Source organism: Hippopotamus amphibius, chromosome X, assembly GCF_030028045.1.
Source record: "Hippopotamus amphibius kiboko isolate mHipAmp2 chromosome X, mHipAmp2.hap2, whole genome shotgun sequence".
NCBI lineage: Eukaryota > Metazoa > Chordata > Mammalia > Artiodactyla > Hippopotamidae > Hippopotamus > Hippopotamus amphibius.
In genome coordinates, this window is record NC_080203.1 from 6,448,691 (window position 1) to 6,517,624 (window position 68,934).

At 50.9% G+C, this 68,934-nt stretch overlaps 5 protein-coding genes across 5 annotated transcripts in view; 4 read left to right on the plus strand and 1 right to left on the minus strand.

Annotated features, from left to right (window-relative positions):
- The first annotated feature begins 1,310 nt into the window (after positions 1 to 1,310).
- Positions 1,311 to 37,260, plus strand: TMEM185A (transmembrane protein 185A). The gene is made up of 7 exons (XM_057718633.1): positions 1,311 to 1,473; positions 22,479 to 22,655; positions 24,903 to 25,110; positions 31,285 to 31,368; positions 33,604 to 33,780; positions 34,321 to 34,444; positions 35,621 to 37,260. The coding sequence occupies exons 1-7, from the start codon at positions 1,436 to 1,438 to the stop codon at positions 35,863 to 35,865; spliced, it is 1,053 nt and encodes a 350-aa protein (XP_057574616.1). The 5' UTR covers positions 1,311 to 1,435; the 3' UTR covers positions 35,866 to 37,260.
- Positions 37,261 to 37,444: 184 nt separating this feature from the next.
- HSFX2 (heat shock transcription factor family, X-linked 2) lies at positions 37,445 to 41,231 on the plus strand. The gene is made up of 2 exons (XM_057718941.1): positions 37,445 to 39,601; positions 40,536 to 41,231. Exons 1-2 carry the CDS (start codon positions 39,035 to 39,037, stop codon positions 41,229 to 41,231), a joined length of 1,263 nt encoding a protein of 420 aa, XP_057574924.1. The 5' UTR covers positions 37,445 to 39,034.
- A 4,278-nt stretch (positions 41,232 to 45,509) lies between these two features.
- On the plus strand, positions 45,510 to 51,724 carry LOC130842307 (melanoma-associated antigen 8-like). The gene is made up of 6 exons (XM_057718942.1): positions 45,510 to 45,541; positions 47,079 to 47,207; positions 50,223 to 50,315; positions 50,467 to 50,541; positions 50,665 to 50,845; positions 50,981 to 51,724. Exons 1-6 carry the CDS (start codon positions 45,510 to 45,512, stop codon positions 51,722 to 51,724), a joined length of 1,254 nt encoding a protein of 417 aa, XP_057574925.1.
- A 2,350-nt stretch (positions 51,725 to 54,074) lies between these two features.
- LOC130842309 (melanoma-associated antigen 8-like) lies at positions 54,075 to 64,639 on the plus strand. The gene is made up of 6 exons (XM_057718943.1): positions 54,075 to 54,143; positions 55,671 to 55,920; positions 60,419 to 60,543; positions 63,217 to 63,320; positions 63,474 to 63,524; positions 63,598 to 64,639. The coding sequence occupies exons 1-6, from the start codon at positions 54,075 to 54,077 to the stop codon at positions 64,637 to 64,639; spliced, it is 1,641 nt and encodes a 546-aa protein (XP_057574926.1).
- Positions 64,640 to 66,940: 2,301 nt separating this feature from the next.
- Positions 66,941 to 68,934, minus strand: part of LOC130842310 (melanoma-associated antigen 9-like) — a 5,312-nt gene continuing 3,318 nt past the window's right edge. The window contains exons 3-5 of the mRNA XM_057718944.1: positions 68,095 to 68,191; positions 67,907 to 68,003; positions 66,941 to 67,794 (exon numbers count right to left, since the gene is read on the minus strand). Of these exons, the coding sequence (XP_057574927.1) occupies positions 66,941 to 67,794; positions 67,907 to 68,003; positions 68,095 to 68,191 (1,048 nt within the window). The remainder of the gene's footprint in view (positions 67,795 to 67,906; positions 68,004 to 68,094; positions 68,192 to 68,934) is intronic.

The window sequence follows — 68,934 nt, forward strand, 5'->3', positions numbered from 1 at the left end:
ATAATAATACCCACTCCCCAGTGGGTTTGGGAAGTCTAATTACCACTTGTGAAATGTTTGCAAGTTCTCAGAAGAAAGGTGATGCATCATGGCAAAGTATGACTATCATAATTGTGATCTTCTCAAGTTGCCCCCAGGGCTAAATCCTATAAAGTTGGCATTTGTGAAATTCTGCTATTGTAACAAAGTACAACTATTATCCATGATGATACCAGACTAACCTCTAAGGTATTGCTGTGCTCATGGAAAACTAACTCAGCCGGAAGTGAAGAAGGTAGACCAGGCCACTTGCTGTGAGCTTGTCCTGCTCTCTAATGCCAAAAGTAAACAGACTCCTTGAGGAGGTAGGCCTATTAAGAAGTACCAGATAGCAGTTCTCTGAGCACCGAATGTGCACCAGGCAGTGTTATGCACGCTACCTCACTGAATCTTCCCAACAAGTTTAGGAAGTAAGTTTTATCATCTCCATCTTGCAGAGGAGAAAATATAAGGCTCAAAGATGTTGATTTGCCCAAGGAAAATGAACCTGCCAGTTATAAATAGGATGGCTTAGAGTGGAAGAAGAGCTGGGCCAGGTGGGAGGTGACCACAGAGTCTAGGCAGGAGCCAAGGAGTCTCTGAACTAGGTTAGCAAAGTGAGGATGCCTTCCAGGTTTCCACTTTGGGCAACTCCCCGTCCCCCAACCCCATGAATAGGTCTGCTGCCAACGGAGAGAGGCAACCGAGGAAGGGAAGGCGGTAGGGAGGGCAGATGACTTTGGTGCAGGGTAGCCCGAGTTTGGGACTGCCAGCCTATCTCCATGGCGCTGGCTTGGGCCTTGGGAGGGAAGCTGAGACGCAGCCACTGGCAGATTTGACAGGTGAAGCCTGGGAGAAGATTGCCAAAATGCAACGTGTCACCCGGGCCACAACCCCTAAGGCTCAGTTCTCGCTGGGGGAAACCTCCAGAAGGCAGCGCGGGCCAAGGTGACAGGTGTCCAAGAAGATCTCCCCGCGGGACTCCCGGGAGGCGCGCTCCCTCCCCGCGGGCCTGCACCGAGTCAGTGGCCCCTCTCGGTTCTCCGTGGCTCCCCCTGGGCCCCCTGTCCCTCCGGCCTCTGTCGCCCCCGCCGTCTCCTCCGCCCCGTGCGGGAGCCGAGGGCCTGGGCCTCTGCGCGCCGCGAAACGGGGCGGCGCCGTCGCGCATGGCGCGCTGCATTTTTCCCGCCAGAGGGGGTGTGGCTCTGGGCGCATGCGCGGAGGCCTTACGGAAGCCCGGAAGGGGGCGGGGGCGGAGGTCAGGTTTCTCGGGCGGCGGCGGGCGGCGGCGGGCGGCGGCGGGCGGCGGCGGCGACGCGGCTACCGCTGGCACCATGAACCCGCTGTAACGCGCAAGCTGCGCGGCGCGGCGGCAAGGGGGGAGGTGGAGGAGGACGCCACGGTGAAGTTCTCCGCCATGAACCTGAGGGGCCTCTTCCAGGACTTCAACCCAAGGTGAGGCGCCGCCCGCAAGGCTCGGGGAGGCGCGGCGGCCGTGATGCTGCGGCGGGCGGCGGGGCCTGCCCGAGCCTCCCCGGAAAACCGATCGGCCTCGGCGCCGGCCCGCTGCCTCCTCCCGCGCCCAGTGTCTTCAGCCCCGGCCCGTCTCCCCATCTAGAACCTGGCCGCGGCCCTCGCCCCGCGGGAACCCCGTGCCCCTCCGCTTGCTCTCCCTCCTTCCCTCGTCGCTGTCCCAACTTCCCTCTCTCCGCTCCATCTTCTGGCACCCGCTGCCTGCCTCCGTTTCCGGCGCCAGGGCCGGTTCACTTGACCCGACACCCCTACCCCCCACCGCAGCTGTTTCCTGCAGTTCCTCAGGCCCTTGAGGTTTGCCTTGGACGTATGCCCATCCCTCGCTTGTTTGCTCCTTTGTGGAACTTATATCTGGAACACTGTTGAATCCTTAGAGTCCGTGTCAGGGTATGGTTAGGACCTTACGTAACGCCTTTTGGGGGTGAACCTGACAATTTTCCGTACGTGTTTTCTCATCAGCCTTGACTGTAAGTTTACTTGCAGGAAGTAGATATTGCTGTCCTATTTCCCAGATGGGGACTAGCCAGTGGACAGGATGGAAGGAAACACTGGCTGAGGAATCAAGCGTCTGTCCTTGCACTTGCCCAAGTGCTCTGTAACTCTGTTACCTCCCCAGGCTGTGAACTCCTGCTCAAATCTCTGTTCCTAGCAGCTCCCATTGTGTCTGACACATAGTAGGCACTTGTCAGATGTTTGTGGGACTAAAGTGAGCCTGAATTGGAGACCAGGCCGTATGTAACTGGGGGATTCTCTGCTCATTTGAAAAATAAGGAGTTGGCCTAGCTGATCTCCAGAGTCCACTGCTCTGTGAAGGGAGTGCCTAGCTCCCATATGTGCTGGTGGAAGCCACACACTCAATAAACCTTTCCTATGCTAGGTCCCATGCTGGGTGCTTCAGCTGCTGGGAGGGCCCAGCGTGGGAGTGGAGAAGGGCTGGCACATACATGATTGACAGCAATGTACAGGGTTGTGCTGTGGGAGCCTAGCCGAGACCACTGTTGGGGCTGCTTGTGGGGAATGCAAGGAAGTCTTGGGAGAGAGAGAGAGAGGATGAATGTGTGTGTGTTGGGAGTGCAGTCTCCTTAGGGACGGTGACATTTTAAGCTACGAGCCATTGTGACTTCCTGGGTGCTCTTACTCCTCTTGGAGCATCACCGAGTTCGTGTTCTGTCTAGTCTGCAGCGCCAGGGTCCCTGCATAGTGCAGTCATTATTACTGTCAGCCTTGAAGGCGCTCTGCATAGAGGAGCATGTTGAGAGCAGGTAACGGAGAACTGACTGTAGTGCCCTCCTATGCTGCTCCTAGGGGCCAGGGTTGGTCTCCAGGGTAGCAGGGTTGGTGCTGGAGTTGGATAGGCCTTGTGTGTCTACATTGTTTGGCGATGGTGATAAGAAAGATAAGTAGAAGCTGAATTGTTTTGTGTCCTTGGGCCACTCACTTATCTGTCTGTTTTATCGGCAGAATGAGTATAATCTCTCAGCAGGATAGCGAGGCCAAATTAATGATTGATTGCAAAGTGCTTTACATATAGAAGTTTCCAGGACAATTTTGCAAGGTGACAGATCATTCTAAAGCCACAAACAGCTGCCTGGAGTGATCAAACTGAGTTGCCGCAGCAAAAGAGTGCTGCACAGATAACATCCTTAACCATTTTTTCCTGTAGCTTCTTTGTTCCCCCTGAAATTGGCACATGAAAATTGCAGTTAAATACCAGGTATCTAAACAGGTTTGTAGTAAACATCAACATATTTATCAGCCCTTTAATTCTGCCGGGATTGAGAGGCACATCTCCCTAACAAGTTTAAAGGTCTTTTATAGGATGCTGTCTTCCTGATGCCCTGTTGAGTCAGTGGGAGCGAGCGGTGTTTCCTCATGCTGGGGACTGCTGACACGGTGGCCAGCTAATATCTGCAGGTGCCAGTTTTCAGCTGGTGGTGTGTCATGTGTCACGGGCACACCTTGTCTTTGACATCGTTCTTTAATTTTTAGTCTTGCTCCATGCTGAAAAGGAACTTCCAGACAGCTCGAGAGCAAACTGAGGGCTGTAGACAGGAGGTTACCTTGTGCCGGGGCCTCAAACCTTGGTGCTGCTGCTTGGAGTGCAGAGCCACTTCAACAGCCCCCTCCTAGCCCAGCACCTTGGCACATACTGTTCTCTTTGCCAGAAATGTTTCCCTCTCTCTCCTCCTCACCTAGGTAACTCCTGTTTCTCCTTGAGATCTCAGCTCACTTGTTGCTTGCTGAGGGCAGCTTTTCTGACTTCCCCGAACAGCCCACTGAGCCGTTTGTACAATCCATGTAGTGTGCTGTGCTCCTGCATCATACACTCATCTATACCCTTGTATTTGTCTGTGTGCTTGTTTGATTAGTGCCTGTCTCCCCTATGAAACTATAAGCTCCATGGGGACAGGACCATGACTCCGTGCGTTATGGTAGCCTGCATACCCAGAATAGTATCTGGCTCAAAAAGTATTTGTGGGATGGATGGATGAATGAATGAATGACTTACTCTCCAGAGTCACTGTCTTCCTCATGGTCTGTGGCCTGGTTCTCTTTCACCCTCTTCCTTCCTTCAGAATGCAGCCATTCATTCCATTGGAGAGCTGAGAACACTGTGACACTAAGCAGACAGTGGCTGCCTTGACTTTGCGGATTGTGTATGTCACAGAGATAGTCATTGTCATGGTGTGGTGGGTCCCAAGGCATGGGCCATGGCTCCAGATCTCCTTTCCAACCTTTTGATCTTGGCGAGTCTGAATCTGCTGCTGTATCGCCAAGGCTCTGGAAAACTGCCCTGACAGAGAATGATTCACAACTGTCAACACTCAGATGCACAGGACTGCCAGCTGACCCTCTGCCTGTTTCCACATGGCTCGGCACTGGTTGATTCTGAGCTTCTTTTTAGTTACATAGGTTAAGGCTTGCTCAAACAGACACCCTGGATCCACCAAGTCCTTCCCTGAACGCCCAAGGCTTCCTAACAGCTAGAGAGCCCTATTTATGGAATAGGCAGACTCTTAGAACTATACGGGGGTTGCCATATATACATTACTAATAAGAAAAAAATATGAAATTGTACACTTTAAATATATGCAGTTTATTGTATGTCAATTATATCTCAATAAAAGTTCTTAAAAAAAAAAAGTATACAGAATTGACAGACTCAGATCCTGAGGTGTTCCTGGAAGGTAGAGATGTAGGAGTAGGTGGCATTAAGCCGGCACCCTGTCTCTGCCACGGAGCATTGGAATTTCCTGCTACCTTGTGCATTTGCTGGCTCAGAGAAGGCCCTTCAGCCCTGGTAGCCAGGCAGTGCTCAAAGGCTGTGAGGACTCTGCTAGGCCTTCCAAGTCAGCTGCAGTGAGCTCCAGATGGAGTGTGGTGCATCCCGCAGGTATCCTGGACTGGGACAAGGCTGAGGAATGCTGCTCTGGGTGTTCTGTCATGTGGGCGTGGAGTCCTGAGGTCAGTAGCATTTAGAAATGTCCATGCTGCAACTTCTAAAGCCATTCTGGAGCCTGTGCGAGTGATCCTCTCTTATTTGAAGTCAGGAAAATTGAATGTGATTGCTGGTAATTAACAAAAGGCAGCTACCTGGCCTTTAAGAGGAGTTTGTAAAGTATATGCAAAGTATTCCTTCATCACGCATCTCCCTGGTTCCTACTGTATGCCCGAGATGTGCTGGGTGCTCGAAGTATAAAAGTGAATGGGACCTGGTCCCTCTCCACACTCAAGCCTAGTGGAAGAAGCAGAAATGGAAACAGATTAAAATTCAGCAGAGGACGAGGCGTCCAGAGACAGGAACTGAAGAACCAAATGCTGTGGGAGCACCAGAGGCAGAGCCACTAATTCTGTCTAGCGTGGACAGGGAAGGTTCCACAGTTCGATTTTGAAGGATATAATTATAGGCTTTTGTCAGACAGGAGGGCAGGAAAGGCATCTTGGGAGGGACAAAGTATGCAGAGGTGCAGGGTCATGGGAGGGCTTGGTGTGTTAAGATGGTGGAAGGTCAGTGTGGTAGGGGCATTGCAGGCAATGCTTGTCATGGGACTTAAAACTACTACACATAGTGTTAACAATTACTATAAATTCTTTTGACACATTATTATTTTTTTTTTTTTAAGCAGGCTCCAGCTCCATCACTAGTGAGTGTATGTCAGTGCTGGTAATGAACCTTCACCACCCAAGTGTCTGTTTATCTGTCGTTCTGTCATCTCAAACTGCCTATAGTAAGAAAAGCCTGTCAATTATACTGAGGTTATTATTAATAATAGCTATGAGTTATGGGACACCTACCACGTGCCAGGCGCAATGTCAGTGCTCTGTACCCATTATCTTGAGTCTTTACAACAGCCCTGTGAGTTCGATATCAGCCTTGTTTAGCTTGTGACTTCCCTAAAGTCACACAGACAGTGAGGGGCCAAGTCAGGATTCTATCAAGCCGTTTTCCTTTGGAAACCAGTGCTCTTTCCGGTCTGCCACGCCCCTCTCTAATTTAGTGACACCCCCCCACCTGGACCATGACACAGTAGGTCCAGTAAGAAGCCTTCTATTTATGAGTTGTGATTAAACAAAGCAAACCTTGCATTCGAGCTTACGCATCCAAATGAGTATTCTCTTTCAGAGAAGTTGCTTAGGGAAAAGATAAATATATACCTATTCCATTGCTCATACCCCTTGTTACTCATCTGAAATTTCCTTTGAAGCAAATCATATGAGACTCCATCTCATGGCTTTTTTTTTTTTTTTTTTTTTTTTGGGCACACGGGCTTAGTTGCTCCGTGGCATGTGGGATCTTCCTGGAGCTGGGATCGAACCCGTGACCTCTGCATTGGCAGGCAGACTCTCAACCACTGCGCCACCTAGGAAGCCCATCTCATGGCTTTATAATCATATATCATTTTTTAACCAAAATAGTGCCACCTAGTTTGATCACATCCTATTCACTAAACTTGGCTCTGACTGACTTTTGGACGTTTCCAAAAATCCACTCTCAGTGAAGATTTGGCACTGTTGAGGGTATTCAGAAGAACAGACTGCAGGCTCTCAAGGCAAGTCCAGGAGGAAAGCGCCAAGGATGGTTTGAGCAATGAAGTGGAATTAGTGCATTGCCTCCCGGGGGGACTGTTTAAAGGAGACAAGTCTCATTTGAATGCAGAATTTCTGCTTTCAAAAATATCATTCCCATTACTTGCTAATTACACACGTATTTTTCTTGGCTGTGAGTTCTTTGAAGGCCAGGATGGTGAGGTGTTCGGTAAATGTACTGTATGAGTGGATGTTGAGTACAGATAGATGTGAGCCACTGGGAACTCTGTTGTAGGGGAGAGACGGTGGATTGGAGGCGTTTTAGATAGTTTCCTAGGACTTTGGGAATGAAGCTTCCTAATATTGAGCCTGGGGTTTCTAATTGCCTTGCCTGAGCATAGGCCATGCCTGTATAAGAAGACTAGAATTTAAGATGAAAGCCTTGAACTCGAGATAGGCTCTTCATAATTGACAATTCGTACTTTGTCACCTATGACCTAATAGAAAAATGATTGCTAAATTAGATGGTTTCAACTTTTCTTTTTGTAATGCTAGTAGCAACTAAAATAGGTAAAATCCATCATTCACACAGGGCTTCCATATCCCCTTATCTTAATGAGTGTATGTATAAGCAACCCAATATGGAGAGAGTGACTCACCTCGCAGCTGGGAAACAGTTCCCACAGGCCTGGCCTCTGTCTAGTCCTCCTCAAGAGTGATTTGGGGTTTTTTTTGGCTTTTGTACTTTCTTGCCAGTAAATGACTTTAAATTTCGTCCATAAGGTTCTGCTCAGTGTAAGAGGTGCAGTTCCTTTAAAACGTTGGGAGAGCGTCAAGTAGCAGTTTGTCAGTTGGAGCCATTCTCCGAAGTTGTAGGCAGAGAGGCACTCACAGGGATGTGTCACTCAGAGCATGTGTGTGTGCATATGTGCCTAATGGCTCTAAAAAGTCCAGTTGCATTCTTTTGACTTGCAAAAAGCAAGATACTAGAACTTTTATACTCATAGAGTCATCTCTCTACTAGGTATATTTTCCTCCCTCTCTAAATCCTTTTCCCTTCCCCCCAAGGTGGAGAGGGAATTTGAGCCTCAAGCAGAAAGCTCTGTGTACATTTCAGAGAGGGTACTAGCTTTGTAGTTTGACCCATGTGACACTATTTAGTGATCTTGTGCTGGCATTACACATTCAGATGAGAGTGAAGTAAATCTATTTTTAAGGTGTAATTGGAAAAGTGAAATTGAGGAAGTAGTGGTTTGATGCCAGAATATCCATTGGAACCTCCCTTTGCTGGTTTGTGGAGAATTGAGCAGTCTGTTTTTATACTTGGACTCTGGTCTGAATGTTTCTTGAAAAGTAACTCGTAGTTTAGGCTTTTTTAAAAACTAAACTTTCTTATTGCTGTGTTACTGCTGTGTCATAATCTCTTCTTGCCAGTCAGGTTTGAAATTTCCTACTTAATATGCAGTCATCTTTTTCACTTGGGTCTAAATGTATTGGTATTGTTGAGATACTATTCTTCCCCCCCCCCATTAACAACGTGTGTATAAATTCCACCGTTTATAATTTCTGATGGTATTAATTTGTTTTATTTGATTGACTCTGGAGTTGTTCATTTTTTCAAAGAGCCAGCTGTTCATGTTACTTATTGATTTCATTTTGTATCTACATTTCTACTTTTATTTTTTTATTTACATACTTTGGCTCCTTTGGTTTTTTCCCTCTGAAGTTCTTGGATGGAAACTCAGTTTACTGGTTTTCCTTTTGTCTCTTTTTTCTTTCTTTTCTTTTTTGCTTTGATTGACACTTTTGGAGTTGAATACACTTTCTCTGAGCTTTGCTTTGGCAACAGCCCAGGTGTTTTGATGTTTCAGTTGTGTTTTAGTAGTATTTTAAATATTCTGTAATAATTCTGTTTCACTCTTGTTTTAGTCATTATCTAAGGAAGGAAACTAACCTTTATGGAGTATTACCTGCTTGGTGCCAAGCTCTGCAGTGAGTGCTTCCTGGTAGGTTATTTAACCCTGACCTTGGTGCTGCCTGGTAGAGGTAGTGTTATCTGCATTTTGCTTGTGAGGAAGCTGAGGTTCAAATATAGTTGCACAAATAATCTACATTGCTTAACAAGTGGCTGTTGAAAAAATCCATAAGGTTAGGCAATTTTCAGTCTACTTTTGTCAGTTTATTATGACTTGTGTAGAATTTCTGCCTCCAGTCGCTACTAACTACAGGCTATCTTACACACTCTTCTCTACCTTCTGTCACCCTTTTGCTCAGAAAATCTTCAGTGGCCCCCTATTGCCTAGTATTAAATTCTAAGGATTTTACCTTGATATTCAAATCCTCCTACCTTCTTACCCCATTCTGCCTTTCCCCTGTTTCCTCTGGTGCCTGTTCTCCTGTCTCCTGAGCACTCCACCCCGCAAGGTTTACAGAATGTACTCTGTGTGTTCCAGTCTCCTGGGATACAAAAGACTGACTCGTGCTTTAAAAAATCTTCTCCCCTTTGTCAGGAATTCCCTATCCCCAAAACCGCACCTCCCTTCCCAGCTCTCCCAGGGAAATGAACCTTCCATGTCCCACTGTACCATGATATAGAGTTAATTTTTTTTAAATAGGAGATAAAGCATTTGCCTAAATCTTTTAAAGTTTTTTTTTTTTTTTTTTGATGTGGACCATTTTTAAAGTCTTTATTGAATTTGTTTCAATATTGCTTCTGTTTCATGTTTTGGTTTTTTGGCCAAGGCATGTGGGATCTTAGCTCCCCAACCAGGGATTGCCAGGGATCGAACCCTTACCCCCTGCATTGGAAGGCGAAGTTGTAACCACTGGACCACTAGGGAAGTCCCTATACTTACCTTTTGCTAGATGAACCCCGCTGCTCCTGTTAGCCTTTGAACATCTTCAAAGCACAGACTGTTTCTTTCCCACACACGCAAACAATTGTTTAAGTTTTAAATTAGATTCGTGCGTGCGTATTGTGTATTGCTGCCCCCATGAGCCTGTTTTCCCTCTGGAGAAATCCGTACACATGTAAAGAAAGCATATTTTTTTTTGTTCTGCTACTTAATTCTCTCAATAGAACCATGCTATTTTTATCTACTCTTATGTTCATTTTCATAGTTTCCTAAGGAACTTTGTCTGTTTTTTCTGTCATGGTTTAATAGTAGCATGTAGAAGCCCACAATGAAAATATCTCTGTATATTTTTAAAAGAAATATTGTCAGATTATTTCCATAGCCTATGGTCATGTTGTTAGGTTTTCATTATTTAGATTTTTCTTATTAGTCATTTTAATGCTTTTTGCTTTGAAATCTAATTTATCAAATTACTGTACTAGTAAACTGCTTCTCTTGTCCTGACTCAGTCACGGTAAACCTGTGTCATCTTCTTTCTGGTAGTCGGTTTGACTTTTGACATTGGTTGCAAGTGTGACTTGACTGCAACAGATTTAGATTTAATTTTTTAATCCAGTAAGTGACCTTTCTTATTTTTGGCCTGCGATAGGTAGAATAATGACACCCCTCCCCCAGATATGCCCACATCCTAATGCTTGGAACCTGGGAATATGTTCCATTACATGGAACTTTAGGTAGCAGCTGGAATTATGGTTGCTAATCAGCTGACCTGAAAACAGGGAGATTATTCTGGATTCTCTGGCTGGGCCCATAATCCCAGGTCTTAAATGTAGAAGAGGGAGGCAGAAGAGGAGATGAGAGTGAGTCAGTGTGGGGCGGAGTGCTGGAGCTTTGAAACTGGCACAGGGGCTCATGAGCCAGGCTCTGAGGCGGCCTCTAGAAGCTGGTAAGATGCAGAAGCGTTCTCTCGTAGAGCCTCCGGAAGGATCACAGCCCTGGTGACACCTTGATTTTCGCCCAGTGACACCATTTCAGACTTTCAACATTCAGAACTGTAAAGATACTTTTTAAGCCACTAAGTTGGTGCTAATTTTGTATGTCAGCAATAGAAAACTAATACCAGGACACTTCATCCTCTCTATATTTTTCCAACACCAGTATGTGAAGGAGTTATATTTTGTACTATTATTTGTCCTCTTGTAAGTTCATCTTGTTTCCTTTATATTTTTAATTTTTTCGTGTAGTAGACCCAGAGCTCTTAATTTCCCTTTAAATTATGTCAAAAATTATAAAGTACTTACTTTGTCAACATTTTCATTTTCATTATTTCCACTACTCTTTTATTCTATTAAATAAGAGAACTCTTTTAGGGAAGGTAATGAATTTAACTCACCACATTTACTCTCCTCGCACCGCATCTATTTTTTGTTTATAGTCTGAAACTCCTTCAGAAAAATTTTGCCTTGGCATATTATCTCATTTACCTGTGAGCCCTGTGTTTGCATTGTGCTTGCATTGCTTAGTGTTCTAATCCACTGTTTCCTTTTAAATATCCTTTCTGTTTTCTAGTCCATTGTTTCTGGTAATGATATGTATACCCAAGGGCTTCGGTTGATAAGTTGGTTCTGATTTTCTAGATTTTGTGATGTTCCCCTGTGCTGTCGGAGGGAAAAAGCCCTCTCGGCTGCTAACTCTCTCTACTTGTGGTGATCACTCCATTTCTGTCAGCTCGTGAATGCCCCTCAAACCCACTTCTTCTCCTAAGTCTAGGAACGAAGTCATTCCTCTCTTGCCATCTTTCAGTGGTAACTCTCTTTTTCTTTGTGGCCGCTTGTAAAAGCCTCCCCTTGTTTCTGAGCAGGAACAGTCATAACTAACATGCATTTAGTGCAGCGTCTATCAAACTATTTTTCACAGACCCCCTTGGGGCCTTGAGAACCTTTCCAGGGTCTGGGAGGTCAGAACTATTTTCATAATAATAGCAAGACATTCTTGGCCTCTTTCTCTGGGTTGACATTTGCACTGTGGTGGGTAAACTGCTGGCACCGGAGCGCAAATCACGCTGGTGCCAGGAAATCGTACTTCGTAGTTGTCATTGGATGCTTCACAGTGTGCTTCACAGTGTGCTTGCGGTTTAAAAAAAAAAAGTCAGCTTCACTTAAGAAACTCCTTAATAAAGCAGAAAAAAATACCAGTCTCATTCAATCTTGATCCTTGCGTGCACAGCTGTTTTAATATTCAGGGTGACGAAATAGGAAGGAGGCATAAAGACCATCTGCCGTATACTGAAGTGTGGTGGTGGACTCAAGGGAAAGCACTCCTGTGCCTGAGTTGCAAGCTGCTTTTTGCGTAGAACACCATTTTTACCTGGAAGGACAATTACCAGACAAGATTGTGGTGAAGTGTCTTAGGCTGTTTGGCAGACATTTGCTCAAAAATGCAAGTGCACCTGTCACTTCGAGGAAAACAACTGATGGTGTTTTTTGCTTTGCTTGGTAAAACTTGGGCTTTCAAGGGAAAATCTGAATTTTTGAAAACTTGTATTCACCACCATGAGCTTGACAGCCTTCCAAAACTTAAAAGATTTCTGATGAAATGGGTTGTCATAATAACTAATGGGATTTTTTGTTGCTATTGTACAGTGAAATGTGTTAGCATTTAAAGATCTTCATTACTCAGTAAACTGATATTTTCTGGTCAACCTACTTGACATTATAGTCATACAGGGATAAAAGATTCATTCAAAGTGCAAGAGAGGGACTTCCCAGCTGGCACAGTGTTAAGAATCCGCCTGCCAATGCAGGGGACATGGGTTTGAGCCCTGATCTGGGAAGATTCCACGTGCCGCAGAGCAACTAAGCCCGTGCACAACAACTGCTGAGCCCACGTGCCACAGCTACTGAAGCCCTCACACCTGGAGCCCGTGCTCCACAGTGGGAGAGGCGGCTGCAATGAGAAGCCTGTGCACCTCAACGAAGAGTAGCCCCTGCTTGCCACAACTAGAGAAAGCCCATGCACAGCAACAAAGACCCAATGCAGCCAATTAATTAATTATTATTTTTTTTAAGTGCAAGAGAGACCAGTGGATTTTAAGGTAGCAGACTACAAAAAGTTCGTTGAAGGAATTCCCTGGCGGTGCAGTGGTTAGGACTCAGTGCTTTCACTGCCAAGGGCCCAGGTTTAATTCCTAGTCTGGGAGCTAAGATCTCTGTGGCCAAAAAAAAAAAAAAAGTTCATTGATAGCGTTTCAGATTCCACACCAAGGAACTACCACTTGTTGAGTTTTGGTGTCCTGTTGAATAAAAATATCCACCATTATCTGAAAGAGCAATTAAAATACTCAGTTCTTTTCTGATGACATATCTCTGTAACATCAGCTTTTTTCTTCAGATGCTTTGAACCCAGACAACATGCTTCAACAGAATGAATGCAGATATAGATATAATCTAGGTGTCTGCTATGAAGCCAGACATTTTTTAAAATTGCAAAACTAAAAACAATTTTTGAAAATAGTTTTTTTCATTAAAATTATGTTGTTTATGTTAACATGTAATGTGTTTATTATTGTTATTTTTAATGAAGTAATAAATATTTTTTAAGTAACAGTTTTAAAATCGGATACAGTAAATAGCAATAGGTATAACCCATATAAACAAAGCACTTTAGAGTCCTCAGTCATCTTTAAGAGTGTAAAGGAATCCTGATACAAAAAATTTTGAGAACCACTATTAATGCTTTACACAAAGCACTTTTCATATTCATTATCTTATATCCACAGCCACCTTATGAGGTACATATAACCCTGATTTTGTGGTGGAGAGTACTATGAAAGTATTAGTCATATTCTAATAAAAGGCTATATAGACCCTCTAGTTAGCAACCTCTCCAAATCTGGTCGTCCTCTCGTTGTTTACACTCTTGGAGGTTTGCTTCTGAGTTGAATTTTGTGGGTCTCATCTTCATAAAATCTTCCCCTTTTTTTGCAATTGAAGTTTCTTATAATACAAAAATAGTGTATGTACCTTGCAGAAAAATCAGAAATCATAAGCAAGAGTATAAAGACTGTCTTTAATCCTCCCCGCTTGAGATCACGGTTAATCCTCAGTGTATATCTGTGCAGATGCTTTTCCAAGAATGTTGAATTACTAGTATAAAGTGAGTATCATATAGTACTCAATTAAAAGGACTTTGCAGGCAAATAGATCTTAGTTTGAATCTCAGCTCTGTGAGCTGCTAGATGCTTGGACAAGTTATTTAACATCTAAGCCGTCATTCCCCATCTGTAAAATGGGAATAGTGAAAGTGCCTCCTTCATAGGGTTGCTGCGAGGCTTAAGTGACATTACCTGACATTCCATAAATAGCCAGTAAATGTTAGCCGTTGAGGTTGTGTATGTATAGATAGATCAATAGACATGCCAGGTTTATCGAAGTATGTTTTACATGCAGTAAATTTTACCTATTTTTAGTGCACAGTCCTATGAGTTTTGATAAACCCATTCACTTGTATAAGTGCCACCCAAAGATAGAGATGTAGAAAAGTTCCATCACTGCAAAAACTTCCCTCATGTCCTTTTATAGTCATTCTTTCCCCTAACACAGCCACAGGTAACCACATTGATCTGTTTTCTGTATCTATACATTTGCCTTTTCCACAATGTCAAATACATGGAGTCATATGGTGTGTTGTGTTTTGAGTCTGAGTTGTTTTACGTAGCATAGTACGTTTGCGGTTATCCATGTTGTTGCATGCATCCCTAGTTTGTTCCTTTTTACTGCTGATTATTATTCCATTTGAATAGACATACCACAATTGGTTTCACCATTCACCAGTTTTGGACATTTGGGTTGTTTCCAGTGGCTATTACAAATAAAGCTGCTTTGAACATCTGAATACAAGTCTTTGTGTGGACATATGTTTTCCTTTTTCTTAAGTAAATACCTAGGTATGAGATTGCTGGGCTATAGAGTAAGTATATACTTAACTGTATAGGAAACTTCCAAAGTGTTTTCTAAAGTGGCTGCACTGTTTTGCATTCCTACCAGCGATGTATGAGGGTTCCATTTGCTCCATGTCCTTAGCAACAGTTGTCATATGCTATGAGGTTAAGAGTCTAGCTTCATTCTCCCCATCTATTCAGTTGTTTCAGCACCATTTTTGGAAGCCCAATTCTTTCTCTGTTGAATTGCCTTGGCACCTTTGACCATGTATGTATGGGTATGTTTTTGGACTCTGTTCTGTTCTCTGTGTCTCTCCTAATGCTAATACTACATTGTCTTGATTATTGTAGCTCTATAGTAAGCCGTAAAAGCATGCGGTGTAAACATGTAGTGTAGTTTCTCCAACTTTGTTCTTTCTCACAATTGTTCTGCCCATTTGAGGTCTTTTGCATTTTCATATGATTTTTAGACTCAGTATGTCAGTTTCTCCAGAAGAGGCTGCTTGGATTTTCTTTGGGATTGCATTAAATCTTTTTTCTATATATTTATAGCAGCTTTATTCATAATTGCCAAAAAATTGGAAGCAACCAAGATGTCCCTCAGTAGGTGAATGGATAAATAAACTGTGGTGCATCCAAAGGAATATTGTTTAGCACTAAAAGGAAATGAGCTGTCAAGCCATGAAAAGACATGTTGGAACCTTAAATGCATACAGGCATACCTCATTTTATTGCACTTTGCAGATATTATGTGTTTTTTTCTTCCAGTTTTATTGAAATATTGGTGACATACAGCACTGTGTAAGTTTAGGGTATACAGCACAATGATTTGACTTACATACCTCATGAAATTATTACCACAATAAGTTTAGTGAACATTAATCATCTCATATAGATACAAAATAAAAGAAAAAGTGTATTTTTCATTGTGATGAGAACTCTTAGGATTTACTCTCTTAACTTTCATATAGAACATACATTTGTGTTAATTACACTTATCAGTGTTGTAAAATACTTCTCTAATACTTATAACAGGAAGTTTCTACCTTTTGACTACCATAGTCCAATTCCCTCTCTCCCCACCCTGACCTCCAGAATCTAATCTCTTTTTTTTGTCAGTTTGTTTGTTTGTTTTTGAGGTATAATTGACCTACAATACTATGTTAGTTTCTGGTGTACAACATAGTAATTCAGTATTTCTATACATTTTTAAATGATCACCACAGGAAGTCTATTTGCCATCTGTCACTATTCAACGATATTATATTATTTTCACCTATATTCCCCACACTGTACATTTCATACCCATGGCTCATTCATTTTGTAGCTGGAAATTGTACTTAATCTTGCTCACCTATTTCTCTCCTCCCTCTCCCTCCTGCCCTCTGGCAACTACCTGTTTATTCTATGACTCTGTTTCTGTTTTGTTATGTTTGTTCATTTGTTTTCACATATAAATGCAGTTATACAGTATTTATCTTTCTTTGTCTGACTTAACTGCACTTAGCATAATACCGTGTAGGTTCATCCATGTTGTCACAAATGACAAGATTTCATGCTTTTTTGTGGCTGAGTAATAGTAATATTCCATTGCGCGCACACATACACTCTTCACATCTTCTTTAAACATTCATCTATCAATGGGCGCTTAGGTTGCCTCTATATCTTAGCTGTCATAAATAAGTCTGCAGTGAACATAGGGGTGCATATATCTTCTCGAATTAGTGTTTTTGTTTCCTTTGACTAAATCCCCAGGAGTGGAATTGCTGGATCACATGGTAGTTCTCTTTTTTAAGGAACCTCCGTACCATTTTCCATAGTGGCTGCACCAATTTACGTTCCTCCTGAGAAAGGGTTCCCTTTTCTCCACATCCTCACCAACACTTGTCATCTGTTTTCTTTTTGATAATAGCCATTTGGACAGGTGTAAGATGTTGTCAAACTAGACTGCCTTCTCATACCATATACAGAAATGAACTCAATATGAATTAAAGACTTAAATGTAAGACCTGAAGCCATAAAACTCCTAGAAGAAAACAGGCTCTTTAACATCAGTCTTAGCAATATATTTTGGATATGTCTTCTTAGGCAGGAGAAACAAAAGCACAAATAAACAAATGTGGCTACATGCATTGAATCATTAGAATAATTCGATGAGTATGGTAGGCTAAATAATGTCTCTCAAACATATCTACTTCCTAATCCATGGAACCTGTGTATATTACCTTCTGTGGGAAAAAGGTGAATATTCTCTTACATGGCAAAAAGTGTGATTAAGTTAAAGATCCTGAGATGGGGAGAGTATCCTGGATTATCCAGGCAGGCCCTAAATGCATTCATGGGTTTCCATATAAGAGGGAGGCAGAAAAAGGTACTATTAAGAGGAGAAGGCAATGTGATTGAAGCAGAGAAAGAGATTTGGAGATGCTGCCCTTCTGATTTTGAGGATGGAGGAAGGGGCCCAAAGGAATGCAAGGAATACAGCTCTAGAAACTTGAAAAGGCAAGGAATGGATTCTTTCCTAGTCTCTGGAGGGAGCATGGCCCTGCTGACACCTTAGTTTTAACCTGGTGAACCCCATTTTGGACCTTTAGCCAGCAGAACTATAAGAATAAATGTGTATTGTTTTACCATGAAGTTCATGGTAATTTGTTACAGCAACCATAGGAAACTAATAGAGGATGTAAATTTTAACAATATTGAATTTTCTAATCTATAAAAATGGTGTATCTCTCCATTTATTTAGCTCTTTAATTTTTTGATAGTATTTGTTAGGTTTCAAAATGTAAGTCTTGCACATATTTTGTTAAATTTATCTCTACGTATTTTGATACTGTTGTAAATGGTAGTTTTTCATAAACTTTTAATATTAAATATTATTAGGTTTATAGGAAAGTTGCAGTAAATGATAGCTTTTTTTTTTAAATTGTGTCCATTTTCTCATTGCTAGCACATAGGAATGCAGTAATTTTTTTTTTGTATATTTACCTTGTATTCTGCAACTTTTCTAAATTCACTTATTAGATTTACTAGCTTTTTTTGGTAGAGTACTTAGGATTTTCTACATAGACATCATGTTGTTTGCAAATATCACATTTACTCCTTCCTTTCAAATCTTTATCCCTTTTATTTTTCTTGTATTATATTTATGGCTGGGACCTCCAGTACAATGTTCAATAGCTGTATTGAAGTAGACATACTTGCCTTGTTTCCAGTCTTAGAGGGGAAGTATTTAGTCTTTCACCATTAAGCATTTTTAACTAGGCTTTTTTCTAGATACCCTTCTGTTCCGAATTTGTTTAGAGCTTGAATGAGTAGTGAATTATGTCAAATGATTTTTCTGAAACTATTGAAATAATCGTATGGCTTCTCTTTTTCATTGTATTAATACCATGAATTACATTAATTGATTTCAAATGTTAAGCCAGACTTGCAATCCTGGCTAACCCACACTTAGTCATAATATAATATCCTTTTTGTATACTGCTGGATTCCATTTCCTGCTTTTTAGGGGTTTTGCTTCTGCTTTCATGAAGGATACTGGTTTGTAGTTTTCTTTCTTGGTCAAGTCTGGGTATTAGGGTAATGTTGGCTTTATAAAAATTGGGAAAATTTCCCCTCTTATCTTTTTCTGCAAGAGTTTGTGAAAATTTGGTGCTGTTTCTTCCTTGTGTGTTTGATAGATTTTGTCTGGGCCTGACATTTTCTTTGTGAAAAGGATTCCAACTACAATTTCAGTTTTTTAAATAGATATAGGAATATGAAAGTATTTCTTCTTGTGTGAAGTTTAATAATGTCTTTATTTCAAAAAATTTACTTGCATAAAGTTGTTCATAATATCCACTTCTAATCCCTGTAAGGTTTGTAGGATTTGTAGTGATGTCTGTGCTTTCATTCCTGGTATTGATAATTTGTGTCTACTGTTTTTTTCCTGATCACTCTAGCTATAGGTTTACCAATTTTCTCGATCTTTTCAAAGAACCAGCTTTTAGTTTCATTGATTTTTGTCTAATGTCTTTCTTACATAGTTCATTGATATTTGTATGTATATTTATTACTTCCATTCATTTTTCTTTACTTCCATTCATCTTTTTTTTTGTTAAATTCTTTTTAAGCTCTTTATTGGAATATAATTTCTTTACACTCTTGTACCAGTTTTTGAGGTACACCAAAGTGAATCAGCTGTATTTATACATATATCCCCATATCCCCTCCCTCCCGCGACTCACTCCCACTCTTCCTGTCCTGGCTCTCTAAAGTATCACCCATCATCGAGTTGAACTCCCCTTGTTATACAGCAAATTCCCACTAGCTATCTATTTTACATTTGGTAGTATATCTATGTCTGTGCTACTCTCTCACTTCATCCCAGCTTCCCCTTTGCCCCCCACCCCCCACACCAGCCCTGTGTCCTCAAGTCCATTCTCTACATCTGCACCTCTACTCTTGTCCTGTCACTGGGTTCATCAGTACCATTTCTTCAGATTCCATATATATGAGTTAGCATACAGTATTTGTTTTTCTCTTTCTGGCTTCCTTCGCTCTGTATGACAGTCTCTAGGTCTATCCACCTCATTACATATAGTTCAATTTTGTCCCTTTTTATGGCTGAGTAATATTCCATTGTATATATGTGCCACATCTTCTTTATCCATTCATCTGTTGATGGGCATTTAGGTTGCTTCCATGTCCTGGCTATTGTAAATGGTGCTGCAGTGAACATTATGGTACATGTTTCTTTTTCGGTTATGGTTTTCTCTGGGTATATGCCCAGTAGTGGGATTACTGGGTCATATGGTAGTTCCATTTTTAGTTTTTTAAGGAACCTCCAAACTGTATTCCGTAGTGGCTGTACCAGCTTACATTCCCACCAACACTGCAGAAGAGTTCCCTTTTCTCCACACCCTCTCCAACATTTATTGTTTCTAGATTTTTTGATGATGGCCATTCTGACCGGTATGAGGTGATACCTCATTGTGGCTTTGACTTGCATTTCTCTAATGATTAGTGATGTGGAGCATCTTTTCATGTGTTTGTTAGCCATCTGCATGTCTTCTTTGGAAAAATGTCTATTTAGGTCTTCCACCCATATGTGGATTGGGTTATTTGCTTTTTTGGTATTAAGCTGCACGAGCTGCTTATATATTTGGAGATTAATCCTTTGTCCGTTGCTTTGTTGGCAGGTATTTTCTCCCATTCTGAGGGTTGTCTTCCTGTCTTGTTTATGGTTTCTTTCACTGTGCAAAAGCTTTTAAGTTTCATTAGGTCCTATTTGCTTATTCTTGATGTTATTTCCATTATTCTAGGAAGTGGGTCAAAAAGGATCTTGCTTTGATGTATGTCATAAGAGTGTTCTGCCTGTGTTTTCCTCTAGGGGTTTTATAGTGTCTGGCCTTACATTTAGGTCTTTAATCAGTTTTGAGTTTATTTTTGTGTATGGTGTTAGGAATTATTCTAATTTCATTCTTTTACATGTAACGGTCCAATTTTCCCAGCACCACTTATTGAAGAGGCCGTCTTTTTTCCATTGTATATTCTTGCCTCCTTTGTCAAAGAAAAGATGCCCATATGTTTGTGGGTTTACCTCTGGGTTCTCTATTCTGTTCCATTGATCTATATTTCTGTTTTTGTGCCAGTACCATACTGTCTTGATCACTGTAGCCTTGTAGTATAGTTTGAAGTTTTTTTTTTAACTTCCATTCATCTTTTAAAAAAATTTCTCTTCCTAGTTTCTTAGGGTGACTTGAGATCTTTTCTACTAAGCATTTGATGCTATAAATTCCCCTTAAGTATTGCTTTATTTTATTTTTTAATAAATGTATTTATTTATTTATTTATTGGCTGTGTTGGGTTGTTGTTGCTGCGTGCAGGCTTTCTCTAGTTGTGGCAAGCGGGGGCTACTCTTTGTTGTGGTGCATGGGCTTCTCATTGTGGTTGCTTCTCTTGTGGTGGAGCATGGGCTCTAGGCGTTCAGGCTTCAGTAGTTGTAGCACGCAGGCTCAGTAGTTGTGGCTCGTGGGCTTAGCTGCTCCACAGCATGTGGGATCTTCCCAGACCGGGGATCAAACCCGTGTCCCCTGCATTGGCAGGTGGATTCCTAACCACTGCGCCACCAGGGCAGTATTGCTTTAGCTATAACTCACATATTTTGGTATGTTGTGTTTTCACTTTCATTTAGTCCAGAATTTTAAAATTTTACCTTGTGTTTTTTTGTTGTTGTTGTTTTTTGTTTTTTTTTTAACCTATGGGTTGTTTAGAAGAGTATTATTTGATTTGTATTTTGAGAATTTTTCAAATATCTCTTTTTTTAAGATTTATTTATTATTTATTTATTTTTGGTTGCATTGGGTCTTCTTGGAATCTCACTGACTTCCCTTTCTGCCTCATCTTGCCTCTTCTGCCACATTTTCTCTGACTTACTTGTATGCCTTCCTCTTCTGCTTTTAAGGGCTCATGTGATTACATTGGACACACTGGATAATCTGGGATAATCTCCCTGTTTTAAAGTTGGCTGATTAGTAACCGTAATTACATCTGCAAAGTCCCTCCGTGGTAGTACATAGATTAGTGTTTCATTGAATAATTGAAGACAGGAATCTTGGGGAACATCTTTAGAATTCTGCCTACCACAGTTGTGGGCTTTAAGATAGGAAGAATATCCCAGATTATCCAGGTGGACCCAATCTAATCACATGAGCTCTTAAAAGCATAGAACTTTCTCTGGGAGCAGAAGAAATATGGAAGAAGGAGCAGTGAGAAGCATGAGAAAGATTTGATATGCTGTTGTTGGCTTTGAGATGTAAAGGCCTATGTACAGGGATCAGAGAGAGAACTCTAGGGCCTAAGGGCAGTCCCCAGCTGACAGCCAGCAAAGAAGCTAAAATCTTAGTCCTATAACCACGAGAAACGGGATTGCCAACAACCTGAATGAATTTGGAAGCAGATTCTTCCCAGAGTCACCTGGGAAGAGCCCAGCCAACTGATATCTTGATTTCATTTATGAGACTCTGAGCAGAGAAACCAACCAAACCTGCCTAGACTTCTGACATGCACAATTGTGAGATAATAAGTTTGTGTTGTTTTAAGCTGCTAAATTTGTGGTAATTTGTTATAGTAGCAATAGAAGACTAAAACAGATATTAAACAGTCCTTCTGACTTTCTTTTGGTTAGTGTTTGCCTGGTATTACTTTTTCTGTCCTTTTAATCTATCTGTCACTTTGTAGATAGATAAAATAGTTTTCTTATAGATAGCATATAGTTTATCTCCTTTGTTTTCTTTCTTCTGCCTTTACGGTCCTTCACTACCTGTTGTCCCGTGTCTGAGAACTGTTGTTTCATATATTTCGTCCAGTTTCTTGTTTAAGGTGGGAAGGAAAACTCCATCCCTCTCATTGTATCAAAGCTGGAAGTAGAAGTCCTCAATAGTGTAATTTCTAATCAATATTTTTAAAACATCCTCTTCATGAAGTCCCTTTTATGTGAAATATGAGTGTGTGTGTGTGCGTGCGTGTGTGGGGCCAAAAGGATGATACATGCACTAAACTGTTACTATATATGAATATGGCAGATGGCTACCATTTTGAAAATAGAATCAAATAATTAGTGACAGAACTTGACCATGTCTTGAACGTGTCAACTTTTTTCAGTTTCCATGTCTTGATGGCTGGTTCCTTCTGCTTGGAACACTTCCTCATCTCATATCCTTTCATGCCTGGCAGCTTTCCATGTATCCTCCAGAACCAGCTCCGGGGTCATCACCCCTCTGCTTCCCAGTCCCCACAGACAGAGTCCATGTTTCCTCTGCTGGGCTGCTGTCACCTTCTACCCATAGAGCCATTGTGGCGCATGCCATGCTGTGTTATGTGTTTCTGTGTGGACTCCTTCCTAACAGGAAGCCCTGGAAAGCAGCGAACTTATTTTAATCTTCTTTGTATTTCTTTTATCCTCTAACAATGGTATGTCTTCTGCATAGAATATTCAGTATATGATTATTGAATTGGTGACTCTTTTCATGTGATAAAAAGTAATGCTGTTATTACTCCTCATTTTAATATCACGTATTTGTAAATGTGAATCCTCTTTAATCATTTGTCTCTTCTCCTAGTAAATTCCTCATCTATGCCTGTCTGCTGCTGTTCTCTGTGTTGCTGGCCCTTCGTCTAGACGGCATCATTCAGTGGAGTTACTGGGCCGTCTTTGCTCCAATATGGCTGTGGAAGTTAATGGTCATTGTTGGAGCCTCAGTTGGAACTGGAGTCTGGGCACGAAATCCCCAATATCGGTAATACTGCTTTATAAAAACCCATTGCGTGCTACCCTGGGCAGGGGCGGGGGGGGCAGTATTTTGTTTTTCACTTTTGATAAAGTAAGGACTATTTTCTTTTCTGCCTATCTAAGGTTTTATAAGAACTGTAATATCGGCAAGCTGAGTTCTGTTCTAAGTTTTTAAAAATTAAGTGTTCGATATCCAATTTTTTTTTAACAAAAGCACTGTTATTTTAGGTGCTTAAGTTCCTAGCCAGCCCACAAAAGCTTATGTAACCTAAAATGCATCCAAAATATACAGCTGTTATACCGTGCTAGACAAGGAAGTATAAAAGCATCATGTTTGTAGGAGCTTCGGCCATCAGGGATATATCCTTCTCCATTCAGTCCTGGAACTGGGTCTCCCCTTGTCCCAATCTCCTAGTCCTGCGGTTTTAGGACTGTTAGTGGTGTGGGGAGGCAGCTTGGCCAGGAAACAGTGAGACCCTGAGATGGGAGAAGATGAGACCCAGATGCTGTGAAGGAGAGCGGTGCCTTGGTGGCCGGGCAGAGGTGTACCCTTTACCTTCACCCCCTCCCCCCGCCCCACGCCTTTCTTCTTGGATGCCTCAGCTGGTCCAGTTCTGGTCATGGGCTTACTCCAGTGTGTAGCCTGGTGCTGCTGGGGCCCACGAGAGTCTCTCTGCTCTCCCTCGCAAAGTCTGGAACTTTGGGGAGGAAAAAGGGGACTTGAGAGTGGGGGGCTGTTCAGCCGTTCTAAACTATCACCAGGAAGATAAGGAGTGAAGAAACCTAGTAGGCAGGTGGGGAAGGGAGCGGGGGACATGTGCAGCTGCTCATGGGAGAAAAGTGTAGAAGTTGGGACCATTTCAACTTGTTTAAATCTTCGTTACAAACTTTAAAAATAAGATTTAGATCATGTAAAATGTGTTACCAGGTATGTATGATAAAGACTTGAAAATAGCCACACAGAGAGGCTTGGCAGATGGGGCACATTCATGTGTAGCTCAGATTTTTTTTAAGTTCTTAGAATTTTTTTTTAAGGTTACCTGTGTGGCCACAAATCTTTTATTTTTTATGGGATATTTTCAGATATCTAATGTTTGCTACTCCCAAGAATGAAAAGTTAAATAGCTAAACGTTTTAAGTTCCACTAGTTATTTAGAAGCTATTTGAGCTTTTCTCTGTTGGTTTAATTTAAGATTTCTTTCAAGATTCCCTTAAGAAAAGGAATTGTATGTGGGTAGTTGAATGTCCTGAATGTACAGACATGGTCATTCTAGTATCAACATTGTCCAATGGAACATCGTTGGGTCTTACAGAAATAACCACTGACCTCATTTTCTCTGTGTCCTGAACTCACATGTACTTATCACCAACATGACACATCACAAATGTTCATCGATATTTTGAATGAAACATTGTTGGCCTTGCAAATGTGTTATTAAGCATTTTCCTGATTAGTGGCCTTATTCTTTTTTAATCATTAACCTATTAAGTCCATGCATGATCCTCAAGGAGCTTAAACGGATTTAAAGAACGGTTATGACGGCTCTTCTTTATCATCTGCAGGTATCCATTCATCCTCGTGGAATAGAAAGGAAAATAAAAAGGCATTCATACTTTTATTTGCATCTTAAAATAGCACCTAACAACAGTTACTATATTTTCTTGAAATACAACACACATCTGTTCCTAAAACTAGTTATTTTTATAGTATTGCGTGAAATGTGATTTAGGTGGTGTTTAATTCATTGAGAGACGGGGATCATGGGATTTAAGGGATATTTGTCAGTTTTTAGCAGTAGAAGCAATCAGCTTAAATAATCTTGGAAGTAGTTGAATTTAAAGTGATGAACAAAAGTTTTATGTGCACTGTCAGGAAATAATAGCTGTAGCTGTCGCTTCTGAAAATATCTTTATTCAGTTAAAACTCTAAGTCTGGTTTGGTTGTAAATGTTCATTTCTTGTCATATAGTAGTTCTTTGATGTTTGACAGATTGCCTATTGAAGAGGAATGTTAATTGAGCTTTGCACCTGATTTTCCTCCGCCTCTTGTCAAATGTAGAAATACAATCCACAGTAGCCATGGAAGTTGGGCTTTGCCCTGGGCTGTGTGCTCGTCGTGGGGATTCCGAACTGAGGGTATCTTTCTTCTTCTCCTTCTTCTTCTTCTTCTTCTTCTTCTTCTTCTTCTTCTTCTTCTTCCTCTTCCTCTTCCTCTTCCTCTTCCTCTTCTTCTTCTTCTTCTGTCCCTTTTTAGAGCAGAAGGGGAAACGTGTGTGGAGTTCAAGGCCATGCTGATCGCCGTGGGCATCCACTTGCTCCTGCTGATGTTCGAAGTGCTGGTCTGTGACAGGCTCGAGCGAGGCAGCCACTTCTGGCTCCTGGTCTTCATGCCGCTCTTCTTCGTCTCCCCGGTGTCTGTGGCAGCTTGTGTTTGGGGCTTTCGACATGACAGGTCCCTGGAGGTGAGATTTCGTATATTTCAGAAGGTTTTAAGCAGCAGAGTCTTTGGGTCAGTGATGGTAATGGAGACTGCTTGCCCTTTGTTAGCAAGAGGTTGATCACTAACGCTAAATCATGGTATATGAGGAAACACAAGACGATGGAAATAATCATGTTTCTCTTTCTTGACTTAGAACGGTGGTTTTTCACCCAGGCCATCAGGCTTCTTCCAGCTTCACGTCTTTCCCTGTCCACCTGGATCAGCCAGCTTCTTCTGAGAAACAGAACCAGTTGGCTAGACATAGCCATAGATATAGACGTAGATGCGCAGATAGATACACACACACACACACACACACACACACACACACACACACACACACACACACACACACACACACACACACACACGGAGGTTTATTGGAAGGAGCCGGCTCCTGTGCTTGTGGGGCTGGCAAGTCTGAAATCCATGGGGCAGGCTGGCAGGCTGGACAGTCAGCAGGCTCTCTGCCTGTCCAGGAAACCTCAGTTTTTTGCACTTACGGCCTTTTAACTGATTGAATGACACACCTACCCACATGATCAAGGGAAATCTCCTTTTCTTAAAGTCAGTACCCTCACAGCAATACCTAGATTATTGTTTGATTAAATGACTGGGTACTACAGCCCAGCCAAGCTGACGTGTAAAACTAACCAGCACAGCACCTCATACCCCATGACCTAGCACTCTCTCTGCTGTCTGGTTAGCTTATCCTGATGGGCCTATATGTTTATTTATTACTTCAGTAAACATTTATCAAGTATTTACTATACGCCAAGCCCTTTTGGCCTAAACATATGGGATACACACACGAATGAAAAAGCAATGCTAGCAATGCTAATATTAGTAATTAAAGTAATTGCAGAGAGCATTTATTGACCTCTTGCTGTGTGCCAGGCCAGGGGCTAGGCACTTCCATGCAGTAGGAGCTTATTTATTTATTTTTTTAAGATTATTTATTTATTTATTTATTTTTGGCTGCATTGGGTCTTTGTTGGTGCGCGTGGGCTTTCTCTAGTTGTGGTGAGCAGGAACTACTCTGTTGCAGTGCACAGGCTTCTCATTGCCATGGCTTCTCTTGTTGCAGAGCACGGGCTTTAGGCATGTGGGCTTCAGTAGTTGCGGCATGTGGGCTCAGTAGTTGTGGCACGTGGGCCCTAGAGCACAGGCTTAGTAGTTGTGGTGCACGGGCTTAGCTGCTCCGCAGCATGTGGAATCTTCCTGGACCAGGGATCAAACCTGTGTCCCCTGCATTGGCAGGCAGGTTCTTAACTACTGTGCCACCAGGGAAGTCCAGTAGGAGCTTATTGAAGATCCACAGCAACCCTGGGAGGTGGCTGCAGTCACCATCCCTGGTTTCCAGAAAGGGTAGGGAATTTGTTCCTGGCCGCTCATCCAGGGGCAGGGCCAGGAGTCCATCGCAGGCAGCCCGACTGCAAAGCCCGTGCGCCAAACTGCCCGGAAGCTGAGGGCCCACAACCGGGTCTAGAATGGGTCGAGGAGGGGACTGGACGTTGTGGACGCCATGTTGAGCCATGTGGGTTGAGAGTGGAGGAAGAAGACAGCAGTTGGTTGGAAGGAAGTGGGGGAGCTGCTGGGTGGTGGCTTAGGGTACGTGAACCTGGCGAGGAAGGCACCCTCAGCGGGCGGGTGATGGAGCGAGGCCCCGGGGCACCAGCAGGAGCAGGGCCCCGAGCACCAGGAGCAGCTGAGCCAGGCACAGGGAGAGCGACCCCTCGGCCCTGGTCCCTGTGGCTGTGGAGGGACAGGACCCCTGGGGGCCCACTCTCAGCCTCTCTGTGCTCGCCGTCCTGTTTCAGACCCTCTCCCCTGCCAGGTCCTCCAAGCCTTTGCTCCTGAACTGGTCCTCTGTCTCTCCGGTGACTTTGGTCTGTCATCTGAAAGGGAAAACAGAGCAACAGCAGCAACGCCATCTCAGGCCTCTGTTTGGCTCTTGTGAGTCTTCCTTCCTCACAGAAAGGGTCCCGGAAGCAGTGCGGTCGGGACCCTGTGCTCCCTGCTCAGGCCCTGCACTCCCCGTGCCCTGTGGCCTCATCCGGAGCGCCCACCTTTTTTTTTTTTAATTTTTATTGGAGTATAGTTGCTTTACAATGTTGTGTTAGTTTCTGCTGTACAGCAGAGTGAATCAGCTGTATGTATACATATATCTCCTCTTGTTTGGATTTCCTTCCCATTTAGGTCACCACAGAGCACTGAGTAGAGTTTCCTGTACTATACAGTAGGTTCTCATTACTTATCTGTTTTATACGTAGTAATGTATATATGTCAATCCCAATCTCTCAATTCATCCCATTCCCCCCTTTCCCTTCTTGGTATCCATATGTTTGTTCTCAATGTCTATGTCTCTATTTCTGCTTTGTAAATAAGATCATCTATACTAATTTTTTGCAGATTCCACATATATATGTTAATATATAATATTTGTTTTTCTCTTTCTGAATCACTTCACTCTGTATGACAGTCTCTAGGTCCATCCACATCTCTACAAGTGACCCAGTGTTCACTGCAGCACTATTTACAATAGCCAGGACATGGAAGCAACCTAAATGCCCATCAACAGATAAATGGATAAAGAAGATGTGGCACATATATACAATAGAATATCACTCAGCCAGGAAAAGGAACGAAATCGGGTTCTTTGTAGACCCGGGGGCCTCTTGAGTCTTGCCTGGCCGCTGGCCGCTCTGGAGCTCCTGACACTCCTGGCCCCTCAGCCAGCCTGGCCACCTCTGCCTGCGTCCAGCTTCTTTGCTGAATTCTCCCTCCATCGACTCCTCACAAATCACTGTTTCTTAGGATTCTAGCCTTGGGCATTTTCTGTCTTCAGTGTGCACACTTCTTGTTCACACTTCCTGCCTCCACTGCCATTTATGTGCTCTCACTTCCTAAATTCGCATTTCTAAACTCAGATTCCTACTCGAGCTCTAGACGCATTATCTGACTTCCCCCAAATCTCAATTCCCTGTATTAGTTGAAGGCACCATTTCCACCCAGCCACACTTACCTTTCTACTTTATGCCTCTGTTGCTTTGCATTGTTTTTTCTATTATCTGAGCAAATGAAGTAAAACCGAGGTTTAAAAATCATTTGTAAAAGCTTACATTAAACAAAATCACTGAAATCAAACATCCTAGATCTTACCTGTTTGGGGCACTGTTTCTCAGTGGGGGCTGGGTGTGCTGTTGGCCTTTTGGATCAGAAATGTTTTGTTGAGCAGGACTGTCCCCTACATTTCACGACAGTTATCCCTGACCTCTGCCCAATAAACGCTAGCTGAGGTGCTCTTGCAACTCGCTGTGACAGCCAGCAGGGCCTCTTCGCATTTCCTAGCTCCTCTCCGGGCAAGCAGTGTTGCTCAGATTGAAAAGCACTGAGAAAGTTACATAAACACTTTTGGATGGGGACTGAGGAGGAGGTTTAAGGAAACTAAAGATGTAGAACTTTGTTTCTTACAAAGTAAAAGCCTATACAAGGGCTAGGACTCTACTGGGCATGAAACCATATTTTCCAAGTGCAGAGTTATAGAAAATATGGTCACAGTCTTGGCAGTCTACCTATGAGAAGAAACCACATGCTAAGAGTTGAGCTCCCTCTTGGTTCTTGTGTCCCAGGAGGAGTAGTAGCTACATTGGCTAGGGGGATGACTGGGGCTAAACTCCCCCAGAGTCATGAAGGAAGAGTCAGGGTGTGCCAGGGTGCCCTGTGCAGGTGGGGAAGGGGATGGTATTTCTCAGGCAGAGGAAATAACACGTAAGAAGCCATAGATGCAGAAGAAGTCTGTCATGTTGAGTGGACCAGTGGTTCAGATATGACTGGAGCACAGTTTTGCAAGATGCAAAGAGTCCTAGAGATAGAACGTGGTGATGATTTCACCACCATAGTCACATGGTGGTAATATGAATGTACTTAATACCGTTAAATTGTACCCTTAAAGAGGGTTAAGATGGTAAGTTTTACATTTATGTGTGTTTTTCCACAATAAAAAAAAAATGCCTGGAGCATGAAGTGTAAAGAAGGGAGTCAGGAAGAAGGGGGTCTGCAAAGAGGAATCACATTGAGTAAGGGCCAGTCCTCAGTCCTCACAGCGGTGCTGAGCTGCCCAGAGTACCATAGTGAGCTCACAAGGGCACCATGGGATACCAGACATTTTTGAGGGAAAAGCAGTGATCCCTGACGTCTATAGGGACACGCTATGAACTACTAGCTCCACGTAGTTGACGGTTTTATTATTAGGTCACACTACATTCATTTCGATGGTGTCATGCAAGAGTCTAGGTTGTTGGCAGTAGCTGTGATGAGAAGGCAATACTGTGCAAAAATCCATACAGAGAGAGCAGGTGATGAGGGTGGCAGTGTCTTGAGGAATTGTGCAGTGCCCAACAGGCATGCGCGTCCCACTAGGAATTATTTGTCCTTAGTTAAGAATGAAACACATAATATTTTTCTTTCAATTTACGTGAGGTTTTTTTTTTTTTTTTTTTAGATGGCTACTTAGGATGTAAGTACTCAATTTAGATCTAATGACTTACACTGTTAGGTGTTTCTTTTGGCCCAGAGGCCTCAGAGAGAATTGTTGAATCACTAAATGCCCCATGAACTGGAAGCTTTGGGACAGTTCGGGGCCGAATCAGTAACCACCCTGTGATTTTCATTCTGTTGGTGGTGGTGAGCCCTTGAAAAGCAGTGAGTGCTGGAGCCAGAAGGAGGGCCACCTGCGGGACATTCGGGAGGATGAGGTGGGGAGGAGGAGGGCCCAAGGAAGCAAGAGCTGGGGAGTAGAGACTGGGAGAGGGATGCTCGAGAAGTCTGTGTGGTGGAGGACGGGTCGTGGTACCTGAGCTGAGAGTGTGGGGAACGGAATGCGGGCTGCCCTCCCACGTCCTGATTTGGGGGAATCAGGCCACTGTGGTACCTCCTGGTGAGACAGGAGGCTGTGGGAAGCTGTGGGACAGGGTGAAGGTGGCAAGGCGCGGGGGGATAGTGAACTCACAGGGGGACGGGCTTCAACTGAAGTGCCTCAAGGAGAGCCAGCTCTGGGTCACAGCAGGAAGGCCGAGGTGGAGACAGGTTGGGGAAGTGAGCAGTAGGACGTCGTGCAGGCCACAGGTGTGGAGGCTGACTCTGCTCCCCACCCAAGGACAGCGCGACACAGTGAAAGCACGTGTGTTTGTGTCTGTGTCTCTCTAGTGGGGAGAGAAGGCTGAGTTTAAGGCTTTGGGGGGACATCACCATTTAAGGAAAGGATAAAGGCACCTGAAAGAGACCAGGAGGATGGCGAGACCTCGGAGATGCTGAGATCCTCAGAGGAGGGAGGAGTGGTGGGCAGTCTCCCACGCTGCAGAGACGCCCAGTAGGATGCCAGCTGAAGTGGTCCGACACTACAGAGGTGATCAGTGACCTTGATGAAAGAAGTTTCTGGGTGGTTGTGGGGGCTGAGGCTGGGTCACAGTGGATGGAGCTTGGAGTGGCAGGGGGAGGCCATAGGGACTCGAGTGTCCATGGTGTCTCAGAAAGCTTGGTGGTAACGGAAAGAGAGAGCTAGGGCTGGGAGGGGTATTGGATCAAGGGAAGGGTGGGTTCATTGGGTCTTGGGGGTATTTCATGTTTAATGGGAAGGAGTTGAACACATGTCTGTGCTTCTGGGAAGGATCCGTGGAATGGCGAGGTTAAAGATGCAGTCAAGAATGCATATTTGATGTCTTGATATGACAGGTCCTCAAGGAGCCAGAAACAAGGGGGTGGGATGCAGGCTGAGTCCCAGATACAAGAAGAAGGCAGTACAGGGATGAGTAGGATCAGAGATGTTTGTGGGGAGGGGCAGGAAGGAAGCTGGGGAGGCCACCAGAGATTGCCTCTATACACATTGTGAGCCTGGAAGCAGGTCCCTGCCTGGAGGAGCATAAAGGGCTAAGCAGCCACTGAGCAGAGAGGACAAGGCACAAGGCCAGGGCCAGGTTTCTCCTTGGCACAGCACTGCTTTGCTCTTCTGGCGCTGAAAATCAGGAGGTTCCAAGTGTGACGTAATAAAACTTCTGCTGCATTATAATTTGTACTGCCTTTTAGTGTGTTAACCAAACAGTTGCGGTATTGAATACAGCTGTTACTTTGTTTAACTGCTTCTCCTCTTCATTTTTAGTTAGAAATCCTGTGTTCTGTCAACATTCTCCAGTTTATATTCATTGCCTTAAGACTGGACAAGATCATCCACTGGCCCTGGCTTGTATGTAACTTTTTAAATCCTTAAATAAACATTTCTTTTTTTTATTATAAAAGTTATTCATGTTCATCGTAGAAATTTTGGAAAAGACTGACAAGCATAGGTAACAGAGATAATTGAGATCATGCTGTGTGTGTACTTTTTTGTTTTGTTGCCCTAATGTGGTATCATAAGCATTTTTGCATGTCAATAAACGGTCTTTATAATCATAACTTTTAAAGTTTAATTGATGAAAACATTCTTCAAATACATTTATGAAACTGTCCCCTCATTTCCAAATATTGAACTTGTTACCAGTATTTTACAATTATGAATCATGCTGCAGCATATAACTTTGTGCATAAAAATTTGTGCCTGTTTTTTTTTCATTGTTTTCTTAGGAAAGACTCCAGAAACAGTATCACTAGGCCAAAGGGTGGGAACTTTTAGAGATTTTGAAATACAAACTGTACTGCCAACTCCCTTTTCAAAAAAGCTATGCCAGTTTACACTTCTGCCAGGAGTGAAGTCTGAGTCATCCTAGTGACCTCTGGCTTCTGTTCATGGATGTTTGGTTAAAACTGATTGTGCATAGATAGGTAGAAGAATGGATGGAGAGAGGTGTATGGCAAGCTTCAAATTAGAGAATGCAGTATGGTTTCAACTAGTAACACATAGAAAGAAGATGAGATAAAATGTAGAAGAGTTACATTGCCTCTGGGAGGTAAAGTCTTGCCAGGGTTTGAGTCCGATGTGTACTTTTGTACACGAGACATTGTCTGTCATGAACATGCTTTACCTTTTCAAAAAAGAACAAAGGTAAAAAATATAGTAAAAAAAAAGAGAAAATATTCATTTGGCGACAAGGAAGAAAATAAAGGGACATAAGCTGCTTCTATAGTGAATAAAGACAAGATCCATCACTTCGCAAAGAAGATAGACATGTGGCGAGTAAGCACATGAAAAGTGCATCCTTACCCATTAGGAAAAAGCAAATAAAAACCAGGATGACATACCACAAGACCCTCATCAAAGTGGCAAAGATAAGAACCACAATACCAAGTGCTGGGGCAGACACGAGGGACCAGGACACTTGCCCATCACTGATAGAAATGCCTAACTGGATAGACGCTCTGGAAAATGGCTTGGCAGTTTCTTATAAAATAAACCATGTGACCTAGGAGTGTCAGTCCTAGGTGTTTCCCCTGGAGAAATAAAAACAGACAGCCACACAAAAACCTGGGTGCAGATGTTGATAGCAGCCTTATTTGCAATAGCCCAAAGCGGGAAAGGTGATCGGATAGCAGGCCAGGGTGCATCCACCCAGTGGAACACCGCTGAGCACTGAAAAGGAGCCACCTGTAGATACACGCAGCAACCTGGAGGCATCTCAGAGACGTTCTGCTGATTGGGAGGAGGCAGCCTGAGGAGGTGACATGCTGTATGAGTCCATCCCCATCATGTTCTTGAAGAGACAAAAGTGTCATGATAGAGGGCAGAGCAGTGGCTGTGGAGGGTTATGGTTGGGGCGAGGGGGTGACACAGTGAAGGGGGAGCACAAGGGAGTCTGGTGGGCTGGAGGAGCTGTCCTGTGTTCTGCCCGAGGCTCCGCAGATCTACGTGTTTGTGTGAAGTCGTAGAATTGGACACGAAAGGAAAATAGTGAATTTTACTGTTTCATAACAGAAGACAAAAGGGCAACAGATGTACCCAAGGGGGCCATGCAGAAGGGGGAAAAGGTTACACGGGGAGAGCCTGGTGAGACCCCCAGGACTCATCCTGTGGGCTTGTGTGTGGGGGTGAAACAAGGTCTTTCTGGTTTGACAGCAATAGACACAGAACCTGCCTGCGGGAGGCAGCGGGGACCAAGTGGCGGAAGCCTCCCGGCCTCGACGTACAAGTTTGCTAAGGGCTGGGGCTCCCTGGGCAGCCTGAGTTGCCAGGGAGCACGTCCCCCAGCCTTTGGCCACAGTACCCTGGCAGGATGGGAAATGTCTGGGAAGAGGGGATGTCCGGGTGAGCCAGGGCAGCAGCACCGTCCCGCTGCCGGTGGCGGGTAGAGGGGAGGCAGCAAAGCCCGGGGCCGGCTGAACGAGCTCATGCCTCCGGGAAGCAGCTGTGAGGCTCTTCACCCGACAGCAGCCCCGGCAGTGGAGGCCCCCAGAGTGAGCAGCGGGTCCTCTTCCCACGCTGGCGCCACCTGGCAAGCAGTAGGCTCTGCCTCCTGTAAACACCTTTATTCTCTCCTCCTCCCCTGAGGTCGTGTGTGTCCCCCTGTGGATTCTCATGTCTTTTCTGTGCCTGGTGGTCCTCTACTACATCGTGTGGTCTGTCCTGTTCCTGCGCTCCATGGACGTGATCGCCGAGCAGCGGAGGACACACATCACCATGGCGCTGAGCTGGATGACCATCGTCGTGCCGCTCCTGACTTTTGAGGTAAGCTTTCAGCAGAGCTCTCGAGGCCCTGCAGCCCGCAGGTCCCCAGGACGGCACCTCGCCTGGCTGAGAAGGCCGCTTCTGGGCCGAGCACGCCAGCTGGAGGACCACAGGACGGTCAGAGCGGCCTGGGGGCTGCCAGTAAGAAGTGTACCTTTCCAGCCACCACACGTCAGAATGTATTGATTTGTCTTCTTCTAGAAAGAGAAAGTTGGATGTGGTATTTTTGCATTTGAGCCTTATGGAGAATTATACAGTGGGCACTGTTGACTCTGAAAAAGCACCAGAAGGAGTTTCCCAGAACAATCCTGATGTTGGAAGTTTTCTAGGTGGATGGATTTTACTTAGTCCTGAAGAGCCATGTGAAAGGTCATCTCATCCTTTCCCCGAGAATGGAGGGTTTCTTTCTGTTGTCTCCTGTGGAGCGAACTTTCGTCCTTAAGAGACTGACAAGGGAGGGGCGAGCTGGCTTTAGACAGGGTCTGTTTCGACAGAACAGGTGTGGCTCTGACGGAACCCTGACCATTTGTCTTCCTTTAGATCCTGCTGGTTCACAAGCTGGACGGCCACAACGCATTCTCCTGTATCCCGATATTTGTCCCCCTGTGGCTTTCCTTGATCACCCTGATGGCAACCACATTCGGGCAGAAGGGCGGAAACCACTGTATGTACTCAGCATTTCAGAAGTCCTTGAAGTGTGTGCATGCGTGTCTGTGCCTGTTGTGTGGCCGTGTGTGTATGTGGCCCCACTTCATGAAAAGACAAGCCTAAGGACCACAATCAAGCAGTTTCCGCAGGAAAGCTGGGACTGAAGAAGGCCTGGAGTCTTCCAGGGCAAGGGCATGCTGTCAGCCTTGCTGTTGTGGCCCTGCAGTGGAGGGAGGCCTGAGCGCGGCAGACAGCCTCTCAGCCCGTCCCCTCCGCCACAACATGGGGGCCAAGATCCCTTCTTCCCAGGGGCTCCTGAGGATTAGATGAAAATCCACATCATCTGCCAAACCCTGGGCATGCTCCCGGGGTCTGTTTCCTCCTCGCTCTCACCAGCATCACCCCTGACGTCACCAAGTCTTGTCAGCGGTGCCTGGCTTCTCTCTCCCTCTCCACCTGCATGCTGTGATACCCTGTGCTGAAGTGCTCTTGGGTGAGGGCCCCTCCTCACTAGACTTTGAGCTCCTTTGCATGTAGCCCCAGATTACACCCTTCTGGGAAGCTAATGTGACAGTGGGTAGTGCCCCAGGAGAGCCAGCACTGACGGTTTAGTGGTACCCAGACAGGAAGAGGGGGCCTTGGAGAAGGAATTTTGAGGTGACTCTGTGAGCTTGGGCCGCCTCCAGGCCTGTACCAACACATGCCTGCCGTCTTCCCAGACTCCAGAGGGTGACAGAAATCCTCTTCTTGGGTGACATTCTTTGTCGCACATGAGTTTCTCCTGAGCTGGGAAGATTGGAGGATGTTGGCATCATCTAGATGCTGCAGGTATTTGAGACTCGCTAGAACAGTGGTTCTCAAACTAGAGGACCCATCAGAATCCCTGGACTGTCCCTCCCATCGCCCACAGTTTCTGTTTCAGGAGGTCTGGACTGGGGCCCGAGATCGCATCCCTAACAGGCCCTGGGGCGACATCAGGCTGCTGCCAGTCTGGGAGCCCCACCTGCAGGGTCACAAAGCTGCAGGGCTTCCTTCTTGCCCTTCGTTGGTATTGAGCCCTTGCTCAGGCTTCCTTCCTAAGACATCAGGATAAAGCACTACGTGGTACAAGGAAAACCTGATTCAGGGGGAAAAAGTAACCTGAAATTCAGTGGAGGCTAGTGTTTGAGAAAGTACATTTCTTCCTTTCCAGGGTGGTTTGGGATTCGCAAGGATTTCTGTCAGTTCCTGCTTGAAATCTGCCCATTTTTGAGAGAATACGGAAACATTTCCTACGACCTCCACCATGAAGGTAATGAGGAAACTGAAGAAACGCCAGTTCCAGAACCTCCTAAGATTGCTCCTATGTTTCGAAAGAAGACCAGGGTGGTTATCACCCAGAGCCCTGGAAAATATGTCCTCCCACCTCCCAAATTAAATATCGAAATGCCAGATTAGACAGCCCCTCCTGGGGCGGGTCGTGGGTGGACCTGGCCCGCACTCTCCCGCCTCCCTCTGCGTCTCCGTTCACCTCCTCCCCCCGCCCTGCCCCCGAACTGGAGCTGGAGCTGGGTCTCCAGGGACTTCCATCTCATGCCTTGTCTGCACTCAATGCCTACCAGTGACTCACCGTGATGGGACATGCGGGTGGCAGGCACCTGGAACACGCAGTGTGGTGTGGGGCGCGGGCCCGCGGCTGTGGATCTGATGGAGGGAGCGTGTGGAGAGGGAAGAGCGATGTGCCCCGGGCAGGTGCCTATGGAGCTGGCTCAGACCCATTCGGGATGGCTGAGTAGGCCTGAGAAGGCATGGCTACACGGCAGGTTTTCAAAGTGTGAAAATTCCCATCAAAAGTGTTATTGAAAAAAGTATTTTTGAACCAGGCCGGCCTGGCCATGTGGCTCAGCGTCCCCTGCTGTGACGTGGGCAGGGGGGCTGTGAGCAGGCCTCGGGCCCTGCGTGTGCCCATGCCGCCTTGACTGGCCGTGCTCCTGCCGTGGACGTTGTTTCTCTCTGGGCTTTTACTGGCCCCCTTGGTGAGCCCTTTCTAATGGAGTGACTCCGTGCCTGTATAGTATTTATACAAATATTTTAGCATTGTAACATACCGTGTTAAATCCTAGTTCTGTACAGTATATTCTGTTAAAGTATTTTTTTACAAGCATGTACTGGAGACATACATGTTCTGTCGCAGAAGTAGAAGCCAGTGACAGCCCTGTCCCGCTCACTGGAGGCCGCCCCTTCCTGGGACATTGCCTTTTCCCCTCCAATTTCTCCATGTACAGAGTAGCTGCTCCTACCAGAAGGGCCACTGTAAGGAAGAAGCGGTTTGTGCTTTTCCTGACATGCTAGAAAGTCTGACTTGCAGAAAACCATAAAGCACAACTGGAAACTGGAACACTGGGGAAGGGGGCCGAGACTAGGAACGGCCCACAGAGTGTGTGCGTTGAGGTCCGGGGCTTTTTGTCCACCCCAATGATGGCCCCGTGCTTTTGGCTTAGAAAGAAAGACCACCGCTCCAGGAGCCAGGGCTACAGCTGTGAGTCAGAGGGAAGAAAGCAGCTGCGATGGGAACAAGTAGGCCATGAGTAAAAGAAGGAAAAAAGGAGCTCCGGCATGCTCACGCGGGAGCAGGGTGGAGGGGGAGGGGGCAGCTGCTACCTTCTCTAAACTGGGCTGCGCTGACATCCACTGTGCCCGCCGCTCCACCCTGGTGCCAGCCTGAAGCAAGCCTGTGCTGTCTGCAGGGGGACACTTGGAATGGTGTCACCTTTCCTGCTTGGTGTGTAACAAATGTAGCCTGATCCACTCTTTTTGCCCCCTTTAGCTGTTCAATAAACAGGTTTCTCATTTTCCACATGCACATCAAGGGTCTTGCTTTAGATGTGCTCCATGACACTGGAAGTCCTCTCAGGCAGCAAGGAAGGGAACCTCGAGCTGCCACCAGCAACCGAGGGGAGCGGGGCATAGGGGGAGTAGGGTGGGGTTGAGCATCTCTCAGGAGTCTCCAGGGGCAGCCAGAACATGTGGTACAGAGAGGGAACAAGGGGGGGCGGGGCTCAGGGATTCTGCTCTCGGTTGGGGAGCACCCTGCCACCATCCTCACAGCTGAGGAGGCGCCTGACAATGTTCACAGCTCCCGACACTCTAAGATGGAACTCGGTTTTCCAGTGGTCCCGAGGCATTGCTGGCTCACATTGGCGCCGAGTGGGGCTTGTGTCTACATGAAACACTCGGCAGTTTCTCTCCAGCTCGCCCTAGCTGTCTCTAGAGACACTTAACTCAGCTGGCGTTTCAGCCCACCGTTTGCAAGAATCGACAAGGAAGCCCACCCCTTGCGGGTGCTGGATGGCTTCCTGCAGGTAGCCAAGGGCCACCGGTGGATCCTTGCTTAAGCTCCTTTGATTAAGACTTGCTGTGAGACAGCAGCCTCCTCCGTAACCACGGTAGCTGTGAGTTAGGTGCCGGGCACCTTGCCACCTGCCGTAGGTCCCCGAGTCCTCAGGAGCCCGCGAAGCACGTGCTCCTACGATTACCCGTGTGGGGAAGCGGAGGCTCTGAAGGGAGGAGCCGGGCAGCTGGGCATCAGCAGGGCAGAGGAGCCGGCCTCGGCATCTCCTCGCAGAGCCCTCGCTTTCATCCACTGGGCCGGGCGCCGGGAACCCAGGGTGGTGACGTATTGGGTTTGGAGGCATTTCGGGTTCGTGGAAAGCTCGGGAAGATCCTCGAGCCCATGACCAGAGTGGGGTGGGGGCATCCGTGGAGGTGGCCGCGCATGTGGCAAAAGTGTGCCGGAGGAGCTACCGTGCGTGGCCACCTCTTTGATGCCGGGGCACCAGGCCGCAGGGCAGGATGGCAGCGCTCACGGCCCGGGCACCAACCCGGACGGGGGCCCCAAGGATGGTGGCGGTCAGAGGATAGTGAGCTGCGCTGTGGGTGAAGGCCCAGGGCGACCACCCATCCCGAGTGCCCAGGACACCCGGCTCGCAGAGCGGGGCTGGCCTGGGGGTCACACGTGCAGGTTGAGGAGCCGCCGGGGACGGCGGCCTGTCCTTCTCCTCTGTCCTCAGGAGCTCACCCATTGCCTCTGCAGCCCCTACCCTGGGCCTCCTTGGACCAATGGCAGGGCCTGCAGAGGGTCTGTTGGAGGACCAGCTGCCCGGCTTGTGAAGCTGCAGAGAGGACGGGGTGGCCGAGCCCTGGCCTGTGGAGCCCCGTCCTGGACGTTGCTCGTGCTTCAACGCACGGGTGCTGTGCAGGGCCCTGAAGGCCAGTGGACACAGAGGAGGAGCTCTGAGCCCGTGGGTCCCACATGCGCCTGTGCGCGTCTGCCTGGCCCGGGGCTCCAGGACCAGAAGGCCGTGCGTGGTTTGCACGTGTGCTCGGCATGAGATTTTTTGCACCGGTGCACGAGTGTCATCCTGCCCCCTGCGATGACGGGCGTGGAGCGGAAGGCTGACATGCCAACGGGCCAGCCCTTTATTAGGTCACTTGATGGCTGGCCTGTGATGTCACCACCGAGCAACCGGAACCCTTTGTGGGGGGCCGAGCGCAGGGTGAGCCCAGGGAGCAGCCGGCCGCACTGCGCTGTCCCGTTTCCCTGAAGGAGGGACACACCACCCTCCGCATGGCTGCGGACGAGAAGGGACCCGTGACGGGCTGGCCGCCCAGCTTCAGGAAGGCACCTCTCCCTCCCGACGCAGGGGCTCTGGCCCTTGGCTTGGGGACCTGTGGCCCCCTGGCAGACCCTCCTCTCGATCTGGCCCAGCCAGTGCCCATGCCCGCAGGGCTGCCCGACTTTGGGATGCCGCTTAAAGAAGCCACTTCCCAGGATCTGACCGAAGAGCCTTTGTGCAAAAGGCCGTGCCACATCTGTGAGCCCCTGCCTTGGGGGGGAGGCCGCCTCCTCTCTGTCCCCTTTCCCAGGAAGCTGTGGACAATCGTCAACAGTGATCACTTTACATCTGTTGGGTGGGACCCAGACGGGACTTGCATAGGCATCAACGAGCAGCTCTTTCAAAAGGAGGTTCTGGACAGGGACGGCCCGGAAAAGGTGTTTGTGACGGGCCGTATGAAGAGCTTCGTCCGACAGCTTAATCTCTATGGATTCAGCAAATTGCGCCAGGACAAACACGCAGACATCGGCCTGAGCAACTTCTTCAGTGGGGAGAGGCCCATCTACATGCTGGGCAAGGTAATGGGGGCCGGGGGTGGGGTGGGGGTTGGGACTGGGGTGAGGGGACAGACCTTTCCAGAAGTGGCGGTGCTGGGCCCGGGGGGTGGGGGATGCCAACCCCAGGGCTGCCTGGGACAGCGGGAGGCGCGTGCCGGGAGGGCCTTGTTTGAAGTCGGTGCTTGGGGAGCAGCGTGCTGGGGGGCTGGCTGGGCTGCACGCTGTGTGGGGAAGCTGTCACCAGGAGATCCTGAGCGTTCTCAGCACAAGGAAGTCACGTCTCTTCCTTCCCGTTCTCCCTTTGGTGTGTCCGCGTGAGATGCTGGGTGTGAGCTGAACGCACTGTTGTGACCCTGTCGCAAGACACGGGGGCAAGGCGTCCCCCCGTATGCCTGACGCGTGGGCCCTTACACTGGGGAGCAAGATGACACTGCTGAAACGCTGGGCTTCCTGTCCTCCTGCGGGGGACAAATGGCCCAGCAGGGAGGGGAGGTTTGTGTGCCCCCTTGACCCCCATAGCTCCAGAGTGTAACTTAAGTGGGGACCCAGGTCCTTTCCGGGGAAGCAGCGGTGTCCCCGGACTGGCCCTGGGAACTGCTGGCCGGGGGCGACTCTGTGGCCACCCGACACTTGCACAGAAAGCTGCCGCACCTCCTTGCTGTGCACCATCTGCACAGGCCAGGTCCCCTTTCCTGGCCTTGTAAACGTGTATCAATTGTCCACTTTTAGTCATTTTCCAAGGGTGAACAGCGATGGTGAGGCGATGGTGAGTCTCGAGGATGTAAAAGCTGGGGCGCAGCTTCCTGCTGGGACCAGGACCCCCTTTCTCCAAAGAGCCTCGGGACTGCTGGGGGAGGGCGCCCAGGGCCCCAGCCCGGGGGTGGTTGCGGGTTGCGCTCAACCCCTTTGTGACTCAGAGTTTCCTTTTCTCTCTCAATCTCGACCTCACGTACAGTTCTACAGGTGCCCCCTGTTTAAGAGAGACTGCCCGCAGCTCCTGGAGAGGATGAAGAGGAGAGTGGGCGTGAAATCTGCATCCCGGACGCTGGAGGGCCAGCTGGCCGCCCTGGGGTACCCCCTGGCGCCCACCACCTCGGAGCCTCCGGACGGCCTCGCACCCTCTCCTGCGGACACCCGGGGGACTCCAAGACACCCGGGATGCCACCATGCCTCGCCCCTGGCCGGGACTGACTCTGCCCACCCTGCGCCTCCCGGGATGGCAGCCGAGCCCCCCGCGATGGATGCCAACGCCTGGCAGCCCGAGGGCGTGCGAGCTCATGGCCCTCCAGCCCCTGTCCTGGCAGAGGTGGCCCTGCCTGATGAGGTGCCCTGGCTCTGCTTCACCTGGCCTCCCTCCCAGGTGACTTTGCCTGGGCCCGTGCTGGCCTTGGCTGCCGCGCCCCCCCGGCTCCTCGGCCCGCCCCCCAGGCAGCTGCCAGCAGCCGTGCTGCTGCCTGTGTACCGCCACTGGACGCCCCTCGTGGCCGCCGGGCCCGCCGCCCCCCTGGCCTTGATCCCTCAGCCCCCAAGCCCCTTCTGCTGCCACCCGGGAAGCTGCTGTTTCCCCAGAGCACCCGGTCCCTCCGGGCGGGCCCCCAGAGGACCCGGAGCCGGCAGCCTCTGTGCACAGATAGGGGCGGGCACGCACTGAGCACCCTGCAGGGCAATAAAGAGCACGCGGACGTGAGCGTTTCCCGCCCCACACACGTGGTCAGCGCCTCCCCTCTGTCCCGGGTCTGGCCGAGCAGTTGTGGCCCCTTGGGTATCTGCTTGCACGGGAAAGAGAGAGAGAGAGAGAGAGAACAGCCCTCCCCCGGCACAGTGTGGGCACCTAGTAGGCCCCCGGGGAAGCCCCTGACATGCTCTGCATCCACCCACTAAAAAGCCCCTTCACGGGCTGGACAAGGACAAGAGCCTGGCATCCGCAGCTTCTCAGTCACGGGGACGCTGTGTCCAGCAGGGTCTTCCTTTGACACATGAGAAGAGGCCAGGTGTCCCCTGGTGGGAGGCGTGAAAAGAGCCCTTGCTGTCCTGAGACGCACAGGTGTGGCGGTGGGGTCCCTGCCAGAGGCCCGTGGGTGTTCAGCTGGGGATGCTCGCTGGTGTCTGGACAGCAGCATTGAGGTTTGGCTTTCACTGCAGGACCTGCATCTGGTGACATGATCTTGGTTCTCTTTTCTTTCCTTTTTGAGCTAAACACTTCACGGGTGTCATGCTCCACCACCCTCTGGTCCCTGGGGTGTCGAGCTTATAACGCGAGCTCTTGTGTACGAGCCTCTTCTTTTTTTTTAATATTTATCTATTTATTTATTTATTTATTTTATTGGTTGTGTTGGGTCTTTGGTGCTGCACACGGGCTTTCTCTAGTTGTGGCGAGCGGGGGCTACTCTTCATTGTGGTGCACAGGCTCCTCTTTGTGGTGGCCTCGCTTATAGTGTTACACAGCCTCTAGGCGCATAGTCTTCAGTAGTTGCAGCACATGGGCTCACTCATTGTGGCTCACGGACCCTAGAGCGCAGGCTCAATAGTTGTGGCACACGAGCTTAGTTGCTCCGCGGCATGTGGTATCTTCCTGGGGCAGGGGTCCAACCTGTGTCCCCTGCGTTGGCAGGCGGGTTCTTAACCACTGCGCCACCTAGGGGGTCCTGCACGAGCCTCTTTAAAGAGTCTTTGTCCTCATGAGCTTAGGAAATCAACCTCCACAGTCATCCCATAAAGGTCAGAGCCCCGAGGTCAGGGGGAGGAGAGGGTGCACACACCACCCACCAGAACTGGAAGACTGGGGACTCCCTCCTTGGCCCTTTGATGGCAGGTAGATGCCCCTGAGAAGGGACACCGGGCAGTGTGGGACAGGAGGGCTGTCACCCCGAGCACTGATCTGCAGGTGACGCCGACCCAGGCTGCTCACTTACAACCTGAGGCTCACAAATGCACGCTCAGCCCCTTTCTAAGGTTCCCTGACTGGGGAATGCCTTCGCTTTTAAGAAGCAGGTTTCTTTCCTCTTTGGCGAGGACTTCCGTAGGCCTCCTGACCTTGAACCACAGGGAGACACTGCTGTTTAAAAACCACTTTCCCCTAAACCTCAGCTCGTGTGGGGCTTGCTTTCGTGCAAATCCACAGAGAACGGCGAGGTGTGCAGATTGTAATATCAAGTTCCCTGCTTTTCACAAAGGGCACCTCTTTATGTGCAAAACCTAGGCCGCCTAACACCCGCAAGAGGCCAGTGCCATACCTGGCTCCTACCACTGAGTCCTTTCTAGATGTGAACCTGATGCCTTCGGACTGACATTGGCTGAGCTCCCGTCCTCCCGGCTGGGCAGAGGCAGAAGCCTGGGCTCACGCGGGATAAAGGAAGCGAGAATGGCCTTCCAGGGCTGGCCCGTGACATCCATGTAGAGTCTCTGAACCACTCGTGCCCGGGCCCCCAGAGGAGAGGCCAGGCTGGTCCAGAGCCCTGGGTTTACTTCTGTTCCCAGGGCGTCACAGGTGACAGTGTCTAGGAAAGTGAAAACGCGATTCAGCCAGAAAGAGTGGCACAGACTGAGAGAAGGCTGCGTCCCAAGTGCTCCAGACTATGTAAGGGTGAGGCTGGATGCAGAAGCGGGCAGAGCCGGGTGCCGTGGCGATCCGTGGGGCTCACTTCCCACCAGCTTTGCCCGAGCCCGCTTCAGCCCAGTGGTCAGCTCGGGTCCTCGGTGGCCCCTTCGCCTCCCCTGCGCTCCCTTGCCCTGTCCCTTCGCAGGGGAAGGCGCCTGTGACCAAACAGGGACGGCGGGGAGGGTGGCCGCGTCCGATGTCCGGTGGGCAGAAAGGAAGGACACAGCTAAACAGCCTGCAGTGCCCAGGACACCCCCGTGCAAAGAGTGACCATGACCTCAGAGCCGCTGTGCAGGGACCTCGGGCCCTCAGCTCTCTGCCGACTTCCTCATCCTGCTCCACTGGAACCTTCCGCCAGGCCTCAACTTTCACAGCAGGATAGAGAGAAAAGCATTCCTTCTCCCTTCCCAACGTCAAGTAGAATGGAAGGGTTTGGACAGACATGATGCCGGGCCGGGTCACCCTGGGATAGGTTCAGGTAAGCATGGGGATGGAATCAATGTCACTCATGGGAGTCCCTTCAGGGCGGTATCTGGGCTCTTCAATGCAGGCTGACAGGATTGGAACGTCTGTCTGCAAGGCCCGGCAGCAGTCAGGAAACACAGAATTGCAGGCCGCCAGGAGGCATTTGTCTCTTTGTTCTCAGCTGGATTTCTTACATTCTTAACGTCCTGAATTCTTAGTTCTTTCGCTAAATGTGAAGTGTGAGCTTACAGAAAACAGTGTCAGGCATGTGGGCCCACGCGGGCTTCGCGTGTGGTGAGCGAGGCTGGCGGTGCTTGGAGAGCGGGCCCTGAGCGGGAGGAGACTGCTGTGGGCTCCCTGGGCCCCTCCATGAGGAAGGGCCCCGGGCTGCATCCGGCGCTGCACACCGGCGGGGGAGGCCGAGGACAGGCCACACAGGGCCTCGAGCCGGGCCGCCAGGTGCAGAGCGGCCCTGGGAACCTCCGACACGGGAGGCCGGGGTTCACGGCCCAGCGACGCCTCCCCCAGGCCCGGCTCTGAGGTCCCGGGCCGGGGGCTCCCAGGGGCCATGTGCAACGCCCCCGAGGAGGAGCCTCCTCTCCTGGTGACCCCCGAGCCGCGCTCAGGCAGCACCCCGACCTCTGTGCTGCCGCTGAGATGCGGGGGGGAGCCGGGGTGCCCGGGCCCACAGCGGGGGTGGGTTGGGCCGCAGGGGAGTCTCAGCCCCCAGCTCCCACGGGAGCCCCTGTGGACGGCGCTGGGCCGCCACATGCCCCCCTCCCAGATGTCTCTCCTTCCTGGAGGGACGCGTCGGGCAAGCGGGGGCTTGGAACCCGGCCACTCACATGTCCTTGTGCCCCTGAGACCCCCTCCCGCCACCCGAGACGCCCTCCCGCCACGCTGTGGACAAGGGCCAGGGAGCGAGTCCCTGCAGAGCAGCGGGGAGAGAGCACCCAGGGGACCGCCCCGCATCCTCCCCAGAGCGTGGGAGTAGGAGGCCACTCAGGGCGCGCGAGGCCCCCTCCAGGGCGGGCGGGTCCCTGCGCATGGCGCCTTCGGCGAGTGTTGACTGCCCTCCTCTGCTTCCTTCCTCCTCACCCGGCTGCCTGTGGCGAGAGCCCGGGGAGCCCCCGCGCAGGCGAAAGGCACCGCTGAGCCGAGCCAGGAGCATCCTCCCCAGGACAGACAAGGGTGCCTGGGCCGAGCCGTCCTGGGCCTGGGCCAGCGCAAGGGGTCGGTCTGGACTCTTCCCCCGGGGCTCCCGTCTGTGGTGGCCTTTCTTCTCCGCTGAATGGGCAGACATCAATAACAGAAGGAAATGTGGGAAATGTGCGAATAGAAGGAAAGTGAGCAGTGCATTCCTAGGTACCCACAGTAGTCTGCGCGGATGCCCAATCCTACACCGCAGGTTGAGGGGCTGAAACAACAGCCGCTGACTCTCCCAGTTCTGGGGACTGGGCGTCCCAGAGCCAGGGCCCGGCAGGGGTGGGTTCTACTGAGGCCTCCCTCCTTGGCTGCAGGTGGCCGTGCTCTGGCCGCACCCACACAGGGTCACCCCCTCCATGCATGGCCCCCCACCCCGTCTCCCTTCATGTGTGCTCAGCTGCTGTGCGCTGAAGGGCACCATTCATGTTGCATTTGACCGCATCCCAACGGCTTCATTTTAACTTCAGAACCACTAACTCCAGTCACAGTCACATTCTGAGGCTCTAGGGGGGTTAGGGGTTCCACATACGCATCTGGGGGGCACTCAGTTCAGTCCATAACAATAACCCAGGGAACATACAAGACCTTACAAGGGAAATTAGAAAATTCTTTGAAACGAAGAAAATTAAAACGCACACCAAACACCCTGCGACTTACGGGATGCGGCCGAAGCGGCACTGGGACTTAGAGCTGTAAACACCTGTATTCAAATGGAAGAAAGACCTCAAAGCAACAGCCTAACCTTCAACATGGGTGAGCCAGACAAACAGTCACGTGAACCCAAGCATTCTCCATAACAGAGTTTCAGCGAGAAAAGGAAAACTGCATCAATCCATGGACATGAGGATCAGAAGACATGTACTGGTTCGGAATCTTCCCAACGTGGGGGAAGCTACATCTTCGACACTCAGCAACAATAGCTACATCCACTGACCGCTTTGTTTGGCCCAGGCTTTTTACAGACAGCTCACGTCATGCGGAAACTCGCGGTGAAACGGAGCAGGACCCTGTGGTCCTTGCCTCCCACCCCCAGCCCTGCCATGTCCTCAGCCTGCCTTTTGTCTGTGGAAAAACTTTACCCAAAGGATAAGTTTAATCAGAGAAGTGAGAACATGCAGAAACAAAGGGAAACAGTCCAAGGAGACCCAATAATAATAATTTAGTCACTAAGCATAGTCAGGGACCTTTAGTTCCTCCTCAAGGGCTGTAGATAATATTCTGAGCCATGTCCTGTGATACTGAAACCCCCAGCAGGTGGAAGAAGTTAACTACATGATGGCCAGGCTGTAGCCATGACATAAGCTACCACAATTCGGAGTACTGGCCTCAAAGCCATGGAGAGAAACTGACCCTGTACCTGAAGGTTAACTGCACTTAAAACAGTCAAGGTGACGCTGGTCAGACCACTGCTGACTGATTTCAAGATGATTGTCACAGCTGACGGTGCTGTTTCTGCACGTAGCCACCCCCTGCTATCCACAAAAGCTCTTGCCCCCGATTCTCAAGGGGTGGGGGGAGACAGACCTTGGATGAGTGTCCGCCCTCCCGGCACCCTCCCGCTGCCCCCCCGCCCTGGTTACCAGCATCCAAAATAAAGCAAACTTTCCTCTCCACCAACCTGGCCTCTTTATTGGCATTTGAGCAATGAGCAGCCAGACCGCACTTTCAGTTACACTGCCAACGTATTTCACCCTGTACTATTACGAGGACCATTTAACAGAAGGGGAAATCGAGGCATAGAGTCTCCCTGATTTGATCGGCTTATCAGTAGCAGGACTCGTATTCAAGCTGAACTGCATGTAGGTGCAAAGCCCGATTCCCCCACTGGCCAGACCTATTTCCCCAACAGTCAAGGGGGACCCAGCTGTCCTCCACGGTGTCCTACCACTGCTGCGTGATGCCACAAGATGTAGAAAACACAGGGAGCCAGGCATTGGTGCCTGTGAGAGCCTGACACTGGATTCTGTCCACACGGCCTCCTCACTCCCATCGGGTCACTGTCTCTCCTGAAATGGACAAGAGGGCCGTGGAGGAGGGGGAGGGTCTAGGACAGAGGGTGTGAGGAAGGAGAAGGGTCCTGGACGTGGAGGTCGGAGGCACGGCCCTCTGAAGGCAGCTCTTCTGCTCAGGCGTGGGCCCTGCTCTCTCATTCCAGGCCCACTCTGCTCCCCTTCTCTCCCAGCTGCTTGGTGGCCGCACGCGCTCTTGCGGGCTCACTCCCCTGGGCAGACTGGATGTGAAGCAGGCGGCAAGCCTGTCTTCAAAGCACAGCGACCGCGGGCTGGTGGACTCTCACGGCATCCACACGGGCGTGCGTGTCTGTGCCCTTCAGGGCCCTGTGGAAGTACCTCCGTCTGGGTACTGGAGCACACATGACATGTTCCCGATACTTATATGTGGTATGTCCATGTATGTGTATGTGAGCACATGTAATCTACACACATGTTATAGATACATAGAGGACATACACTACATAGACATGTAAAATGCATTCCGTACTGTGAATGAGAAACAGGCATTCAAAATCAGGACACTCCAACAGGTAATATTAGCTAATCATCACACCAAGAGTTCCCTGGACTCATCTGCTCAGCTGCTTCAACTAAAGCTAAATCTTTCATACAGAAGGTGCTGGAAGTATGGGGGCAGGTGAGGAGCCCCCAGGGGAAGCTGTGCGGGGCTCTGTGCTGCCCCACGGTCATGGGCGGGGCAGCCCCCCATCCAGCATCTGGGCTGGGACTGCAGCCTTTCTCGCGAGGGTTGAGGAGGACCCTCCTGAGTGAGGAGGGAGGGGTGCAGCCGGCCCGGAACAGAGGGTCCCACCGAATGGAACCCCGCCCCCACTGGGACTCCTGGGGGACCCGGGCGGGGCTGACCGGCTGCGCACCCCACCCCGCCCCCACCTCCTCAGTGAATTCGGGGCTCAGAGGCTTGGTCTCAAGGCGCAGTCTCAGGTGGGCAGAGGGCGGGGCCCAGGTGCTGCCGGCAGTCGAGGTGAGGACCCCGAGGGAGGACTGAGGGCACCCAGCGGATGCACCTGTGGCCCTCCCGACAGCCCTGGGACCCCACCCCCCGGGCATGGGGTCCGGATGTGACGTGCGCTGAACCTGCTGCGAGGGGGAGGGGAGGGCCTGGGTCAGGGAGGCTGGGTTCAGGTCGGCAGAGGGAAGGAGCCCAGCCCCTCCAGGAGTCCAGGCAGAACCGTGAGGGGGACTCGGGGGCCGCAGGGCATCCAGGTTGGCCCTGCTCTCAGCCCTGGGAGACCCCAGCAGGGCTGTGGGAACGAGCCCCCTCCTCACCCCCCCACGTCCCTCTCAGGGGTCCTGGCTGGGGAGGGCCTGGGTCTAAGGGGAGCACAGTCGGGTGGGCAGAGGGCGGGGCCCAGGCCAGGTGGGAGTCAAGGTGAGGAGCAGCAGGAGGGCTGAGGGACCCCGCGGGATCATCTCAGCCGCTGGGAAGCCCTGGGCTTGGTGGCCTGACGTGATGTCGGCAGCCTTCCCAGGGGAGTCTCAGGGCCGTGAGGGCCTTGGTGTGAGGGTCCAGCCTCAGGTCAACACAGGGGGCATCCCAGGGCCTGCCAGGGCTCAAGCTGAGGACCCTGAGGGAGGACCGAGGGGACCCCACAGATCCCCACCCCTGACATCAAGCCTGGGCGGCACTTGGCAATGAGTTTTGACTGCCTCATCCGGGTCACAGACAGCCTGGGGTCCTGGAATAAGGCGCGGAGCCTCTGGTGGGCAGAGGGGAGAATCCCAGGTCCTGCCAGGAGACAAGGTGAGGACCCTGACGGAGGAGTGATGGGACCCTGGACCTCAGAACAGAGGGGGCCTGGGGGGGGGGGGCATAGGGCGGGAACGCCACATGTAGCATTTCCACACATCGGGGTCTCACACAGACTGCGGACCTGGGATAAGGGGCGGGGCCTCAGGTGGGCAGAGGGGAGAGTCCCAGGTCCTGTGTAGCGTGAAGCTGAGGACCCTGAGAGAAGACTGAGGGGGACCCTGGACCTCGGGACAGAGGGGCCCTGGGAGGCCCTGGGGCGGGGTGGCCACGTGTAGCATTTCCTGACATCCGGGTCTCAGACTGGGGGGCCTGGGATAAGGGGCGGGGCCTCTGGTGGGCAGAGGGGCGAGTCCAAGGTCCTGCCGGCAGACAAGGTGAGGACCATGAGGGAGCACTCGGAGGACCCTGGACTCCAGAACAGAGAGGGCCCTGGGAGGTCACAGGGTGGGATGGCCATGTGTAGCGTTTCCTGATATCCGGGTCTCAGAGACACTGGGGATCTGGGATAAGGGGCGGGGCCTCGAGTGTGAATGGGGGAGAATCCCAGGACTTGCGTGGAGTCAAGGTGAGGACCCTGACGGAGGAATGAGGGGACCCTGGACCGCAGAAGAGAGGGGGCCCTGGGAGAGCCTGGGGCAGGATGGCCACAGGTAGCATTTCCTGACATCCGGGTCTCAGACAGATTGGGGACCTGCGGTAAGGGGCGGGGCCTCTGGTGGGAGGAAGGGAGAATCCCAGGTCCTGCCAGGAGACAAGGTGAGGACCCTGAGGGAGGACTGTGTGGACCCTGCACCCCAATCCTAGGGGACCCCACAGATCCCCGCCCCTGCAGTCACCCCTGAGAGGCCCAGGGTGGGGGGAGGGGATGAGCACACTAGGCCTGTTCTAACTTCCTGACATCGGAGTCTCAGAGACCCCGGGGAGGTGGTGAAATGGGCGGGGTCTCAGGTGGGCAGAGGAGGGAATCCCAGGTCCCGCCCAGCGTCAAGACTACCATGAGGAAGGACTGAGGACGTTAGACCCCAACACCGGGAGGGATCGTTGCCCTTGTGCGGGGTCTTGGAGGCCCCAGAGCAGGGTGAGCAGATGAGATGTTTCCTGACCTCTGGCTCAGGGGTCTCGGCGGGGTGAGGTGTTTTGTCTGAGGGGTGAGGCTTCAGGTCCGCAGAGGATGAACTCCCAGGACCCTGAGAGAGGACCGAGCAGACCTCACCCTGGGCACAGGGGCCTCAACAGAAACCTGGGCCTGTGGTCAGTACTGGGAGGCCAGGCAGGACGGGAGGAGGAGGAGAGGATCCATAGCTCCCCATCCTAGGAGCCGCGGGAGGCCCAGGGCAGGTGCGGCCACATGTGGGCCCCTCACTGCTTTCTGTTCAGTCTCAGGGTCTTCTTCTGAGTTTCCCGTCAGGCCCCCAAAGGGGAGGGTCCAGGCTCTGCCCCAGGGGAATGTGAGCACGAGGAGTGAGGCCCGAGGGGCCCACCCACCCCAGAACTGGGGCCACCTCACAGAGTCGCGCCCACCCCTGCCAGCAGCACAGAAGGGCTGTGGCACAGGCTACACCCGAGGTGCCCCCTCCAGTCCTCTTGCAGGGGCTCCAGGATCCCGGGGGTGAAGGCCCAGTCCTGCAGCACGTGTCCTCAGGTCACTGAAGAGAGGAGGCCCAGGCAGAGCCAGGGGTCAAGGTGAGAAGCTGCCCTGAGTGTGTTCCCAGGGGCTGCCCATCCCCGAACAGAGGGGCCCGCACCACGCCCACATCCCCCCACCCTCTGTCAGCCCCGGAACCTCAGGCTGAGGTGGCTGCCCCCTGACGAGCCCCCTCACTTCTTCCTTCAGCTTGGCAGGGGACAGACCGCCCAGGAGGACCGCCCCTGTGAGGCCCGAGAGCACCCCTGAAGAGGAGACCCGGAAGTCAGTGGGCTCTGTCAGAGCTGCCCGGGGTGCATTTCTCATCCGAGGCCCCTCACACCCCCTCTCTCCCCCAGGCCCGTGGTCCCCATCTGTCACCCCTGCCCACTCTCCTGTTGGGGGTAGGACCCCGGTCATCATGCACCTGGTCCAGGTGAATGAGCTCTGCCAGCCTGAAGCCAACCTTAAGGACCCAATCCAGGCCCAGGGACCGGGGGAGGCACAGCTGTTTGGGGCTGAGGGGGAGGAGGATGTAGCATCCCCTTCTTCCTCCTCCCCCTCCTCCTCCTCCTCCTCCCCCTCCTCCTCCTCCTCCTCCTCCCCCTCCCGCTCCTCCTCCTCCTCGTGCTCTTTCCTGTTCCTGGGCGCCCGGGAGGAGGTGTCTGCTGCTGCAGCCCCCAGCCTCCCCCAGAGCCCTCAGGGTGTCCGCCCCTCCTCCCAGGCCATGGCCGCCACTCCCTGGAGCCCGACGGAAGACAGTGGCCTCAGCAGCCAAGGGGAAGAGGGGCCGAGCACCTGGCACGACCAGGAAGGTGCCAAGTCCTTGCTACCAGAGGCACCACGTCTGAAGATGGCTGACCTGGTGCGGTTCTTGCTCCTCAAGTATCGCACCAAGGAGCCCACCACAACGGCAGAAATGCTGACCATGGTCCGCAAAGACCAGCGGGACCACTTCCCCATGGTCTTCAGCCAAGCCTGCAATTGCATGCAGCTGCTCTTTGGCGTGGACATGAAGGAGGTGGACCCCAGGGAGCACACCTATGCCCTGGTCCCCACCCTGGGCCTCACCCACAATGGGATGCTGAGCGATGGGCAGAGATTCCCCAAGACTGGCCTCCTGGTGTTGCTCCTGGGCCTGATTGTCTTGGATGGCGACCGCATCCCTGAGGAGGAGGCCTGGGGAGCACTTAGCCGGATAGGGGTGTATGCAGGGAAAGAGCACTGCATCTATGGGGACCCCGGGGAGCTGCTGACCAAAGTGTGGGTGCAGGAGGGCTACCTGGAATACCGGCAGGTGCCCCACAGCGACCCCGCCCGCTACGAGTTCCTGTGGGGGCCCCGGGCCCACGCAGAGATCCGCAGGGAGCAAGTCCAGGATTATCTGCTCAAGGTCAATAGCTTGGACCCCAGGTCCTTCCTACCCCTGCCTGCAGAGGCTGTGAGCGATGAGGAAGAGGGGGCCTGAGCCAGCGCAACAGCCAGGCTCCTTCCAGCCCCGCATCCAGCAGCTTCTCCCGCGGGGCAGGAAGGGAGGCTGCTCCTTCACTCTGCGTGTGAAGAGGGAGCCGTCAGCCTTCTAAGGAGCGAGGGCCTGGGCGAGTTGGGGGAACACGGTGTGTAGCATCTTTGCGTTCCTCTCCTCTGTGATGACGAGGAAGCTCATCTGTTCCTTTACTGATTTTTCAAATGTGATTCCTTTTAAAGATTTTTTAATGTCAGCCCATTTCATTTCTGATACAGTTTTTAAAGGTTACACTCAAGCTACAGTTATTACAAACTAATGCCTATATGCCCCATGTTGTACGGCACATGCGTGTAGCCTGTCGTACACCCAGTAGTTGGTGCCTCCCACTCCTCCATCCCTGTGGTGCCCCTCCCTCGTCCCCACTGAGAACCACTAGTTTGTTCTCTACATCTGTAAGCCTGCTTTTTTTTGTTATATTCACCACTTTGTTGTATGTTCTAGATTCCATTTGTAAGTGATTTCATGCAGTATTTGTCACTCTATGTCTGACTGATTTCACTTAGCATTGGAATAGGAATTTACTTGGAAATGTGAAAATAATTAACAGTATAATTAATGGGGTCAAGAAATAGAGAAATCAAAGTAAAAGGGAGCTAGGTCTTGGCTTGTTATCCGTGTTCTTCTCTCATTCTGTAAAATAAAAATATGTGTTTATAAGCTGGATTTGTTTGGCTTGTTTAAGGAAGTAGGAGAACATTGATCTGGGTAAGTCAGTCCCCTGCTCACTGGCTCAATCATCCGCAGACCTTCACGGAGCCTCTGCCCTCTGGAAGGCCCTGTGTTAGTAGTGGGGACCCTAGGAAAAAAAGGACACGGCCACACCTAGAGTGATGGTCCACGAGCCGCCGTCCCATGAGGAAGATGCTGAGATGTCCCGTAAGTCCCACAGAGCGAGGAATCATGGGGGGTGAGGCTGTGGGGCTCCCGCAGTGAGCACTCGAGTGTAAGTGCCCTGAGCCAGCACAGTCTGGGGCTTTGGGAAGCTGTGCTTCCTCCTGTGGGAGGTGATTCAGATGAAGATGGCTGGTGGCAGCCCTCAGACATGCAGATGGTGTGTCTTGAGGGTGAGCGGACAGCCTGACATGGGACATGGTTTTAGAAGTTCCCGTTGGATCCTGGATAAATCTCCTGGGGCAGGAAGGAAGGGGCGCTTTGGGTAGAGACCCTTACACCCCTGCTGGTCCTGCCTGAGCTTCTAAGTACACTCAACAGTCTCCAGATGGGGAGGGTGTGCTCTGGAGGGAAGAGGGTTTACCCTGCCTGCTGACATTCACGAGAGCCTGGGAAATACATCAGAACCTGTATTTGAAAGTACCTGTCCCAGAGTAGGGACTAGAAACAGCTGCAGACTCAGGGCACGTTTGGCTTTCTCAGAAATGCCTCCCACTAATGAAGGGAATGTGTTCATCACAACGTAGAGCAGCCGCTTTCTGTGGAGCAACGAGTACCCAGAAGTGCAAGGGAGAGACTCCAGCTCCTGGTCCACATTCGTCTTCCTCTGCTTCCTGGAAGCTGCCTGCAGGGCATAGAGGATCCTCTATGCAAACCTACAAATAGTTCAGAGTAAAAAGGCTTCCAACGTCACTGTTTGAAATCCAAAGATGGAAGAACAGTTTCATTCATTAACAACAATACATTGGTGGGAAGAAAGCCTGTGACGGGCGCTGCTTGCTGGGGTGGATTGGAAAGATATTTTGGGTGCAGTTGGTGCCTCATCTGCGGGGCTGGGCTCCCACAGAAGCAGGAAAGGCTCCTGAGTGTGGTGGAGGCTCTGCCCAGGCTACGTCCATCTAGGGCCAAGGTGAGGACCTGGGCGGCTCCTCCCAATGGCGCAGTCGGGAGGTGGGTGTGTGTCTGTGGCCGTCCTGCCGGTGCCCTCAAGGACAGCTGTGATGTAGACAGGTGGACGAGGGAGGAGCATTTTGACTTCTGGGCACTGCAGAAGGTGTCGTGGGGGAGGTACACCCAGAGGGACCGAGGAGGGGCCAAGACCCCTGGGAGCAGGGGGCAGGGATGCAGCTGAGGAGGCTGGAGCGGAGCCACAAGCAAGAACCACGTGAGGACTGCGCACTCCTCTCCCCGCCAGCCTCCTTCTGGGCTCAAGCCTTCTCTCCCCTGCCCTTCCGCACGTGGCAGGGCCTGGCCAGCAGCAGAGGAGACACGGGGATGGGGCACTGGAGCCTGGCCGTCTAGGGAGAGGAGCCCACAGTGCCCAGGTGGGAACCATGGCTATAAGTCAGTAGGATACTCATCGTGTGTCCTGGGGCAGCCTTCTCCCTTTGGGAACAGCATGTCTGGCCAGCCCTGTCAGGAGGGCATCCAGGAGCCACACGAGGCTGCTGTGGAGATCGGAGATGTGGTTAGCGTGTCCCAGGGCCTGGACTTTTCCCTTAAAATGATTGAAAGTTCAATGTAAACAGCGAGAGGCGGCTCACGGCTGGACAGCCCCGGTGTGGAACGACAGACCCTAAACTTGGGGGACAGGACGCACAGCTTCCCATGTGGGTCCCTGGCCGTGATGGTAGGTGGAGTCCCTCTACCCTCTGGTTCAAGGACTGTGGATCTTACCCAGTGATGGGGACTACTGACGTCAGATGTAGAGTGTGTCCGGCCCCCTGGAGGACGACCCCCTGTCATCATGGGCTCTCCTCTCCAAAGGTGCACCTCATGTGTGCTTTGTGGAGCCCAGCAGCTTCTGGAAGGGGCAGGCCGAGATAGCAATTTTGCATCTCATGACCATGTGCCCTCTGAACCCCTCGCTTGCTGGGGGAGGGTCTCTTGGTCCATGATGGTCCTGTGACCTATCCTGGGTCCGTCCATCCTGCATTTTCTAAGGCTTCAGTTAGCGGTGCCAGACAAGGCTCTGCAGGAAGGAAAGTCAAACCCACATCTAGCATGTTTATATGTTTCAGTCAAATGACCCTCTCCCTCTTCAAGGATGGACGTGAGAATGACCCTCTCCCTCTTCAAGGATGGGCGTGAGAGGTGGCCATCAGCTCGCCCCAAGTTGCTCATTGGTTTCCATGAGGGATGGTGCCACACTGAGGATTCGGCATTAGTCTCCGTGACAAATAGAATAGAATAGTATATATATATATATAGCAACAGAGACAGACAGAGACAGAAACAGAGAAGAAAGCACAACAAGATGGGAAGGATGGGCAGACCCATGGTATACTCAAGACCCATACATTTGGGGAGACAACACACAAACAAGAGGCTAATTACCATTGCAGACATTCACCCCACATTGCCAGCAGTCTGTGCCCCCCCGGCACCTCAGCCTGTAGGTCAGGCAACCAAAAAACACGCCCACAGAACATCTGGCTTTGAAGGTGAGCAGGTCTTATTTTCAAGAGAGCCAGAGAGTGGTAGGAAGTAGAGTCTCCCCTCTTCATGTATGCACACAGACTCTCACCCATTCCAAGACCCTGTGCAGAAGCAATACCTTGAAAGAGTCTGCGTCAGGCACACCTGCTCATCTCAGAGAGCCTCCTGGAGAGGCAGTAGGTAGATGGAGCGCACAGTGGGGCATAGATACTGGGGGCAGCCAGTTGCGGAAGCTCGTTCGACCACAAGGACACGGGTGCTGGCAAGTGCCATTTGGAAATCCTCCCTGGAGCTTATTAGCAAGGGGACTCAGCCCTGCCCACCAGCCCACTGGCACCAGGCCTGGGAAGCCTCGGGCCAAGCAGCTATGAGAGTGTGGACTCAGCCACACCACCAGCAGGCCAGCGGTATCAGAACCCGCTGAGCCCCAGCCCACCCAGGACCTGACCCTGGCTCCAGACTGCCCAAGATGTTGTCCCACCCATCAGTGTGGCTGTCCTAGCCCTGGGACCCTCAGCCCTGCAGCCAGCTGCCCAGACCCTGCCCCATCCACCAGCGGGCTGACATCCACTTCAGCAACCCCAGGGCTCTGCAGCCAGAGACCCTGGGACCAGCTCTGGCTACCAGCCAGCTGGCACCTGTACCCGGACTGCAGCCGCTGTCACCAGAGACCCCAGGAAACAGCCACAACAAGGAGTGGTCTAACACTAGCCCCATAATTGCGCTGTACCCACCGGTGAGCAGGTACCAGCCCCGGGACCACCGCAGCCCTACAGCCAGCCACGTCAGGTCCAAGCCCACCCGCCGTAAGCCCAGCAGCAGACCTGTGACCCCATAGGCCATGGAATTTCCAGACCAGCAGGCTGACACCTGCTTCAGGGCACCCTGCACCCCTCACCTAGCTATGTCAGGAATGAGCCCCAACCAACAGTTGGCTGACAGTATATTTGGGAACCCTTGGCCCTGTAACCGCCCACCCCAGAATCCAGTTCCCACCCACCGTGGGCCAGCACTAGCCCTGGGACCACCCAGGTCTCAGCAGCCAGATACCTCATGACCCGGCCCTGCCCACCAGGGATCAGCAGCCTCTGCACAAGGCAAGGCCTGCCACCCAAGCAGACCAGGGGCCAGCCAGGCCTCCCAGGCTGCCCACTCCAATCAGCCTGCCACAACCGAAGGGACCTCCCAGTCCCCATAGGGGGAAACACTAGAGCGTACAGCTCCAGTCACAAGAGGGCCGTGGACTGCTGGGATGCACAGGTTGTCTCCTTCAAAAGACCTCTACTCCAGGATCAAGAAGTATAAGCAGCCTGCCAAATACATAGAAAGAGAAACAGTGAATTAGGGAAAATGAGGTGACAGAGGCGTATGCTCCAAATGATGGAATAAGATCAAACCTCAGAAGAAGAGGGAGGGGAAATGGAGAAAGCAACGTACCCAGTAAAGTGTTCAAGGTAATGATCCTAAAGATGCTGAGAGGATGTGGGAGGAGAGTGCATGAACACAGTGAGACATTTAACAACATGCTAGAAAGTTGAACAAAGCCCCATCCAGAGCTGAAGAATACAATAGCGGAAGTTAAACATACACTGCAAGAGATATCAAGAGGCTGTTCGACAATACAGAGGATATCAGACGGTATTGAGAGGGTATTTGATGATACGGAGGAACACATCAGTACACTGGAGGACAGAGGAGTGGAAATCACTCAAGCCGAACTGCTAAAAGAAAAAAGAATTTTTAAAAATGAGGACAGCTGAAAAGACCTCCGAGACGACATCAGAAATACTAACATTTGCATTCTAAGGGTCCCAGAAGGAGGAGAGAGAGAGAAAAGGTCAGAGACTAGCATGGAAGACATAAGAGCTGAAAAGTTGCCTATCCTGGGAAAGGAAACAGACATGCAGGTCCAAGAAGCACCCAGAGTCCCAAACAGGATCAACCCGCAGAAGACCACGTCAGGACCCTTTGCAATTAAAGCAGCCAAAATTAAAGATAAAGAGAGAATATTAAAGCAGCCAGGGAAAAGCAGTAAGCTACGTACAAGGGCAATTCCATTAGGCCATCTGCTGACCTCTCAGCAGAAACGCTGCAGGCCAAACTATGTGGCCCCATACTTCTAAAATGCTGAAAAGAAAACACCTGCATCCAAGAATGCTCTACCCGGAAAGCCTATTGTTCAGATTTGAGGGCGAGATCAACAGTTCTGCGGGAAAACCACACGAAAAGATTGCAGCACCAAGAAACCTGCTTTACAAGCATTTTTAAGGGGATTTCTTGACGCCGAAAGGCAAAGTTCACAACTGAAGATACGAAAATTGTGAAGGAAGATCTCTTTGATGAAAGGAAATGTACAGTAAATGTAGTAATCGACCACATATAAGCGTGTGGAAAGGTCAAATGATAGAAGTAGGATAATCATCTATGTCCACAAAGGTAGCTGGGGGATAGGCAAAGCCAAAGGACATAGGATGTCCACAGCATCAAGCGTGGTGGAGGGAATACAGTGCAGTGCTGTGAAAGTGCATTTGATCTGAACAAATCAGCAACTTAACCATATATACATAAATTATACATCTCTCGCTCTTCATACCACATATACATACATGTGTATAAACATACAGCATAGACCCATACATGGATACATATATACTCACATACACACACACAACATATACACACACATATACATACCTATATACACACACACATAAACACACAGCACACATATACACATTAGACATGCATATATACACACGCAGAAACATACAGTAATATACACACATGTATACGTAGACACACATTCAAAACAGCATAGGTATACTTGTGTGTGTAACACACATATACACACAAAAGACACAGCACATATATACATGCATGTATACCCATATACACACATATATACACATGTGTATGTACACATACATATACACACGTAAAGATGCATCATATACAAGGATGAGTCAAAAAGTACCCGCTCTTCGGACGTAGACTTTATTTTAATTAACTTTTAGAAAAGACAAAGACATCATTTTCCGACATCATCCCCTTGCTTTTCGATACCCTTTGTCCCTCTGTCAACAAGCTTTTGTATTCCCTCATTAAAATATGTTTTAGGCTGAGCTGCCAGCCACCAATGCGCCGCTGTCTTCTCTTCTTCACCAGAAGAGGCTCCGGCTCCTTCTTGATGGCTAGCGCTTGTGAGACCTTCCTTGAACTCCTGTATCCATGCATACACACTTCTTTGCCACAAAACACTTTCTCAATACTGTGCACAAAGGCTTTGATAAGTAACGGCAGCAAGTACACCCTCAGACCACAAAAGACGAGTCCCTGCACGCCGCTCTTCTTTCGTGCAAATCACACGTGCGGCATCCATTTTTGCTCGCGCCACAGTTACAAATGAACTCATGGAACATGTTCACACCTGCACAGCAGTGACAGAGGAGACAGCAGCCTGAAAGGAAAGTGCCGATAAGACAGTCCGGCCAGCAGAAATTTTAATATACGTGGAGTGTCCATAATTTTTGCCACACTCTCGTACATACATATGAATACATATGTAAACATACACTCTCTATAACCATATGTATGTGTACATATACACACAAACACACAGCATATCTCTACAAGTACATGTATGCATGCATATATACACATATGTAATCATACAGGACAGTATATACACACACAGAAACACACATCACATATACACACGTGTATGTATATATACATATACACACATATATGAACGCACAGCATATATTAAATATGTATACATGTATACACATATAAAAAGGCATGTATACACGTATGCGCATACCTATACACACGTGTGTGCATACATACATGTATACACATAGAAACAGGCCGCATCTATGCATATATGTATACACACATAAACATAGATCGTGTGTATATATGTGTGTAGACGTAATCACACAGCACGTATATACATATGTGTGTGCACATATACATATATACAGTTCGGTACAAATTACAGCACATCCGTGCATGTATGTATACATATATACACACATATGTAGAAGCGATGTGAACTGTTAGAAGCATTCTTGTGAGGGGTAAGTCCTAGAAATATGCTATCACCTCACATTCGGGAAGCTGCACTGAAACAGAAAGGCAGAGCTATGAAATTCAAAAGAAATAAGAAATATGTATGTTCAAAACAATTAGTATTTCGTGTTACAGCATGCTCCTCTCTCTAGCAAATTCAAAGGAATCGTCCCATGGAATAGTGACTACATAAACAAGAGGCTTCAGAAACATAGTGGAGGGAAGGTCACCACAGCCAAATCAAGATCCTAGCCGGGCAAGAGCAATAACTAGTTACAACATATAAGAGACAATGCCTCATTTTAAAACTGCAAGACATTGTAAGCCTTACCTGAGAAGAAGCCTAACAAATACATAGACGAGCTCTTTACGGGAGCACCACACAAGTTTCCTGGGAGCCTCAGGTTCAAGCGTTCCCAAATAAATAGAGCAGCGTGGCATATCCAATAATGGGGACAGAATACTGCGGCCACGTCAGATCTCCGTGTTTACAGGTTTACAGAATGAGTGCCAGAAACTGACCTGCCAAGGGGACAATCAATCTTCAGCTTTTGTCTTGTGTTCCCAAAATCAATCTTGGAAACCTATAGAAGGGAGAATGAAGGGAGTAAAAACTATCTACACATCTCTATCTCTATATATCTACGTCTATCTATAGCTGTAGCCTGCACGGAAGCCCACGACAGGGTGGGTAAGAGGAGAGCTTAAACTTCTGCCCCTGCTTCACAGTGGAAATTTGGGAGACAGTATCTCAGGCCACAGATGCCAGAAGCCACAGGGTAATATCAGGACAGCACGAGGGATGGGACGATTGAGCCAGTAGGGCTGCAGAGTCCGTGCCAATACCCACCTGAAATCCCCTTAGTGGCTGAGGACTGGCCTTTCTGAAACCGACCCCTGAAAGAGCAGGCGAAGGTTGCACTAGAAAGAAGAGTATGGAGCACCGAGCGAGCCTCGCAGGGAAGGAGGCAGCGGAAGAGTGGGTGTTCTCGCCCCAAACTCGGCGAGAGGTAGCATACAGCTCTGACTCTGGATGAGGCTTCAGAGCGTGCAAATCAGCGCTCTGCACTGTGGAAAGTTAGAACGTTGACTCCAAAGGCCTCACCAAACCCCGCTGCTCAGCCTCTTCGGTGCAGAAAGAGACTCTTTTAGAACACACTGTAACATCTGCTGCTGGCGAGGAGGCACCCTGGACGGGGTGCTTCTGCCGGGATCCTCCCCCGCGGTCAGGGGCGCTGCAGCTCCCGCCCAGCACCCCCTCTGGGACGCAGAGTCACTCCCTGCACGGGCTGCAGCTGGACTGTGGCAGCCAGCCTGTCATCCAGCCCCCAGGAGCCCAGGCAGGACCCTCAGGAGTGAGTACTGAGGAGGGGGTCCAGAGAGTCCACTCCTCATTCCAGCCCTGCGAGTCCCCGGGGCGAGCCGTCCCCATGTGACGTCCCCTGACGTCTGCCTCGGAGGCTTGCGACAGTGCGGGCCTGGGTCCGGGCGTAGGGTCCAGGCGGGCAGAGAGGAAGCCTAGCGCTCCCTGGAGGCAGGGTGGGAGCCTGAGGGAGGACCCGGACCCCACCGGATCCATGGCCTCCCTGGTGGGCTTGTCAGGGTGTGTCCCTCCGCCGGCTCCACCTCGGGGGACGCGGCGGGGAAGGGCCCGGGTCTCAGGGCAGGAAACTCAGGTGGGCAGGGGGAGGGGCCCAGGGCCTGAAGGCAGCCAAGGGGAGGAGCAGAGGGAGGACTGCGGGGTTCCTGGAACCCAGACCAGGGTTGGAAGGTGGGCTGGCCCAGAGGAAGCCGGCCCTGCTGTCCTCCCTGGGAGGCCCCAAGGCGGGGTGAGCGCATGGCAGCGTGTCCTGACTTCCCCATCGGGGGTCCCGGAGAGACTGCGGACCTGTTGTGAGGGGCGGGGCCTCCGGTGGGCAGATGAGAAGCCTGGGGCCTGTCAGGACAGAAAGCGAGGACCCTGAGGGCGGACGGAGGGGACCCTGGACCTCAGAAGGGGGACCCTGGGAGACCCTGGGGCGGGATGGCCGCGTGTAGCATTTCCTGACATCGGGTCTCACGCAGACTGCGGACCTGGGATAAGGGGCGGGGCCTCGGGTGCGCAGAGAGGAGAATCCCAGGTCCTCTGTGGAGTGGAGGTGAGGACCCTGAGGGCGGACGGAGGGGACCCTGGACCTCACAACAGAGGAGGCCCTGGGAGGCCACAGGGCAGGATGGCCACATGTAGCATTTCCTGACATCCGCGTCTCAGACAGACTGCGGACCGTGATAAGGGGCGGAGCCTCAGGTGGGCAGAGAGGAGAATCCCAGGTCCTCTGTGGAGTGGAGGTGAGGACCCTGAGGGAGGACGGATGGGATCCTGGACCTCCGAAGGGGGACCCTGGGAGATCCTGGGGCGGGATGGCCGTGTGTAGCATTTCCTGACATCCCGCTCTCACGCAGACTGCGGACCTGGGATAAGGGGCGGGGCCTCAGGTGGGCAGACGGGGAGGCACCTGGGGCCGCAGGGAACGTGAGGACTGTGAGGGAGCACTGAGGTTAACCCACTGAAACCCGCCCCCGGCCTGGGAGGCCCTGGGCGGGATGCGCACACCTGGTGTGTCCCCAGTTTTGTGCCTGGCTCTCCGAGAGACTGGGGGCCTGATGTGGTGGCTGGGGTCTCTGGATGAAGACAGGCCAGCCCAGGACCTGCAAGACCCCAGAAACGAGGGGCATCTTTCCGCCTCTGCCGTCCACCCCATCCCCCAGGGCATGTAGCTCCAGGTGACCCCTCCTGCAGCGTAACCTCACAGGTTGGCCCAGATGAGGATCTGGTTGAGGGGTGGAGGTTCAGGGCCTGTGGAGGGGCAACCCACCCCCCTTGGGCTTGGGTCCAAGGCGCCCCAGGACGAGCCAGGGAGGGAAAGGCTGAGCCCACCCAGGTACCCGCTCCCGGAGACAGAGAACCGCACGCACCAGGCCGTCCCCTGTCCCCAGCAAGAGCCCGGGCAAGGAGGTCAGCGTGATGTGCAGTCTATCTGCCTCGTGCTTGAGGAGCCTTTGGTCCTCAGGCTTCAGGGGCAATCGATCAACAGGGGTCAGGCCAGGCTGCTCAGGAAAAGGCGCGAGGGTCCTGAAGATGCACTGAGGACACAGCCCCCCAGGACAGAGGGGGCTGTGAGCGAGGTGGGGGCAGCCGGCTGGGGAGGGGGGACCCGGCGTGGGAGGACGGCGTCAGGGCATCTCGGGAGCACATCTGCTCAGCAGCGGGGGGAGCCCTGGTGTCACCAGGAGTCAAGGTGAGGACCCTTAGGGAGGAGCCAGGGGACCCCAAGCCCCAGCACAAAGAGGGGGCTGACAGGAATCCCTGCTGCCAGCCCTGGAAGCCCGGGCGGGGCCTCACACCAGCCTCCTCACCCAGATGGCTGGTCTGGGCCAGGGGGCCTTGGTCCGAGGGTCTGGCCTCAGGCCCTGGCAGGGGTCGCGGTGAGCACTGGGGAGACCCTGCCTCACACACAGGACTTGGGGCCCAGCCTGCCCTGCCCCTTATGTCTCCTGTGGGTGGCCCAGAATAGGTGGGTACATTGACTCCCCCTCACTTCCTCTCCCGGTGTCTTATGGATGTAAGGTCTTTGCTAAAGGACATTGGTCACAGTCAACAGGGGGAGCTGTCGCAGGTCTTGCTGGGTGTCACGGTGGAGACTGAGCTGAGCACCCATCCTCCCAGCACAGATGGAAACCCTGGACTTGGGCCACCCTTCTTGTCCCTTGTGACCGCTGTTAGCCCCTGGGCAGATGTGGCCAGGATTCGGGGCCCCTCACATCCTTCTTTTCCGTGCAGGCAATTTGTTTTGAGAACTTGGCTTCCAGACAGCAGCCAGAGGACCCAGGCCCTGCCAGGGGGAAGGGGAGGGAGGGCCCTGCGTGAGCACGGAGGGGACCACCCACGCTAGGACACTGGCAACCTCACAGAGTCCAGCCCAGTCCTCCTGCCAACACCAAGGAGCCCAGGGCTGCGGCACAGGCTACACCCGCGGTGCCCCCTCCAGTCCTCTTACAGGGGCTCCAAGAACCCGCAGGGGAAGGCCCAGTCCTGCATCACGTGTCCTCAGGTCACCGAGGAGAGGAGGCCCAGGCAGTGCCAGGGGTCAAGGTGAGCTGCTGCCCCGAGTGTGTCCCCAGCGGCTGCCCATCCCCGAACAGAGCGAACCCCATCACGCCCACATCCCCCCACCCTCTGTCAGCCCTGAAACCTCAGGCTCAGGTGGCTGCACCTTGACGAGACCCCTCACTTCTGCCCACCCAGGAGGACCGCGCCCGTGAGGCCCGAGACCACCCCTCAAGAGGAGACCTGCAAGTAAGTGGGCTCTGTCAGAGCCGCCCGGGGTGCCTTTCTCACCGAGGCCGCTCACACCCCCTCTCTCCCCCAGGCCGGTGGTCCCATCCCTCAGCCCTGCCCGCACTCCTGCCGGGGCACGGACCCCAGTCATCACGCGCCTGGTCCAGAGCAGTGAGCTCCGCGAGAGTGAGGCCGACCTTCAAGACCCAAGGGAGGCCCAGGCCCCGGGGGAGGCACAGTTCTTTGGGGCTGAGGAGGAGGGGTCCGCTTCACCCTTGTCCTCCTCCTCCTCTGGCTCCTGCTCCTGCTCGGCCCTGTTCCTGGGCGCCCTGGAGGTGACGGCTGATGCTGGGGACCCCAGTCCCCCCCAGAGCCCTCAGGGTGTCTGCCCCTCCCCCCCGGCCATGGCCTCCACGCCACGGAGCCAGTCTGAAGACGACGCCTCCAGCAGCCAAGACGAGGGGGGGCCGAGCACCTGGCGTGACCAGGAAGATGCCGAGCCCTTGCAACGAAACCCACCACGTCTAAAGGTGGCCCAGTTGGTGGGGTTCCTGCTCCGCAAGTATCGCACCAGGGAGCCCACCACAAAGGCAGAAACGCTGAATATGGTCCTCCAGGATGACCAAGACCTGTTGCACGTGGTCTTCGGCCAAGCGTCTGAGTGCATGCAGCTGGTGTTTGGCGTGGAGGTGAAGGAGGTGGACCCCAGCAAGCACAGCTACGTCCTGGTCCCCACCCTGGGCCTCACCTGCGATGGGAGGCTGAGCGATGGGCAGAGCTACCCCAAGGCCGCCCTCCTGGTGATGCTCCTGGGCGCGATCGTCCTGCAGGGCGACTGTGCCTCTGAGGAGGAGGTCTGGGAAGCCCTGAGCCACATGGGGGTGTATGCAGGGAAGCAGCACTGCGTCTGTGGGGAGCCCAGGGAGCTGTTCACCCAAGTGTGGGTGCGGGAGGGCTATGTGGAGTACCGCCAGGTGCCCTACAGTCACCCCAGCCGCTACGAGTTCCTGTGGGGGCCCCGGGCCCACGCGGAGACCAGCAGGCGGCAAGTCCTGGAATATCTGCTCAGGGACAATAAAAGGGGTCCCAGATTCTTCCCATCCCTGTGCGCAGAGGCTGCGAGTGATAAGTAACGCAGGGCATGAGCCAGAGCAGCAGCCAGGCTCCTTCCAGCCCCGCGTCCAGCAGCTTCTCCCGCGGGGCAGGAAGGGAGGCTGCTCTTTCACTCTGCGTTTGAAGAGGGAGCCGTCAGCCTTCTAAGGAGCGAGGGCCTGGGCGAGTTGGGGGAACACAGTGTGTAGCATCTTTGGGTTCCTGTTGTGTATGATCACATGGAGTTTCATTTCTCTTTCCCTTAGGATTTTTCTAATATTCTTCATTTTAGAAGCCGCCTTAGGGTGCTTCAGAGTCTCTGTTTGTGAATGATATTGATCACACATGTATCTGTACCTGTGTGGTCATGGCTTGGGGATTAACCCCCGGCTCCGGTGTGCCTTCTATGCAAATGGCCGTGACAAAGATGCTTCTGCTCAGAATTCAGTGGCACAAGGTCATCCCATGACCCTTCCTAAGTAAAGAGGGCTGGCTGTGTCGTGTCCCCACTTGCACAGGGACATCTCTCCAATTCCACACTGCCTAGTAGATGCTCAACAAAAGCAGCGGTTACAATTGGTGGTGACAAAATCCCCTTTGTTTCTGGGAGGAGTGTCTGAGCAGGTCACATCGGCCTTGAAATTCTCCACCTTTTCCAAGTGTCCACTCACCATGTGGAAGGTGCTTCAGATCTGGGACCACGTCTAACGTTCGTGTTGCTCTATGACGCTCAGCAGGGAGGGCTGCCTCTTCTGTCTGCAGCACCCACCTGCACCTCCCACCGCAGTGACCTCACAATCTCATTAGGTCCAGAGGTCGCTCCTTCCTTTTCATGCCAGGTCACACAGCCTGAACCTGTGAGTCTCTGCTGCCGCCACATTTCTGAACCTGTCTGAACCCGGGGACACTGGCGGACGGTGCATCTCTAGTGGCTAGGACTTATTTCTAGTATTACTCTGATCCCAGACTCTGTCCCTCTCTCCTCTGGAAATCGTTTTGTTTTCCTGACATCTCAGAGAATTTGCAGCTCCATAGGAAACAGAATAGAAAACCAGCCAAAATTGCTGCTCTGTGTGTTTTCCTCCTGGAGGATATATTATTCAATTTGGATTTGGGGGGGGGGGGGAGGGGGGATTCCCCAGCTGGGGGCAGCTAACTCAAAGCTCCCAGGATTCCAGTCACACAGCAAGTCCTTTCCACTTTTGCAGCTTCTCTTCGTTCAAAACACCTATTTTCACTCATTTCATCCCACTGCAATCGAAACCAGCAGTCCCCAGCCTTTTTGGCACCAGAGACTGGTTTCTTGGAGGGCAATCTTTCCCCAGGGTGGGGGTGGGGGAGATGGTTCCCGTGGTAATGCGCGTGATGGGGGAGGAGCACATGAAGCTTCTCTTGCTCTCCTGTGTCTCACCTCCTCCTGTGTGGCCTGGTTCCTAACAGGCCGCAGACCGGTACCTCCCACAGAAGGAAGCCCCGCTTCCCAAAGCCCCAAATTGCCCTGGCTCGGGGCACTTACACTCGAGTGCTCGCTCCTGGACCCCCACCGCCTTGCCCCATGATTCCTCGCTCTGTGGGCCTTAGGGGACATCTCAGCATCTTCCTCACGTGACTGCAGCTCCCAGACCATCACTCTAGGTGTGGCTGTGTCCTGCTGTTCCTAGTGTCCCCACCACTATCACAGGGCCTTCCAGAGGGCAGAGGCTCTGTGAAGGTCTGCACAATAAATGAACCAGAGAGCAGGGGCTTATTTACTCAGACCAGTTTTCTCCTAATTTCTTAAATAACCCATGCAAATCCAACTAAACAGAGATAGCATACTTGTACAGAATGACAGACAAGAAGGAAAACAAGCAAGAATTCACTAAAATTACTTTTATTTTTCTTATTTGTCCCCCATCTATATTACTGCTAAGCACTTTCACATTTCTAAAATAGTTGTAATTCCAATTCCATGTTATCTTGTTCAGGGTCACAAGATGAAGTGGGAGATTTCCCAGTCTCTTTGACAAAACAGCAAAACTCTTGTTCTTGAACTGGGTGAGTACAAACACATTGTGATCAATGACATTCACAAAGTTAGACCCTGAAGCTTGCTTAGACGTCTACAAAAGAACCAACATTTGAAAAATTCCTAAAGAAAACAGAGGTGAAATTTCCTGTGATCACACACAACAGGAACCCCAAAATGCTACACACCGTGTTCCCCCAACTCACCCAGGCCCTTGCTACTTAGAAGGCTGACGGCTCCCTCTTCAAACTCAGTGAAGGAGCAGCCTCCCTTCCTGCCCCGCGGGAGAAGCTGCTGGACGTGGGGCTGGAAGGAGCCTGGCTGTTGCGCTGGCTCAGGCCCCCTCTTCCTCATCGCTCACAGGCTCTGCACACAGGGATAGGAAGGACCTGGGATCCCATCGATTGGCCCTGTGCAGATACTCCCGGACTTGCAACCTGTTAATTTCCGCATGGGCCCGGGGCCCCCACAGGAACTCGTAGCGGGCAGGGTTGCTGTGGGGCACCTGCCGGTATTCCACGTAGCCCTCCTGCACCCACACTCTGGTGAGCAGCTCCCTGGGCTCCCCGTAGATGCGGTGCTCCCTCAAAGGACGCACCCCCATCTTCCTAAGTGCTCTCCAGACTTTCTGCTCAGAGGCCCGCTCGCCTTCCAGGGCGATCACACCCAGAAGCATCACTAAGAGGCCGGCCTTGGGGAAGCTCTGCCCATCACTCAGCATCACATTGCAGGTGAGGCCCAGGGTGGGGACCAGCACGTAGGTGTGCTCCCTGGGGTCCACCTCCTTCACATCCATGCCAAAGACCAGCTGCATGCACTCAGAGGCTTGGCCGAGGACCACGGGGAAGTGGTCCTGATGGTCTTTAAGGACCATATTCAGGATTTCCGCCTTGGAGGTGGGCTCCTTGGCGCGATACTTGCGGAGCAGGAACCACACCAGGTCAGCCACCATCATGTTAAGTGCCTCCTCCAGCAAGGCGTCAGCACGGGCGGCAGAGGAGGAGGCTACTGGGGGGGAGGCGGTCGAGGGGGATGTGGCCCCCTCCCCCACAGCCCCAAGCAGCTGCACTTCCTCCGGGCCCTGGGCCTGGACCTGGTCTTGAAGGTCGGCCTCAGTCTCGCGGAGCTCACTTCTCTGGAACAGGGGCATGATGACAGTGGGCGGGGTGACAGATGGGGACCACAGGCCTGGAGGAGAGACAGGGTGTGAGTGGTCTCGGCTGAGAAACGCACCCAGGGCGGCTCTGAGAGAGCCCGCTTACTTCCGGGTCTCCTCTTCAGGGGTGCTCTCGGGCCTCACAGGGGCGGTCCTCCTGGGCGGTCTGTCCCCTGCAAACCTGAAGGAGGAAGTGAGGGGGCTCGTCAGGGGGCAGCCACCTCAGCCTGAGGTTCCGGGGCTGACAGAGGGTGGGGGGATGTGGGCGTGGTGCGGGCCCCTCTGTTTGGGGATAGGCAGCTCCTGGGGACACACTCAGGGCAGCTTCTCACCTTGACCCCTGGCACTGCCTGGGCCTCCTCTCCTCGCTGACCTGAGGACTCACTCAGGATGCAGGACCGGGCCTTCACCTCCAGGTTCCTGGAGCCCCTGGAAGAGGAATGAAGGAGCCCCTCCGGTGTAGTCTGTGCCACAGCCCCGGGCCCCAAGTGCTGGCAGGAGAGCTGGGCTCTGTGAGGTCCTCTCTGTTCTGGAATGTGTGGTCCCCTCCGTGATCACTCAGGGTCCTCACCTTTCCCTGGCAACACCTGGCCCTCCCATTAGTCGACCTGAGCCCTGCTCCTTAAACCAACTCTCCCATCTCTCTCCCAGACCAGGATAAAGAAGTCAGGAAATTCTCCGTGGCCTTATCCTGCCAGATGGCCTCATAGGGCCCCCTAAGTCCTCCCGCAGGGTCCTCACTTCCACTCCTGGCAGGACCTGCGATTCTCCCCTCTGCCCTCCTGAGGCCCCGCCCCTTATCCCAGGTCCCCAGTGTCTCTGAGACCCGATGTCAGCAAGTCAAGATAGGCCTAATGTGCTCATCCCACCACGGGGTATCCCAGAGCCGAGTGCAGGGGCAGGGATCGGTGGAGTACCCTCAGATTGGGGTCCAGGGTGCCCTCAGTCCTCCCTCAGGGTCGTCCCCTTCACTCCAGCAGGACCTGGGATTCTCCCCTCTGCCTGCTGAGGCCCCGCCCCTTACCCCGTGCCCCCAGTGTCTCTGAGAACCGGATGTCAGGTAGTGCTGCACGTGCTCATCCTGCACTATGGCCTCCCAGGGCCAACACTGCTCTGGGGTCCAGGGTCCTCTCAGTCCTCCCTCAAGGTTCTCACCTGGACTAAACACGGGA

Excerpts from the sequence above, each read along its gene's own strand:
- LOC130842309 (XM_057718943.1), top strand. The coding sequence starts at position 54,075 with ATGTCTGGCCAGCCCTGTCAGGAGGGCATCCAGGAGCCACACGAGGCT. Across the intron at positions 60,544-63,216 it reads CCCAGGCAGGACCCTCAGGA|TCCTCTTACAGGGGCTCCAA; the intron begins GTGAGTACTGAG and ends TGCCCCCTCCAG. Across the intron at positions 63,321-63,473 it reads AGGCAGTGCCAGGGGTCAAG|GAGGACCGCGCCCGTGAGGC; the intron begins GTGAGCTGCTGC and ends CTGCCCACCCAG.
- HSFX2 (XM_057718941.1), top strand. The coding sequence starts at position 39,035 with ATGGCTGCGGACGAGAAGGGACCCGTGACGGGCTGGCCGCCCAGCTTC. Across the intron at positions 39,602-40,535 it reads CCATCTACATGCTGGGCAAG|TTCTACAGGTGCCCCCTGTT; the intron begins GTAATGGGGGCC and ends CCTCACGTACAG.
- LOC130842307 (XM_057718942.1), top strand. The coding sequence starts at position 45,510 with ATGCGGCCGAAGCGGCACTGGGACTTAGAGCT. Across the intron at positions 45,542-47,078 it reads CGGCACTGGGACTTAGAGCT|ACTGGATGTGAAGCAGGCGG; the intron begins GTAAACACCTGT and ends TCCCCTGGGCAG. Across the intron at positions 50,542-50,664 it reads CCTGAAGAGGAGACCCGGAA|GACCCCGGTCATCATGCACC; the intron begins GTCAGTGGGCTC and ends TGTTGGGGGTAG.
- TMEM185A (XM_057718633.1), top strand. The coding sequence starts at position 1,436 with ATGAACCTGAGGGGCCTCTTCCAGGACTTCAACCCAAG. Across the intron at positions 22,656-24,902 it reads GCACGAAATCCCCAATATCG|AGCAGAAGGGGAAACGTGTG; the intron begins GTAATACTGCTT and ends GTCCCTTTTTAG. Across the intron at positions 34,445-35,620 it reads GCAGAAGGGCGGAAACCACT|GGTGGTTTGGGATTCGCAAG; the intron begins GTATGTACTCAG and ends CTTCCTTTCCAG.